General features: G+C 44.2%; 1 protein-coding gene across 5 annotated transcripts; it reads left to right on the top strand.

Moving 5' to 3' along the window:
• The first annotated feature begins 34,570 nt into the window (after window positions 1-34,570).
• On the top strand, window positions 34,571-60,717 carry SLC45A3 (solute carrier family 45 member 3). Of its 5 annotated transcripts, none has more exons than XM_074308965.1 (5): window positions 34,571-34,700; window positions 51,345-51,763; window positions 54,399-55,184; window positions 55,613-55,878; window positions 58,963-60,717. In XM_074308965.1, the coding sequence occupies exons 2-5, from the start codon at window positions 51,592-51,594 to the stop codon at window positions 59,395-59,397; spliced, it is 1,659 nt and encodes a 552-aa protein (XP_074165066.1). In that variant the 5' UTR covers window positions 34,571-34,700; window positions 51,345-51,591; the 3' UTR covers window positions 59,398-60,717. The 5 variants fall into 5 exon arrangements, with proteins under 5 accessions (XP_074165066.1, XP_074165067.1, XP_074165071.1 ...); XM_074308966.1 differs by lacking the exon at window positions 34,571-34,700 and adding an exon at window positions 35,085-35,592; XM_074308970.1 differs by lacking the exon at window positions 34,571-34,700 and adding an exon at window positions 38,994-39,600.
• Window positions 60,718-65,530: the final 4,813 nt, after the last annotated feature.

Raw genomic sequence — 65,530 nt, 5'->3', positions numbered from 1 at the left:
GTACTTTGCTCTGGCCAGATTACATAGAGATAATTGTGTGCATCTCTGAGCACCTCATTTCAGAGGGGACAATAATCTGGAGAGTGTCCAGAGAAGGGTGAAAAGCATAGTGAAAGGATCAGTTGAAGGGAACGGAATGTTTAGCCTAGTGAATAGAAGACTTAGGGGAGACATAATACTCCCTTTAAAACATTTGAAAAGCTGTCTTGTGGAGGAAGACAGATTAGACTTGATGTGTTTGACACTAGGGAGCAGAACCAGGATGATTGGGTGAAAGTCGCAGAGTGGAAAATGTAAGCTTGGTGTCAAAAAAAACTTATTTCCTAACAATGAGAGCCCTGTACAAGGGCAATAAGTGGGAGGCAATGGCTCCCACCCTGTTGGACGGCCTCTAGCAAAGACTGGATGAGCACTTGGGTATTTTATAGTTCACTCAAGTCATCGAGTATTTAAGTATCTACTAAATGTCGAACACTGTACCAAGAGTGGGGATACAAAGGCAAAAATAAAAAACACATGCATACACACCTCCAAAAAACCCTACCAAACCCAAACTCATAAAAATACCTAGTCTCTGCCCTCAAGGCCCTTAAAGTGTCCCTAGGAAGACAACATGCAAACTATGTGCAAACAAGATAGACACAGGATCAACTGGAGCTAATCTTAGAGGGAAGACACTAAAAATAAGGATAAGCATCAGCTTGCTTTGGAGACCCCTTTCAACTCACTCAGAATTTCTGTAATTCCCCTCACTGCAAAACTCTGTATTGTTCATCCTTGCTCCCAAGGTAGACCTGGGAGCTGGAAGTCCTGCTCATTCAGGGACCCAGTTCAATCCTTCATTGCCCAAGTGTTGAAGTCTTATCTTCTCATTTCTATGTTTAAAAAGTGGCGTTTCTTTTAAATAAAGGATCCAGGATTTGAAGAAAAGTCCTTCAATAAGAATCCTGCTTAGAAAATAGCCTGTAGCAAAATTCCCTCTTTATTCTTCCCCCCCTCGCCTAAATCCTGAACTTAGAGGAGTTAAAGTCCTCTGTGTCTCCCTTTCTGTGGACCACTGCTTCCACTCCCTGTCAGGAAAATGGCCAGCCCTTCGCTGAAGTCTACCCTCTTGCTGGGGTAACCACAGATATTATTGACTTCCATAAAATAGCCGCCCAATCCTGTTTCCTCTCTCATTTTCAGATGCTCTTTTGTGGGTCTTCTAACCTTTCTCTGGAATTAAGGAAGGACAATCTGAGCCTCCCTCTAAAGCAAAGACAATTATGTCCTGAGACCCTTAATTTTATCTCATCCACCATTTCTGCCTTTGTAAAACTCACTCGAGTCACCTAAACTTGGGTAAGATTTGTATAAACTGATAGAAAGTAAAGTGAGCAGAACCAGGAGAGCAATTTATACACTAACAATATTTAAAGACCACTAAATTTGAACGGCATAGCAACTTTGAACAATATAATGACCAAGGATTCATGAAGAATTACGCTCCTAACCTCTTGTTTATATGTTTATAATAGGTTTTGTTTTTCTTGCTTTCAGAGGGAAGGGTGAGGGGAGGAAGCTGGGAAAGAGAGAGTGTAATAAGAAGGAAAGAATGCGAATCTAAAAATAAAATTAGATTTCGATAAAAACAAATAAGGAAAACAAGACCATACCAATCACACCTGGACTTCTGGAAAAACAAAATCCCTAATGGCCTACAGGTAGAATATTGATGGAGTCAACCAGTTTCCTAGACAGGCTGCAGAGACACCATACACTCGAGAAAAACTTCCTTTAATTCCTCATGGATTCTTGCTTTGTGAACATAAAAGGCTCAAGAATTAGGATAATATCTATACAAAACAATCGACAGGATGATTTCAGAAAGGCCTGGAGAGAAATGAATTGATGCTAAGTGAAATGAGCAGAACCAAGAAAATATTGTATACAGTAACAACAAAATTATCTGATGACCAATTTTGACAGACGGCTCTTTTCAACAATGAGATGATTCCAATAGACTTGTGATGGAGAGAACTATCCGAACTCAGAGAGGATTGTGGGAACTGAGTGTGGATCACAACATAGTATTTTCACTTTTTGTTATTGTCTGCTTGCATTTTGTTTTCTTTCCCATGTTTTCCTTTTTAATCTGATTTTTCTTGTGCAGAATGATAAATGTGGAAATATGTATAGAAGAATTGCACATGTTTAACATATTGGATTGTTTGCTATCCAGGGAAATGGGGAAGGAGGGAAGGGAGGGAGAAAAATTTGGAACACAAGATTTTGCAAATGTGAACATTGAAAAATATATTTGTGTGTATTTTGAAAATAAAAAGCTATTGTAAAAAAAAATTAGGACAATAAAAACTTTCTCTTCAACCCAGATGAAGAAACCTATTCTCTGAAGGAGTTCAGATTTCCTGGACTAGCTAATGCTCTCTAAGAACAAAAGACTTGTTAAGTCTATCATTGATGGTACCAGCCGATTATCATCAAAACATAAATGGATAGTAGATGTGTCTGGCAGTGGACAGAATGCCTGCTCAAGAAGGGAAGAAGTATTTAGTTCTTCTAAATTGTAAATAATCTTTCTTCCGGACTAGAAATCAAGAGCCCTAGTTCTAATCTCAGCTATTCATAATGTAATCCTAGGAGCAGTGGGACAAACTGGCTAGTTTCTGACATATTGGCTCTATGACTGGGGCAGCTCACCAACCTGTCAGTGCTGACAGTTCACTAAGACATAAGTTGCAAAGTAGGTGCCAGTCTTGACTGTCAAAGGGTATTTTCTTCTGGGAGTTCATCATATTAGTAAAATCACCGGCCTGACCAAAAACAAAAAAGTAATCATTCAATAAAGTTATGATGATAATGTCTGTTATGATCATTAACCTGAATTACTTCTTAATTCATCCTAAGCATGTAAAAATTAATCATTCATTCCACAAACATCTGTTAACTGCCTGCAATGTGTTAGGTAGGCACTGAAAGATATCCAGGCTATGAGTGGGGATGCAACCAATAGATTATTAAACATTAGCACTAATTAGCACTAGCAAGGTGCTGGAGAAAAGGAGGAGAAGGCGAAGAACAAAAAAGAAGAGAAAAGAAGAAGGGAGAAGGAAGAAGAAGTAGGAGGAGGAGGAGGAGAAAGAAGGAAGGAAAGAGGGAGAGAGGGAGGGAGGGAGGGAAGAAGGAAGGAAGGAAAGAAGGAAGAAAGGAAGGAAGGAAGGAAGGAAGGAAGGAAGGAAGGAAGGAAGGAAGGAAGGAAGGAAGGAAGGAAGGAAGGAAGGAAGGAAGGAAGGAAGGAAGGAAGGAAGGAAGGAAGGAAGGAAGGAAGGGAGGAAGGAAGGAAGGGAGGAAGGGAGGGAGAGAAAAAAAGAAAGAAAAGAAAATACAGTCCCTGCCCTTTAAAACAAGGTCTCTCTCTTCATAAAAGTTGCTGTTTGTTCCCCAAGGTTTCCCCAAGCTCTCTCACCTGGACCAAGGACCATGATTAAAGAGGTCAGGCAACAATAACACCTGGAAAAGGTGCCACCCAATCTCTTTGAGACGGATGGCACAAAGAGGGCAGGGGTTCTGCCCGAGCTGGAGTCAGGAGAAAACCCTGGCTCTTTCGCCTGGGCAAGGATGAGCTGGTCACTTCCGCTTTCTATACGATGAGGGGGCTGAGTAGACTAGGGACTTCTAAACTCTTTGACAACCTCAGATCCACGATCCCAAATCCATTCAACCCATTTTGTCCCTCCCGATTTCTTTCAGGCCTCAATCAGCCATGATGTCTGGCAGTCTCAAGCCGGAGCTGAGGTGAGTGGGTGGTTGGGGGGAGGAGATGGGAGGAAAGTAGGAAGAGACCTCAGCCAGCGGCAGCTTCTTTCCCAAATCCACAGGGATAGCCAGGAAGAAAAGGAGGCAGGCAACTTGCACAGCAGACTGCAAGACACATTCATTTCACCTTTTAATCAGCCTTGACTGGCTTTTACATTAAAGGCAGCTGAGTCACAGGAATTCTGGTGGGGAGGAAAACAGATGACACCATTTCCCTCAAAACAACACACACACACAGCACACACACACACACACACACACACACAGAGTATCAGAGTTCAGCCCAGGATAAACTCTTTGAAGGCAGAGGGGGTAAGTGAGATGACCTCTGAAGGTCTTTTCCAGTCCAAGGACTCCGAGAAAGGCTCTGTGGGGGAGACCAACCCCTCAGCGGTCTTTTCATTCCAGAAGGGGAAGGGCCTTCCCCAAGGTCAGACGGCGTGCCAGCTGCTTCCTGAGCTGAGCTAGGAGACCAGCCAGAGGCATTCAAAACCCCGGATCCGGCTGGAGCTGCAGCGCTCGCTGCCCGTACCTTGGGAAGCAGGGCTGGTGCCAGGGGAGGCGCCCCTACCTCCGAGTCTGGGCCCAGCTTCCCCGTGGGGAGAGGGATTCACCCCGCACGCGTAGCTCCGGGTTGGGGAGGTGGAGACCATTAAGGGAAGGTCCCGAGGCCTGGTATCCTACTCGGGGCTGTGAGAGGGTGCTGGTGTGTGCTTCGGTGACTTTGTCTAAAAGGGCACTTTGACCAAGATGGCCAGGAGCCTGTGGGAGGAGAGGAGTCTGCTGCTAATGACAAGGCACTCAAGGGAACTTATAATCATCTCCGAGCCCCCCTCCGGCCCTCCCTCAGGCGTTCCAAAGTTAGCTCTGGACACCTTAAATGTTGTGGGGCCTTCGGGAAGGCCCTTCCCACTTCAGGAATGAGACTGCCGTCTTCTTCCGTGTCTCCCCCCAAGTCTTTCCCTGTGCCCCTTCAGGCGCGTCCCTAGGAGGAATGAAGGAAAGAAGGAAAGAGAGACAGAGACAAAGAGACAGAAACAGAGAGAGACAAAGAAGGAGTGAGAGAAAGGGGGAGGGAGGGAGGGAGAGAGAGAGAGAGAGAGAGAGAGAGAGAGAGAGAGAGAGAGAGAGAGAGAGAGAGAGAGAGAGAGAGAGAGAGAGAGAGAGAGAGAGAGAGAGAGAGAGAGAGAGAGAGAGAGAGAGAGAGACAGAGAGAGACAGAGAGAGACAGAGAGAGAGACAGAGAGACAGAGAGAGAGATACAGAGAGAGAGAGAGAGATACAGAGAGATACAGAGAGAGAGATACAAAGAGAGAGAGAGAGAGAGAGAGAGATACAGAGAGAGAGAGAGATACAGAGAGAGAGAGAGAGAGACAGAGACAGAGAGACAGAGAGAGAGAGACGGGGAGAGAGGAGGGAGGGAAGGAGGGAGACAGAAACAGAGAGAGGAGGGAGAGAGAGAAGGAAGGAAGGAAGGAAGGAAGGAAGGAAGGAAGGAAGGAAGGAAGGAAGGAAGGAAGGAAGGAAGGAAGGAAGGAAGGAAGGAAGGAAGAAAAGAAAAATACATGGCACAGCTTGGGAGCCACTTCACGTGGCTGTTAATGCTTCTGCTCTCTTGAAATTACCCTTGGTCAAATCCGAAACCATTTATTTCATGCCTATTATGTACCAGACACTGCTTTGTCTATGTTCTGTTATCTGTCTATATATTGTATCTACTCCCTCCAGTAAATCTAAGGCTTTTTGTATATGTTCATTCCTACGGCCTCCTTAGGCACAGATTCTTTCACAGGATCATAGGTTGAAAGTCGGAGGGACCCCTAGTCTAACACCTCATTTTGTGGTTGAGGAAACTTGGACCAACATGGCCAAAGCAGCTTGCCTAAAGTCCACATAGCCTATGAGGAACAGAGCTATAATCAGAACCCAGTACTTGCCTGCTTCCTGTGTCCCCACTCAAAGCCTTTCTTGTCCTTTCCTCTCTTTGGACCTCAGTTTCCTCCTTTCAAAACAAAAGCAGTGTTCAAAACAACTGAACCTAACCAAGAATGGTCTTTCTTCCAAGACCCTGGGGGGGGGGGGAGCAGGGGAGGGATAAGGAATTGACTTTTTTGAAAGGGATTTGTTTCTCTTCTGGGTTCCCTGTAATTGTTAATAATCTTTTTTTCAACAAAAGGTTTTGCAAAGCTGAATGTTGAAAACTATCTACCTGCATGTATTTGAAAAAATAAAAAAAATAAAATTACAAAATAAAAATTAAAACATTAAAAATAATCTTTCCTGCTCTAGGGCGGAGGAAAACTCGACAATCCAAAGCAAAACCCCAAGCCCCACAGTGAGTACCCAAGCTGGAGCTGAAACCAGGAGGACAGGAAGATCTGGTGGCAAGAAGGCTGGGCCTGGTCTCCTGGTTCAGTGAGGAAAGGCCATTTTGGAGGGACTGCCACTGACGAGACCTCATCCACATCACTGAGCCCCTCCAGGATGCAGTCAGATTAGATGTCACCTAGGATCTTTCCAGCTCTAAAGTCTTTGACTTCTGATTCATTGTGAAATCAGACCAAGAACATTTTATATTTATGCTGTACATCTTTACATACGTACTCATTCTCTTCTCCCCACCTCTGATAGAATGGAAATTAAAAGTGAAGATTGCTTCTTTCTTAGTAATTCTATGTATTTAGCTCAGTGCCTAGCACATAGTAGGTGTTTAGCTATTTCACTTGTACCTATTCTTCCTGACTCTTTGGACATCAGTCCATGGATTTTATTTTTATTTTATTTTATTTTATTTTTTGGCAAAAAATACTGGAAGCAGACAAACATAAGTCAAGTGGTTTGCCCAAGGTCACATAGCTAGGAAGTTTCTGAGACTGTATGGAAACTCGAATCTTTCTGATTCCAAGCTCAGTGCTCTATCCACTACTACCCAGCTTTCCTACCCCATAAGTATTTAATAAATATTGATTGATTGATTGATTTCCATTAGATCCCAGCACTTAAGTCTTCCTGGGAGCCTAATAATAGCCCTTGCCTTTTTCCAAATGGAGCATCATCCGTATCTCTAGTTTTCCTTCCTCCCCCAGCCCCAATCCCTCCAGTTGGGCAGCTAGTTGGGGCAGTGGATAAAGCACCAGAACTGGAGTCAGGAGGACCTGAGTTCAAATCTGGTCTCAGACACTTAACCAGGTCCCTGGCTCTGTGACCCTGGGCAAGTCACTTAACCCCAATTTCCTCAAAGGTGGGGGGGAAGAGATTAATTAATCTTTGGTAGCCTCGGAAAAACTAGCAGGAGGAAAAACATTTATCTCCCATCTAACTGCCAGGGCATGTGGTGGGGAAGATTTGAGTCCCTATCAAATGGTTAACGTTAAGCACAAGAAGATGATGAAGATATGGATAAGAGCAAAGCCCTCATGAGAGCAGATCATGGGGCCTTGTGGGCAGACTTTGCGTCCGTAGCTTTCAGAAGTCAGAATCTCAGGTTTCTTAGGTTCTTTTCCACCTCTGCATCTACTTGCATTTGCATGGTGTGGATGATCTCAATTTCCCATCTTCACAACGGGAAGACTCATTCATTACTTCACAGGAAGGTAGAGATTAATTAATTTTAAAAATTGAAAGAAGTGACCCAAGGGCCAAGGCAGCATGAATAGTATTCATGGCTAAAATCCTGCAGCATTGCCGATCTGGAGAGCCTTGTTATGGCCTTGATTCAAACCTAGTGGGAGAGGAGAGGGCCAGACATAAATGAAGATTATACTTGGGATCCCCTCGGGGGCCTAAAACAGAGTGGGGTTAAGGAGAGATCCCAGGATCCCAGATTCAGAACTAGAAGGGATCCGTACAGGATCTCTATTCCCACCCCTCATGTTACAGGTGATGAAACTTGACCCACACAGAAAAATGATTTGCCCAGGATTTACACACCTAATATCTGAGTAATATTCAGCATTTCTCTGGTTCAGGTCTAGCTTTGTGGCCACGTAGCTACCTCTAGAAGAGTCCTGGGGATTTAGGAGGTTCAAGAAAAGTGCCTATCAAAGAGAGGGAAGAAGGAAAATTGTATATGGGAGAGCCAGACTGGGAGGTAAAGTAAGTTGAGAGAGAGCTGCAAGGCTGTGAAATAGGGAGTTTAAAAGAGAATGGGGAAAGATGGAGCTAGAGAGTGAAAGTAAAGAAGGAGTAAGCAGGAGCTAAGAAACAGAAACTAGGAGCTGCTGCCCTCAGGGAAAGGCTTAAGCAAGGAGTGACCACCTTTATTTATGGTGTCTGAGGGGATCTTGTCTCCTGTCTTCAGTGGAAAGGGAGGAAGACCTCTTTGCTTTTCTACAATTAGAAGGCATATGGAGCCTCCTGCTCTTCCCGGTGTGCTCCATAGCCTGCCATGACAGCGCCTCTGACCCAGAAAGCCAGGCTCTCAATGTTTTACCCCACCCCCAAATCAGTACCTGCTTTCTTCCTTAAGGAATTGAGAGTCCATTGTGTAAAAGGCTGCCAGGCTCTGAGACAGGGAGGTTAGCTCACAATCCACATACTAATTACTCACTTGCTAATTACTTCACCCCTTGCATCAAGATCGTGAGAATGGCTTTATAGCCCTTTTTAACTAGCATTAGGGCACCTTCCCTCTCACTCTTTAGCACCCTTCTCTCCAGAGTTTGCATACATATGGTGACACCTTTGCTAGGACTCTAGAGGAACTGGCAAATTGTGTCCGGGAGAGATAAATAGCCTGATCCCATCTTATCTCTCCCACAGTCCGGTGACTTCCAAGGCCCTAAACATCTGTTGATTTGAAGAAGAATTCCTCCAGGGACACTAGCCTATTCCCCCGCCTTCAGGCGATCCCTATTCTACCTCTAGACTAGCTAGGAATCTTTAAATACCTTCCAAAAACAAGAGGGTGGAGTTTCCTCCACTTAAGAAACTCTATTCCTCTCCCACTCACTCTAGAGATGGCTATCATTATTCCTGTAATAATTATCCTTTGCTTTTCCTAATTCTTTTCTCATTTCCTCCGTGTGTTTTTTTCCTCCCTCCACTGTGACAGAAGTGGCAGTGGGCAAAAATATCTATCGGCTGGTGACCAATCTGGTGATGAGCCTTGGGGCTTAGCTAGAAGGTCCTCAAAAGACAAATGAACAGCTCCTTGAGGACGGAAGTCTTTTCCATTTTTGCTGGACTTGCCAGAGTTTGGTCTCCACTAGTAAAACAGTCACTTTTGCCCCAGTGAGGCAATGGAGGACGACTTAGTGGAGTAATCCTCTCATTGCTGATTAAATACTGGGGAGAGCGGGTAACAGAAAGATTACTCCTTTCATCTTCTACAACCCAGGAGACAGCTGCAGAGCATGAATTCCAGGCTTCCCTCCATTGACCTTTTTCTCTTTTCCCATCCTGAAGGTCGTCACTTTTTGAGAGCTACTCAACATTCAAACTCTTTTGGATATCTGAATATCAATTTTCTTGGGACCGCCACCTGGGCAGTGCAGTGGCCTCTGTACGGTTTAGGTCCGGGAAGCAGATTCTGTTGGAACCATTCCCAAGCACTTATTCATCTGTCCTCTCAGCTACTGCTGTCTAGTCTGGAGCTTACGGCTCCAGTCTCCCTTGTGTTTACCTGGATTTGCAGTCTCAGAAACTAGTTGGCCAAGACCTCCTGCCAGGAATCTAGGTTATCAGTAAAAAGGGAAAGATGAGACGGAAAAAAAGAAAATGAGCACTAAGATTAAACTGATGATGACTGAACGAAGAGCCCAGGCCATGTCTTGTGGTAGATGACAAGAGATGTAAATCCACAAGGAAGTCACTGGACTTTAAATTCTTACCAAGATAACTGCAACTAAGACTATTTATTAGAAACAGATAGATGGGTCCTTGAAGGCCCAAACACAGAGGAGAGAGAGGTGTTCCTCAACCACTGAGGCTCAAAAACTCTCTACTGCACACAAACCAGATTCAAATATTTAACAAAATAAATAAAAATGCAATAAAACCTAGATAACAGCCACATTTTAAAACTAAATCAATAAGCTGCTGGCAGGGATCCTCTGGTAGGATTCGGTGACCCTGGTTGCTATTTGAGTTGGACACCTTTGAGGTAGATACAGCCTCTTCCTATTTTAAGCAGAGTGTGAAATACTCCTCCTATTCTATTCTTGTGGGAAGATGGAAAAATGTGGGCTAGGTAGGTAAACTTGGGTGGAATCAGCTCTGGCTGAATGACAGTGTGATCCCATAAGCATTTATTAAGTGCCTAGTGTGTTCCAGCAAGTCACTTGATGATCCCTAAAAAAGGCAAAACAGAAGACAGGTCCTTTCCTCAAAAAGCATACAAAGGTAGTCACTGATGGGGCAGTGTCAGCTTGGAAGGAAGTCTTCAATAGGATACCCCAGGGATCTGTGCTTCCTCCTATGGTGCTGAACATTTTAGTCAATTATGGGATAAAGGCATTGATGGCATGCTTATTCCATTTGCAGATGACACAAATGTTTGTGTGTAGGGATTAAATGAGCGAGAGAGAGAGAGAAAGAGAGAGAGAGAGAGAGAGAGAGAGAGAGAGAGAGAGAGAGGAGAGAGAGAGAGAGAGAGAGAGAGAGAGAGAGAGAGAGAGAGAGAGAGAGAGAGAGAGAGAGAGAGAGAGAGAGAGAGAGAGAGAGAGAGAGAGAGAGAGAGAGAGAGAGAGAGAGAGAGAGAGAGAGAGAGAGAGAGAGAGAGAAAGAGAAAGAGAGGGAGAGAGAGAGAAGAGAGAGAAGAGAGAGAGAGAAGAGAGAAGAGAGAGAGAGAGGGAGAGAGAGAGAGAAGAGAGAGAGGAGAGAGAGAGAGAGAGAGAGAGAGAGAGAGAGAGAGAGAGAGAGAGAGAGAGAGAGAGAAGAGAGAGAGAGAGGGAGAGAGAGAGAGAGAGAAGAGAGAGAGAAGAGAGAGAGAATGAGAGAGAGAGAGAGGAGAGAGAGAGAAGAGAGAGAAAGAGAGAGAGAATGAGAGAGAGAGAAACAGAGAGAGAGAAACAGAGAGAGAGAGAAAGAGAGAGAGAAAGAGAGAGAGAGAGAGAGGAGAGAGAGAGAGAGAGAGAGAGAGAGAGAGAGAGACAGAGACAGAGACAGAGAGACAGAGACAGAGAGAGAGAATGAGAGAGAGAAACAGAGAGAGAGAAAGAGACAGAGAGAAAGAGACAGAGAGAAACAGAGAGAGAGAATGAGAGAGAGAGAGAGAGAATGAGAGAGAGAGAAACAGAGAGAGAGAAACAGAGAGAGAAACAGAGAGAGAGAAACAGAGAGAGAATGAGAGAGAGAGAGAGAGAGAGAGAGAGAATACTAGATTAGAAGATTAAAGAGTGAAATTTCAAAATATCTCACCAGATTAGGATATTGGACTGACTTTAATAAAATGACATTCTATAGGGGTAAATGCAAAGTCTTACACATGGGTACATAAAATCAACTTTACAACTACAAGATGGAAAGGTATGCATTCATCTAAAAAAAAATCTGGATATTTAAGTAGGTCAAAAACTTAATGTGGGTAAACAGAAGGCTATAGAAGCTAAGAAAGCTAAATAAACCTTAGATTACATAGAGAGCAACATAGCATCCTGGCCCAGGGAACTGACAGTGCTCTCTCCTGGTTAGTCTACATCTGGTTTACTATGTTCAATTCTAGTTATCACATTTCCATGGAGGATATTGTGAAGCTGAAAAATATTTAAAGGATGGATAACCAGGATTGGTTAAAGGAAGTGAAGATGTTTAATCTGAAGAAGAGAAGACTGACTTAAGGGGGACATAACAGCTAGCTTCAAGTATTTAAAGAAGTAAAAAAAAAAATGTTGCTGGTAGCTCTTGTCATGATAGCCAAATATTGGAAACTAAAGCAATGCCCTCCTTTTGAGTAATTATGGTACAGGAAAGTGATGCAATATAAATGTGCCATAAGAAATAATGAAATGGACAGTTTCAGAGAAAACTAGGAAGACTTCTGTGAACAGAAGCAGAGTGAAATGAGCAAAAATAGGAGAACAATGTATATAAAATAATAATGACATAGAGAAAAATAACTCTGAAAGACTTAGAGCTCTGATTAGTGCAATTAAAGCTGAAACTCATCTCCTGATGGGAAGTAGCACCACAAATGGTGAAAATGCCTTTCCCCATTACAACTCTAACTCACCTTTCTTGGTTTCCCGGCCATTTTCAAAGCCTGGGTACAGGAAATGTGCCCGGATGCTGCTGTTTTGATGGATGCAAACAGCCTGGGTGGGACGTTACTGCTTGCCTGCTGGTCTGCCTGCCTGGGGAGGAAGCAGATGGCACAGCTGGCCCTGGGCACAAGGAGGAGGAAGGAGAGCAGCAGTGACAGGTGGTAGTTGTAAGAGTGAAGACAGGCTGGGCTTTCAGCTTTAATAGTGTCTTCCTTCACCCTGGTAAGTGGTCTTATTCACATCCCATTTTGTAGATCACTGCCTTCAAAGAAGGACTGTGCTTGATCCTACAAGGCTGAACAGGAGAGTTACCAGAGGCTTATTTGTACTTAAGTGCAAGAAAAAAATTTCTAATATTATGCAGGATTCCTAATCCTTTTCTTGTGTCATGTCAGTCAGTAAGTCAATCAAAAAAACATGCATTAACTGCCTCTTAGGTGCTAGGTACTGTGCTAAGTACTGGAAGTAAAAAGAAAGGTTAAAGATCATTCCAACTTTTAAAAAGCTTGTTCCTAAATTTTGGAGAAATAACAGGATAAATTGGAAATAATCAACAGAGGGAAGGAACTAGAATTAAGGGAAATCAGGCCATTCTGGTGGAGCATATAGACATTTTTTTCAGAATGATATTTTTAAATGCATTGAAAAAATTCATTATATTATAAAAGAAACCAATTATATTGAAACACAGATATCAAACTCTTTTTTAAAAAACCAGTTCGTGGACCATATGTTAAGAACCTGATAGTTACCCAAATGTGGCTACCAAAGGAGTAGGTGGATTCTGCCACAAAGGCTTGAAAGACTTTGTTCTGTTCTTCTACAAAGATTCATTCCAGCCTCCCACACATAGAATTTAGCATTCAATAAACAAGTATAAATAATAGGAACACTATAAATATTTGTGGCATCGAACCACCTGACCCATCCCCACTTTCATCACTCTGAAGGAACAGTTTTGCCCTTCCAGACAAGATGATCTTTAACGTGACATTAGAACAATACCACCAAATTGAAATTAAAGACCCTAGGAATAGTCTTGACTTTGAAAATTTTTGCCACAACATCTCTCTCAAAAACTTAGTTTCCTTGTATGTTAAATGTTAAATGATAACATTCAATGCTCCTTACCTAACAGAGTTGTCACGAGGAAAACACTTGGTTCAAGAAGGGCCAGAATTTAAGAATTCCAGGAAATGGGCCAATTAGGTAGTGTAGTGGATAGAGCATTGGCCTTGGAGTCAGGAGGACTTGAGTTCAAATGTGATTTCAGACACTAGCTATGTGACCCTAATTGCCTCCAAAGAAGAAGATGAATATCTGGAAGAACCAAGGAAAGGTTTGTGGCAGTTGTCGAACTTTGTTCCTCCTAGCATTTGAACCATAAAACAATGTAGAAATACAAACTCTTAAAGTCCCTCCCAGCTCTAAAAGACTATGATTTTCATCTGTTTATTTTCCCTATTCCTGCCTCAGTGTTTTACCTCAATTACTCCACATAGAATGCCTTTCATTTCTTTCAGTAATCAATTCTCTTTTTTACTCTGAAACTTGCCTCTGAGGCTCCTTCTCTGGAAAGCTATGCTTGAAGACTCATTTTTTTCCCATCTAAGGATCTTCCACATCCCAGGTACCTATAAACCGATTTGGAAGGGAAAAGCTACATGGTATAAGGGTTACAGAGCTCTAGAATCTGATTCTGGATTCAGATTTAAATAACCCATTCTGCGTCTGTGTTTCCTCACCAATAAATTTGGGGAATGAATTAGATGGCGTCTGAGTTCTTCTTCTTCTTCTTTTTTTTTTCTTTTTTTTTTTTTTTTTAGTTCTAGATCTAAGATCCTGGAATAACTTGGCAGGGGATATGTGTGTCCTCTCTGACTGTCTCTCACTGAGTCTAACTTCAATTCCTCATGCTGCAGTGACAAGACTCTTTTCCCGATACTGCCTTGCTGTCCATCTTCCCCAAGTTGCTGAGCTCTGTCCAAACTCTTCAGGCAGCTCCAAACTCAACCTGGGTGTTTGTTATATATCTTTACAGGAACATAAAAATAGCCTTAGGGATATTGTGCTTTAAAGTTTGCAAAGCGTGTCAAATTGTCAACTCAATGTCAATGTCAATGTCAAATGTCAATATTCAACCAATCAATAAATATTTATTAAGGCCCTACAATGTGTCAAGCACGATTATAAGCACTGGTGATACAAAATAAAAAAAATAATAAAAAAGGGCAAAAGATATTCCCTGTCTTCAAGGAGCTTACAATCTAATTGGGGGGGGGGGGGGAACAACATTGAAACAAATGTACCCAAAGCAACTATATACAGGACAGATAGGAAAAAATTAACAGAGGAAAGGAAGACATTAGAATTAAAGAGTTTTGGGAAAGACTTCTTGTAAAAGATGGAATTTTACTTGGAATTTAAAGCAAAGTCAGCAAGTTGAGAGCATTGCAGTCATGAGGGCAGCCAGATAGAATGTCCAGAGCCCAGAGATGGAATGTCTTGTTTGTGAAACAGTCAGCAAGCTAGTGTAACTACATCGAAGAGCACATGGAAGAAAGCAAGGTATAAGAAGGCTGGAAAAGTAGGAGGGGACTAAGTTATTAAGGGCTTCTGATGTCAAAGAGCATTTTGCAATTCAGCCTGGAAGCAATTGGGATCCACTGGAGTTTATGAATTGTCTCGGATTTTAGGAAAGTCACTTCAGTGGCTGAATGAAGGATGGATTGGAAGGGGGAGAGACCTCAAAGCAAGCAGACCCATCAGCCGGCTATTGAAATTGTTCAGATGTGAAGTTAGAAGAGCCTATCAAAGGAGAAAAGAGCTGTATAAAAGAGATGGTGCAGAGGAGAAATCCACAGGCTTTCACAACAGGTTAGATAGGCGAGGGGAAGAGAGGACTAGGGAGAGATAGCAAGGAATTGAAATTCCCAGGTTGTGAGCCTGAGGAACTGGGAGGATGGTGTTGCCTTCTACAGTAATAGGGAAGCTGGGAATAAGGGAAAGGATAATGAGTTTGCTTTTGGACTCGTTTCGATGTCTACTAGACATGCAATTTGAGATGTCTGAAAGGTAGTTGGGGATGCAAGATTAGAGGTCAGCAGAGAAGTTGGGTAGGATTGGGAGATTTGAGAAATATCAGCATTGAGATGGTAATTATATTCATGAGAGCTGATGAGATCACCAAATGAAGTAGTGTAAAGTAGGACTTCTTAAACTTTTTCTACTCTTGACCCCTTTTTGCCTGAGAAAATGTTTATGCAATCCCAGGTCTATGGATATATAAAATAGGTATACAAATCAAACATTTGCTGATAATAAATCATCAATTTATTTTAAAACAATTCTTTGGTATACTTTTTTTTTTAACTATTTATTAAAGATGAAAGCAAATTTGCATATTTTAGGATGTGCTTGTTTATTTTTACACAAAGAATTAAATCTTAGGAGAATATTTGATACTTTTTACTGTTGCCAAGTTTTTTACAATCTTTGTATTCAGTTACTTGATCCATATGGAGTTGAGACCCACAGTTTAGTTAGTGTGGAAGGAGAAGACAAAAAGGCTCACGAAAGAATCCTGAGAGACCCCTGCAATTAGAGGATGATCTAGATAAGAATCCAGCTAAGGAGATAAAGAAGGCAAAGTCAGTAAATAGGAGGAGATCCAGGAGAGAGAGTAGTGCCCCAAAAATCTAGAAGAAAGAGAGATTCAAGAAAAAAAGTATGACAGAAGTGTCCAAAACTGCAGAGAAGTCAAGGAGAATGAGGATTTTTTAGTAACTAGAGATCACTAGTAATTTTGTAGGGAGCAGTTTGGGTGGAATGATAAAAGTCAGAAGCCATATTATAAGGGGTGAAGATAAGAATGAAAGGAGGGAGGCACCTACTATAGATGGTAGTTTTGAGCTACAAAAAGCAGAAGAGAAATAGGTTGATGTTTGGCAGAGATGGAAGGATCATAGGAACATTTTTGTTTTGTTTTGTTTTGTAAGATGGAAGAGACCTGGGCATATTTGTAGGTAGTAGGAAATGAGTCATTGATGGATCTAGTCAGAAAAGTTGAATGATTTTCTCTTTATTCAGTAGCCTGTGTATAGGGATGAAGGCTCATATTGGGAGTGATCCAAGGCTGAAGCTTGGCTAGGCTTAATTGGTAATATAATAAAGGGGAGTAGGGATTCAAAAGAAGAAGACAAAAGAGATTAATTGTTTCACCAAGGGATAAAGTTGGAGAAAGGAGGAAGGAGTTTAAGGGATAATTCACTATGTGTTGAAGACTTCTAATATGAGGGCCAGAGTTGGGGAGGACAGAAAAATCATGAGCTATGTATCAAATTCATTGAGGAAGGAAAGGGGTGTGTGATATGTGGTCTGGGGGTCTATGGACCGCAGCTATCAGCTCCTTGAAGACAAGGACTATTTTATGCCTTTTTTTGTATCTCCAGCACTTAGCACAGTGCCTGGAACATAGTAGGCACTTAATTAATGCTTATTGATTTATTCACTATTTCTGGGCTGAAGGATGAATCATCTTCCTGCCCATTCTTAAAACACCAAAGAAAGAGAGCTTCTGACTAATCTAATAGTATTGGTCCACAAGCCCTAGACTCTTGAAAACTTCTGTGGATGTATAACCTCAAGCCTTCCATTTCTTTCACCTGGAGGCTTAGATGATGTGTCTGGGGCTCCATCCCCAGACTGCCCCACTCCCAATCCTCTAAACACATTGCTGATAACTCCATAAATATAGGAACCACAGGACTCAGCTGGGCCTCGGAAACCAAAGATTACCAACTGGGCTTCCTGTTTCCAGTGTCTCCCCTGCCCTCAGTCTATTGCCACGTGATTTCCAGAGATCATTTGCCTAATTCCTAGTTACTCAAAAATTTGCTGTTGTTCCTTAATGCCCACCAAATAAAATACAACCTCCTTGGTCTGTCATTAAACTCCTCAGTGAGCTAGCTCCAACTACCTTTCCAAGCCGTCCCTTCCATGCTCTCGACTTTGCTGCCAAATTGTACTATATGAATGTATGGTTAAATGAATGGAACGTGGATCAAGTGCTTTCTATGTTCAAAGCACTTTGTAAGCACTGAGCATCCGAATGGAAATCTGAGGCTGAAACTCTGTTCCGAAGGAGCTTACATTCTAATGGAAGTGTATAGGCTACAATTAGAACCAACTCCAGTTGTTACACTGAGTAGTTATACCTCAAAAATATGCATGTGCCACAAATCAGAGCTTGATCTCTTGTTCTGTTGGTTGTCTAGAATTGAAAGTGATGGAAAAAATGTTAACATTTAAAATTCCGAAATGTTATCAGTATAGATTTTGCTTCTAAAGAGCCAATTGTTAAACATTTGCCACCATATTACTGTAGACAACCCATATATGGGAGGTTTCGGGTGCAAGTTAAGATATTTGCTACAATATTTCTCAATATTACTTAGCCCTCTCTTACTCTTTGCCTTCGCATACACTGTTCTAAAAACCTAGAATAGACTTCTCCCTACTTCTAAATCTGTTATTAACACACTTCTTCTGCTTCAAGATATAATTCTCTCCACAAACCACCTACTCCTATTCCATCCACAGGTGAAAAGTCATCTCTCTTGCTTCCAATTTCTTTATTATTATTATTAGTATTATAACTTTTTATTGACAGTACATATGCATGGGTAATTTTTTTACAACATTATCCCTTGCACTCACTTCTGTTCCGACTTTTCCCTTCCCTCTCTCCACCCCCTCCCCTAGATGGCAGGCAGTATTATACATGTTAAATATGTTACAGTATATCCTAGGTACAATATATATATGTGCAGAACCGAATTTTGTTGTTGTTGTTGCAAAGGAAGAATTGGATTTAGAAGGTAAAAATAACCTGGGAAGAAAAACAAAAATGCAAACAGTTTACACTCATTTCCCAGTGTTCCTTCTCTGTATGTAGCTGATTCTGTCCATCATTGATCTGATCTGAGTTAGATCTTCTCTTTGTCAAAGATATTCACTTCCATCAGAATACATCCTCATACAGTATTGTTGTATAATGATCTCCTGGTTCTGCTCATTTCATTCAGCATCAGTTCATGTAAGTCTCTCCAAGCCTCTCTGTATTCCTCCTGTTGGTCATTTCTTACAGAACAATAATATTCTATAATATTCATATACCACACTTTACCCAACCATTCTCCAATTGATGGGCATCTATTCGTTTTCCAGCTTCTAGCCACTACAAAAAGGGCTGCCATTTTTTGTCTCCAATTTCAACAGCATTTTATTTGGATGATTCCCTTGCCTTTGTCACATTTATCGTAAACTATTCTTTTGATATACATATCTTCCCTTTTACTAGACTATAATCACTTTAAAGGCAGGGACTGTGTCATTTTTTATCTTTGAATTTCTGGCATTGTGGCTTATACTTAGCTCTATAGATGCTTAATAAATATGTTCAAAAATGTTTGTGGTGGTCCTTTGAGTAGTGGCTAGAAACTGGAAACTGAGTGGATGCCCATCAGTTGGAGAATGGCTGAATAAGTTATGGTACATGGATGTTATGGAATATTATTGTTCTGTAAGAAATTACCTGGAAAACTTACATGAACTGATGCTAAGTGAAATGAGCAGAACCAGGAGGTCATTGTACACAGCAACAAGAAGACTGTACGATGATCAATTCTAATGAACGTGACTATTTTCCAACACTGAGATGATTCATACCAGTTCCAATGATCTTATAATGATGAGAGCCATCTAAACCCAAAGAGAGGACTGTGGGAACTGAATGTGGTTCACAACACAGCATTTCCACTCTTTTTGATGTGATTTGCTTGAATTTGATTTTCTTTCTCATTTTTGCTTTTTACTTTTTGATCTGATTTTTCTTGTGCAAGACAAATGTATAAAGATGTATGCCTATATTGGATTTAACATTTTTACTATGCTTAACATATAGTGAATTACATGGCACATAGGGAAAGGGGGGGGGCAGGGAACAGGGGAAATTGGAACACAATGTTTTTCAAGGATCAATGTTGAAAAATTATCTTTGCATATGTCTTGAAAAAAAAACTTCAATAAAAAATAAAAAAATAAATATGTGTAAATCTTATTAGTTTCTATAAATACAATTTATTACCTTATTATTCTATTCTTTCCTTAGGGCTCCTAACCATTTTTATTCTCTCTGGAGTTTCCATTCCCATCATCCCTTGGTTCTTTTCATTTTTGAGAGGTGAGGCAATCAGGATTAAGTGAGTTGATTAGGGTCACACAGCTAGTAAGTGTCTGAAGGGAATTTATACTCAGAGGGCTCTAGGGCCCATGCTCTATCCACTGTGCCTGCTAGCTGCTCCCATTCTTTGGTTCTTTATTTTTGAAATTGGAAATCTTTTTCAATTACAAAGCATTTTTTTTTCTCTTTTCCATTTCACCTCCCTCGAGGGTGTGTGGGGAGGTGAAGGAGAAAAGCAAACCCCTTGCAAAAAAATGTGCAGTCTAACAAAAGAAATTCCCACATCGACCCTGTACAATTGCTCATGTTTAATATTAGTCTATCACTTTTCTTTCAAGAAATGATGAAGAACGCTACCCATTTTCTTATAAAGAGAATGTTGTTGCTTGTGCATTGTTCTTGAATAGGACCACTGATATAAGGTGATGTCCTGACTTGCTGGAACTCTGTCTTCCCAGAAATCAGCCAGAGTCAGGATCACTAAACATCTTTATTCTTGATCTTTTACAGTCAAGGTCAGAGGGTTAGGTCTAGCAATCTCACACACACCTTCCTCCCTCAAACGCCAGGAGAGATTGAGTCAGTGTCAGCGTCTCAATTCCTCTTCCTCCTCCTACTCCTTCCACACACATCACTTCTCCCTCTTTGTCCCACCAATCAAGTCAGCACAGAACAGCTGGGGAGGGTCAACCTTCAAACAAGTTAATAGGGAACTGTCCAATTGGCAATTAGTCTCACGTGCTTCATTATCCAAGTGCATTGCTCAGTTCTAGCACTTTACACTGACTTGGACATGAATTGTATTTAAGTGAGAAGGAGATGAGCAAAGTCATGAGTCTCACTCTCTCCAGTTGTGGAACTCCAGTGGCTAGACAAAAGTCAAGGTGACTGGTGAGATCCGGGATACAGCGGATGACCTGGACCTTTCTAAATTAAGGTCTTTCCCAGATTGATTTATATCCACTATGTTTCTTAATCTCACATGGGCCTCACCAAAACAAGGCAATCATTCAACTCCTCCCTAATTGATTTGCTATTCCACTCTCTCTAGCTGCTGTTTTAAACTCTCTTATCTCTCCTCAAGACTTTAGTAGTAACTCCTCACTCTATGCTCTCTATGTAGGGCTACAATTCTTATGTCACTGAAAAAAAAAATAGAGGCCATTTGTCAAGAGTTCTGTCTTCTCCCTTCCTTATTCCACATCTCTCAGCTATCCTTCCTCTTTCCTTTTCAAGCATGTGTCACATGAAAAAGTGGCCTTCTCCTTACTAAGGCAAATCTCTCTGCATGCATCTTTGATTCCACCCCGTCCTTCTTCAGCAGATTTCCCCCTTAATCCCCATTTTCTCACTAATTTTCAATATCTCCCCATTTACTGACTCTTTCCCCACTGCCTACCAATATGCCTGTGTCTCCTCATCTTAAAAAAATACTCACTTGAACTTAGTATCCATACTAACCATGATCATTTATTTGTCATCCTCTTCCTCCTAAACTCCTTGAGAAAGCTATCTACACTTAATGCTGCTATTTCTCCTTACTCTTTTCTAAATTCTCTGAAAACTGACTTCAAAATTCATCATCCAACTGTGACTGTCCTTCCTAAAGTTACTAGTAATTTTAAAATGCTACACCTAATAGCCTTTTCCTCAATTCCCATACTTCTTGATCTCTCTTTAGCATTTGAACACTGTTGATCAATTTCTCTTCCTTAGGATTTTGTGATAACTGCTTTTTCTTGGTACTTCTCCTACCCGTCAGATTGCTTCTTCTTAGTCTCTTCTGTGGGTCTTCATCTATGTCACATCTCCTAACTGTGACTGTCCCCTAAGACTCTCTCTTGGGTGCTCTTCCTTTCCCTTTACACTACCTCACTTGGTTATCTCATTCCATGACTTCCATAATCACTTCTCTGAAGATGATGTCCAGGTTCCCTTCTCTTCAGTCTTATCTCACCAACTGCCTTTTGGATATCTCAAATGTGATGTCCTGTGAGCATCTCAAACTCACTATGTCTAAAATATAGCTCTGTGTCTTTCCCCAAAGTTTTCTCATCTTCCCAACTTTCCTTGGCTCACATTCTTGCTCTGATATCATCCTCTCGCCTCACCTATATAATCCATTACCAACTCATCATCTCTACCTTTATGACATCCCCTGTTTGTGTCCTTCTCTTGACTCACAAAGCCATGACTGGCACTGATTTTCATTACCTCTCAATTTGTCTCTTGCTTTAACTTTCCAACTGGTTTCTCCACCTCAAAATCTTTCCCCATTGCAATTTTCCTTATAGACTCAGCTGCTAAAATGATTTTCTTAGAGCATAGACCTGCCCTGGGCAGGTCTATTCTCCTGGGCAATATATTCTGGTGATCCCTAACATCAAATATAAATCTCAATTTCCAAGTCATAACTCTAGGCATATACCAAAGTCTACTTGGGGTTCCTCAAATATGATATTGACTCTATAATTTTGCAACAGCCCATGCCTGGATTGCTCTTTCTCCCTCCCTCTTCCTCTTAGTTTCTTCTCTAATACTCAACTCAAATCTCACATCTGCAGGAGGCCCTTCCTGGTCCTCCAGGCAGCTAATGCCTTCCATATGGAATTATCTTCTACCTACTCTGTGGGTACTACTAAAAATAAGTGATAACATGCTCAATCAAAAATAAGTCTTAGAGAAAGTGTGAAAAGTCTTTGAAAGCCATTTGGTAAAGTGAAATGAACTCCATAGGAAGTCTGTTTCAATTGCCTGAGGGATTTTGTAATATTCTCTGGGTCCTTTGACTTAGTTGGCATCGAGAATTTGCAGAAAATGGAATAAAAACAGCTTTATAGCCCTTAGGAAGAACTGCCTTGCCTTGTCTATCCTTCCCTTTCCTTCCATTTCTTTCCCTTCACTTCCTTTCCTTTCCCTTCACTTCCCTTTTCTCCCCTCCTTTCCTTTTCCTCCCTTTCTCCCTCCCTCCCTCCTTCCTCCCTCCCTCCTTCCTCCTTCCTTCCTTCCTTCCTTCCTTCCTTCCTTCCTTCCTTCCTTCCTTCCTTCCTTCCTTCCTTCCTTCCTTCCTTCCTTCCTTCCTTTCTTCCTTCCTTCCTTCCTTCCTTCCTTTCTTTTGGAGTGGCCTTGGTCCTGGCTTTGATATAGGTTTTCTCCCCCTCCCCTCCCCTTTATCTTTTTTGGCTAGAGTATGACCTTTGGAGCTTTCCAAGGTCTTGTGGATTTTACACTTCTCATTTTACCATTGATGTCCTATCCCATACCCAGATCAGTTTACAGCATTGTTTATACTGGGAGACAAAGACAGAATGGACATAGTTTCACAGCTTCACAAAGGAGCCCAGCAAAGAAATGATACTATGTCTAAGGGGAACTTCTTTAGCAACCAGGAGCTGTGAGTTACCCCATGTATTCTCTAAACTTGAACTACTTTCCCGACAGAAATTTGGGGAAATTTTCTATACTAGCTCACTGTTCTTACAACATAAGCTGCAGATATCTATTTTTTTTTTTTAAATTTTATTTTCATTTCCAAATACTCTTTATCCTTCCCCTTTATCCCTTCACTAAGGAGACAAGAATTACAACATCTATTTTACCTATGAGGTCATAAAAAGTTATATCTGAATTAAACATGTCCCATAAGAGAGCCAGACAGAGAGACAGCCAGAGAAACCGAGATATACAGAGAGAAAGGATGGTTTAATTTGTACTCTGAATCAATCAGTTCTCCATCTGGAGGTGGATAACATTTTTCAACATAAGTCTTTTTGGAGTTGTGGTAGATCATTGTATTGATCAGTTGCTAAGCCTTTCACAGCTGATTATCTTTACAATATTGCTGTTTCTGTGTAAATTGTTCTCTTGGAATGCTATACACAGAGACAGCAATATTGTACAGTGATCAATCATGAAAGACTTAGCTATTCTCAGCAATATAATGATCCAAGCCAATTCCAAAGGACTCCTGATGACAAATGCTATCCACCTGCAGAGAAAGACTTGATGGAGTATGAAAGCAGGTTGAAGCATACATACTATTTTTCAATTTCCTTTTTTGTGGGTTTTTTTTTGTCTGTGTTTTCTCTTACAACATGACCAATATGGAAATAGGTTTTGCATGATTGCACATGTATAACCTATTTTAAATTACTTACTATCTAAAGGAGGGGGAAGAAGAGAAAGGGAAGGAGAAAATTTGGAATTCAAATTTTAAAATAATATTTAAATTATTTTTACACATAATTGGAAAAATATTATTCCGTTTTTGCTCACTTTACTCAGCATCACTGCGTATAGGTCCTCCTGGGTTTTCCTGAAACCTTTCCCTTCATCATTTTTTATGGCATAATAGTATTCCATGTAGGTATTTCCTTTTAAAAGCTACTTAATGTGGCTAGCTGAAAATGTTTCTCAATGGTAATGTTGGTGGGGAAGCTCACTGATTTGGACTCAAGCTGATGACATTGGAGAAACACCCTCTAGATTCTCATAGGTCAACCTAGAATCATGAAGGGAAGTTGTAGCCTTAATTTGGGTCCCAAGACTGGTCCATGAGAATGGGAGTTGAGATAAGAATCCTTAGATCTTATATTATTATATTTATACCTAGTTATTTTCATGGGTTCCTCCCTCCCCCCCCCCCCATTAGAAATGTGAGTTTGTTGAGGGCAGACTGTTTTTGTCTTTGTATCTCTAGCACTTAGTTAAGTGCCTGGCTCATAGTAGGTGCTCAATAAGTGTATATTGATGGACTGATTTGTTGACCTCAATTATTGCCTTCCATTGGTCCTACAAAGTTATAACTTGAATAAGAATTGGCTCCATATTTTGATTGAGTTTCTTCCTTATCAGCTAAATTTTTCTGCATTGTAGACAGTTTCTTGTCCCTCCCAGAACTGAGGCTAGGGGACTTCAGGGAGATCTTTATGTACAAAAGCAAGTTCCCTTTTCAAAAGGGAACTGTTGTTATTGAGTTTTTTCTTTGTCAAGAAGGAAGTAAAGTCTCTGGCAGGATGTAACTTTTCATTTAAGCCCACTGATCATTTTCTTTTCAAATTTCTTCTCTCTGAATGGGAAACTTGTGGGAACTATATTGGAATTATAGCCAACTCTCCTTGGGCCTCAGTTTTCTCCTCCAAAAAATGGAATGGACACAGTCTCTGCCCTGAGGAGGTTACAGTTTAATAGAGGGAGAAGATAACTGAAACGTACTATTTCATTTGTAATTGGGCCTGAGATCTTTAATCCTTTAACACTCACCTTAAATGAAAGATGTTCTCCTCTGAAGGTATGCTTGGAAGTATATAAGAATAGTAATTAATAAAGGGAAAGAAGGTAGAGCTGGGGAGAAGGATGCAGTGATAACTTTGGGGATTTCGCCTCATTTTACACTGGGAAATGGCATGAAAAAAATTAGAGAACTCTTAAGAACTTGAGACAACCAACAATATATAAAGTGTTGGCCCCAGAGTCTGGAGGACCTGAGTTCAAATCCAGCTTCAGATACTTACTAGTTGTGTAACCTGGGGCAAGTCACTTAATTCTTCTTGTTTCAATTTTCTCATCTATAAAATGAGCTGGAGAAGAAAATGACAAACTGCTCCAATATCTCCACAAAGAAAACCCCAGTTGGGGTCACCAAAAGCCAGACATGATTGAAATGGTTAAAAAACAAAAGAACTTGATCTCTTACTAGCCTGAGAAATTTGAAAAAAAAATTATTCTGAATTTAATAAATACCAAATATAATTAGTATTTTTGTATTCAAAGTAGAAAATAAGAATTATATGTGAAATTGTAAACTTTACATTCAGCTCACTTTTCCATTTAAGAATATATAAGGTGTGTGTGGATGTTGTCCATGTGAATCATGTGTCTGGGTTTGCCTAGATGTAGTTTACACAGCAGTGTCAACAGCTATCTCTAGAATATCCTCAGCCTACCATTCTGCAAAGGAGACTTTGATTGTCAAGGATGGAACAGAGGATTATTGCTCTAAGGCTGGCTGCTCGGTTTTTCTCAGAGAGGTAAGAATTCTAACCCCTATTTGGTGTAGAATTAGGTCAATCTGCCCAAATAATGCTAGTCTAAGAGAAATCATTTTTTAAGTTCAAATCATTTTCTCAATTGTATCTCTTTGAGAGAAAGGAATAACCCAAGCTATATAACCAAAAGTTGTTCTCTCTTCTCTGCAAATGGCATACAAAGACACATAGTAACTTGCATTAAACCCATTTATCCAAGTCCAAAGCAAACGGAAATTAGAGAAGTTATACACATTAGAATATATCAGAATATACAAAGTAAATGAGTCCTCTCACTAGGAATGAGATATCTCTACTGAGGAGGGGGGAAGAGGAGAAGGAGGAGAAGGAAGAGAAGAAAAAAGAAGAAGAAGAAGAAGAAGAAGAAGAAGAAGAAGAAGAAGAAGAAGAAGAAGAAGAAGAAGAAGAAGAAGAAGAAGAAGAAGAAGAAGAAGAAGAAGAAGAAGAAGAAGAAGAAGAAGAAGAAGAAGAAGAGGAGGAGAGGAGGAGGAGGAGGAGGAGGAAGAGGAGGAAGAGGAGAAGGAAGAGGAGAAGAAGGAGGAGGAGGAGGAGGAGGAGGAGGAGGAGGAGGAGGAGGAGGAAGAGGAGGAGGAGGAGGAGGAGGAGGAGAAGGAGGGAGGGAAAGAGATAAAGGGGTGGGGAAAAGGAGAAAGAAAATAATCTTATTCATGGAGAAATTTTCCAAAGTCCCCTGGTATAGTAAAATGGAAATAGGGAGTTTCCTCTAAGTGGCTCTTCTAAATATCAGTTTCTTCCTGCACTCTCTCTAAACTTTAGGATCTGTCACTGAAGATTTGTATGTCCTCTCTTGAAGTTGAAAGCCAGAGAAGAGGATAGGATATCTTTTTTCCCAAACTCTTAGGAATTTTGCCCCCCCCCCCAGTCCAGAAACACTAAGGAATTATTCTCTACCAATGAAGAAAGTCTTATGAAAATAGGCCTGAACTTTGGTCACATATATAATAAATTCTGCATCTGACTTTAGAATATATCCTATTCTGTTTCCTTCAGGATTTCCTTCTACTTGCTTCTGTGCATTGAAAAAAAATGCTTCAATGCTCTTTTTTTTTTTTCATTTTTCTTTTGTAACCCTATTGATAGTCTCCCTTTTGTTCTTTCCTCCCCTCCCCCAAAGAAAGCTTCTATAAATTGTTTCAGTAGGTACCTTTTTACTTTTTCTTGGGTAATTCATAGTATTATTAATAAATCAAAGGATAGGAATATCATTCTAAATTGCTTTCCAGACTTAGCTTAAGAAATTTGGTGGACCTTGTAGTTATGTTATGAATCAAAGGCCCAGGGGGTTTTGGTTTTTTGTTTTGCAGCATAATGCGGAAACATGTTTTGCATGACTTCAGTAACAGATATCACCTTTTTTTTTTTTTTTTTTTGCCTGCTCAATGGATGGGGAAGGGAGTAGAGAGAAGAAAAGAATTTGGAACTAAAATTAAAAAAAAAATACCTCAAGAGCCCATTTCTTCTTCCAGATGAGGAAATGGCAGTCCAGAGAGAAATGGATTGTGATACAAGGCAGCACAGACAGGATCCAAATTCAGGTCATTACAGTTCAAATCTTGTTCCCTTTTCACTACAATAAAGCCAAGAGAATAGATATAATAACTATAATACCATAAATGAGTATTCTAAATCAAAGGTGAACTGTGACCTGTCTGCCCCAGGAGAGATGAAAAAATAAATGCAATCTCTTTCCCTCTGGCATAGTTGTGGGGAATTATGCTACAGAATGTTGCTTATATAGCAAACTCCTGCACAGCTGTGTTTGGAAGTCTTTCCTGACAGCAAACCTCATTAGCCTCTTAGAAAATTCTGTTCCGTGCTATTCTATGCTCTGGGGCCAAACAGTAGAAAGTTGAGAGGAGAGAATATTAGCCGGTACAGTTATTCTTGTTAATAGCAACCCAAGACAGGACCCAGGAATGGAAGAACCCAGGAAGATGATATGAGAATTTACATAGAACTTTGGGATTAATGTCATTTATTAATGACAACTTTCTTCTGAAATTATGAACTGCCCATTTGGAAATGAGTTATTCTCAGTATATTGGAAAGTATCAAGAATGCACTTGTCCCAGGTTTCTTGGTTGGCAGCTGGGGACATGAGAGTGAGTAAAATGTGTCACAGAGAAGTGTTGAATTGCTAGATTATGTCTGAGGGGAAATAATATCCTGCATTAAGGGCAAGGGGGAAGACTTTTAAAAGAGATACACACTATTCCACTGGCCACTCTTAGCCCCCCAAATCTCCAAACCTAAAATAGCTGAGAAAAGAACATGGTCAGGGCTGAAGGTCCATTCTGTGTCTCAAGTCACTTCCTCTGACCTTGTTTGCTCATGTGTAAAATGAAAGGTGAGAGATACTAGGTGACTTCCAAGACTCCATTCAACTCTGTTATTGATTGGGATAAAGAAAATGTATTGGAACTTTTTTCTTTTTCTGCATCCCCATCTTCCCCTCCACTCATTCCTCCCCCCTTTTTGATGGAGGGTGCTCCATAAACAATCATTTCTTTTTCATTTTATGTCATCTTTTCCTTTCTTTTTTATTTTTTCCTTTTCCCTCTTTCCCCCCATGTTTCTTAGACCTTCTGATGAACCCTGTAGGCCCTGCTTAGTTCTACTGGAACTTCTCAGGGCTGGAAGAACTGTACAGTGAATTTTGGTCCTGAAATAGTGAAGGAACCTCAGAGTATATTGTCAGCTTTTGGAAAACTGAGATAACAGGGATGGATAAGGACAGGCACAGGGAGCCTCAGGGGTCAGTGTGTGGTTTTCTAGCTTCCTCTGAGGACAGCCAGCCCCAGCTGGGCAGATTCTCTCCAAGGAATAAGGCCTGCTGCTCAATTCAGGGCCAAGGACCAATGGGAAGGGGATAGGGTGAAGCTGAAACTACTAATGCATCTCTCAAACCATTTTTTAGTTTCTCCAGAATCTAGTCTATTAGCAGTTCCCCTGGGACAATTTGATTTCTCATATCATCCCCCCATTTCCTAGAAATGGTAAGTGGCAGGAGATGGTGGGTTTCAGGGAGGGGAAAGAGTTGCTGCAGGGAACACATGGTAGTATCCTATAAGTTATCTAGTAGAAAACCTGTGAGGTTATGCTACTTGATTAAGGTTAGATGGTTAGTCTGGCTACAGTACCAAGAATCAGGGTTCTCCCAGACCATCCTGGCTGAAAGAAAAAGAAAGGGAGAGAGAGAGAGAGAGAGAGAGAGAGAGAGAGAGAGAGAGAGAGAGAGAGAGAGAGAGAGAGAGAGAGAGAGAGAGAGAGAGAGAGAGAGAGAGAGAGAGAGAGAGAGAGAGAGAGAAGGAGGGAGGGAGGGAAGGAGGAAGGAAGAGAGGAGGAAGGGAGGGAGGAAGGAAGGGAAGGAGAGGGAGGGGGAGATGAATTACAAAAGAGAAACAGTTTTTTAAAAAAATTATTTATGGATTTCTTAAAGAAGAAGCATGAAAGAAGAGCAGAAAAATTGGATTTGAATCCTAGCTGTGTTTTAAAGGGATACACAATACTCTGGTCATTACCTGGCCCCCAAGATCTCCAAACTTAAAATAGCTGAGAAAGAAACATGGTCAGAGCTGAAGATCTATTCTATATCTCAAGCCATTTTGCCATTTACTGATTGTGACAACCATGGGCAAAGCTACTTCATCTCATGATCTCAGCTTCCCTCATCTGTAAAGTGGAGAGTAGGTGAAATGATATTACCTAGTTTATAAGTTTCTAGTTCTAAATCTAGAAAGGATAGGCTTATAATCCAAGCCATTCATTTTACAGGTGAGAAAAAATGAAATCCTTAGAGAAGTCAAGTGACTTAACAAGTCACACACACCCTGTCAGAACTAGAATTAAAACTTGGTATCATTTTACACCAAATCTAACAAATCCAGAGTGGGAACATACTTTGTAAGTCATGAAGTACTCTATAGAAATATGAGTTATTATATATATATGGATTAGATCATTTCATATTGCATGGAGCTCTTTCTATTTTTTTTCTCTGACCTATGGTCAGAAAGCCTGAGTTCAAATTCAGCCTAAGACACTAGCAGTATAATGCTGGGCAAGTCAGTTGACCTCTGTCTACCTTAGTTTCCTGAACTGCAAAAAATGGGGAACATAATCACACCTATTCCCCATGGCCGTTGTGAAGATCAAATAAATTATTTATAAAGCCCTCAGCACAGTGCCTGTCGAATAAATGGTTCTATATAAATGCTAGCTATAATTATTATTAGAATTAGATGACCTTTCAGACTAATTTATGATTAGTGTTGCTGGTGAGATGATAAACCTGAGGCTGGATCTTTGAAGAAGAGTAATTTGTCCCCAGCAGAACACCCTGGGAAATTTGGAAAGAGAAAATGTCAGATAGAAAGACCAAAGCCCAAAGAAATGCTTTTCTCTGAGACAAAATGCCCTATTTCCTAAGGCTCCAAAGGACGATGCATTCTTTCATCTTGATGGTTACCTCTTCCTTGTTTAGGGAGCTGAAAGACAGTGAGATCTGATTTTAATCATGTCTGGGAAAATCAAAAGGCTAGAGCTAGAAGTAATGACCCAAGACACTTATTTTATATTTTGCAACTGAGAAAAACAGGACACAACTTGATGGAATGAAAAGATTTCTAAATCTGGAGTCAGAAGATTTGAGTTTATTGTCTGTAACTTTCCAGTGATTTTTTGACTATCACCTATGTGAACTTTGGTGAATCACATCCTATTCCTCTGGGTCTTGATTTGGCCATTTATAAAATGTGGGGGCTGTTGATGTCTATGGTTCTTTCAGATCTAAATCCTATGACTCTATGAGGCCCAGAGAAGTCAAATGATTTCCCAAATACCACTCAGCTCTTGGACACAAAAGATCTTGAAAGCACAGAAGATCAGAGTTGAAAGGAAATCCAAACCACACAAGAAAAGGAATCTCCACTCTAACATGCAGGTAAGTGGGCATCCAACTTCTGCATAAAGTCTTCCACTAAAGGGGAACACACTATTTTATTTACTAAGGCAGTCCATTCTTCAGAATCCCTAGAGGAATGGGAGAATGGTATTTCCTTCTACAGAAATAAACAAGCTTGGAGGGGAACAGGGTTTAGAGAGATAGATAAAGAGCTTGCTTTTGGACAGTTGAATTTAAGATTTCTGTTGGGCAACTGTCCTAAAGGCAGTTGGAGATGTAAGATTGGAGATCAGCAGAGAGATTAAGGATGGATATGTAAGTTTGAGAATCATTAATATAAACCCATGGGAGCTGGTAACATCACTAAATGTAGTAGTATGAAAAGAAAAGAGAAGGGGACCCAGAACCAAATGCCTATACTTAGAGGGCATGGTCTGGGTGAGGATCCAAGCAAAACAGACAGAGAAGGGGAAGTGACAATAGACATAATAACTATAATACCATGAATGAGTATTCTTTTTTTTTTATTTTAATAGTTTTTATTTACCAGATATGCCTGGGTAATTTTACCACATTGACAATTTTCAAACCTTTTGTTCTAATTTTTCCCCTCCTTCCCCTCCCCCATGTCAGGTTGACCAATAGATGTTAAATATGTTAGAGTATAAATTAAATACAATATGTGTATACATGTCCAAAAAGTTGCTTTGCTGCACAAAAAGAATCGGACTTTGAAATAGTGTACAATTAGCCAGTGAAGGAAATCCAAAATGCAGGCAGACAAAATTAGAGGGATTGGGAATTCTATGTAGTGATTCATAGTCATCTCCCAGAGTTCTTTCGCTGAGTGTAGCTGGTTCAGTTCATTACTGCTCTATTGGAACTGATTTGGTTCATCTCATTGTTGAAGAGGGCCACGTCCATTAGAATTGGTCATCATATAGTATTGTTGTTGAAGTATATAATGATCTCCTGGTCCTTCTCATTTCACTCAGCATCAGTTCATGTAAGTCTTTCCAGGCCTTTCTGAAATCATCCTGTTGGTCATTTCTTACAGAACAATAATATTCCATAATCATAAATAAGTATTCTAAAACAAATTCTCCTGTTTGCCTCAAGAGAGATGGAAAAAAAATGCAATCTCTTTCCCTATAGCATAGACGTGGGGAATTATGGTACAGAATATTGTTTATATAGCAAACTCCTGGACAGCTGTGTTTGGAAGTCTTTCCTGATAGCAAACCTCTATTAACCTTTTAGAAAATTCTGTTCAGGGCTGTTCTGTGCTCTGGGGTAATTTGTCTGGGAGACAAAGAAAAGCCCTGCTTCACATGACAGGCCTTCCTGAAGATAGCTCTCATCCCCTCTTTTTTAGTCTTTTCTTCTCCAAGAAGAAATCCTCAGGTTCCTTCAATTTTTTTTCTTTTTTCTTTCTTTCTTTTTTTTTTTTTTAATCACCTTAATTGCTTTCCTCTGGGAGGATCATTCATTGTGGATCTTGTTAAGACATGGGATTAAGGAGTCTGAATTTGATGTCCTCAAGGAGCCAAGCCATTGGTCAGGGTATTTAGGCCATTTCTTTTTGATACCCAAAGAGAAAAAGTAGAAAAGTGTAAGGTTTCCCTACAGGTGTTAGGAAATAGAATGCTTTGTTCCTAGGTAGAGCATTTTTAGGGGGTTTGGTCTTTGTCTGACAATGTGTTTTCCAAATATCCCAATGAGTTCTGCTGGGGATAAATGACTCTTCTTCAAAGGTCCACAGATTTCTTCCTCAGCCATACCTTTTCCCAGTTTTTATAAAGTTCCCCTGCCTCCTGCTCTCTTCTTGAGAAAGAAGTTAGCCCAGAGGCACAGGGCTCCACTTCCTATCTTCTCCATCTTTCTACCAACACAAGCAGATAGCTTCTAATTCAGTTCCTTTTAAATTTTAGATCTTCTAGAATCTACCAGAAACCAGCTTCCCCTTTAAGATTTTGTTGGTGACTTTTGTTTTTATATCCCAAACATTTCCTGTATGCCCATTCAGCAAGCTATTCTTTGTAAGAGAGAAAAACACGATGACTGTCTAATAGTATAAGCAATAATCTATATAATTCCCTACCTCTATACTACAAGGAGAGTGCATTTTTCCCCCCATCTTTTCTGGAACAGACTGGTCAGGTAGTATTTTCATTTATGGTATTAAAGTCATTATATCTATTGTTTTCTTGGTGCTGGCTCCTCATACAGGTCATGCCTTCTAATTGTTGGTGTTCCTTCTGATTCTGTACTGAGTCCATTTCTCTCCCCTTTTTATATTGCTTCCTTTGGGGATGTTTGGATTTAATGATTTCTATGCCGGTGATTCTCAAATCTACAGACCCTGCCCTATCTCTCTGCGGACCTCTAATCTCACATCTCCAACTACCTTTGGGACATTTGTCCAGTAAACATCTTATGTCCTAAACAACTCAAAGGAAAAAGATAAACTCTGCCCCTCCCTATCTTCTTTATTACTGCAGAAGGCAATACACCCTCCCATCCCTCAGGCTCACCGCATAGGAGTCATCCTGAACTTCTTACTCTCACCTACACTAGTTATTGCTGTCCTTGCTCTATTTTACCTCTGACACTGTCACTCTCTGCGTAGGTATTTACTTATCACCTAGACTATCGAAACCACCTCAAGTCCCCATCCCACTGGACCTTCATCCATCCTTTGAAGTGACTCTCCTAAACGTTCCCTTCCAAACATGTCTCCTGCTCACTAAATTCCAGGGGCTCCTTGTTGCCTCCAGAAGCAAACAGAAAAAGCTTTGTTTGGCCTTCATACCTTTCCTATCTCTCCTCCCTCCCCCCCCCCCCAGTCTTCTTACACGTTACTCCCCGACACATTGGTCTCCATTCTTAGCTGAGGACATTTTCTCCCCAATGTTTGCCTGGAATGCCCTCCCTTTCCCAACTAGTAATTGACCTACTCATTTGCCAGCTTCTTTTAAATCCCATTTTTAATAGGAGGAAGTCTTCCTCAGAGCTTCTTAATTGAATTATTTTCTGCAGATTACTTCCTGTTTATAGACTGGTTTGTATGTATTTGCTTGTGCCTTCCCCTCTCCCCATTAGATTATAAGCTCCTTGAGGGCAGGAGTTTATATATATATGTTTATGTATATATATATGTACATGTATGTGTATATATGTATATATATGTATATGTATGTGTATATATATGTATGTGTATATATATGTGTATATATATATATATATTTATACCGCGATTCTATCACAGTAACTGACAGAGCCCTTAGTAATTTACATCAGATATGCATTGCCTTCCTTTGTTTCTTTGAATTATGATATTTATTATTTCTTAGGGTGTCAGACTATCCCACCAAATTCATGTGCTACTATTTGTCCATTTCTTCCCTAATTCACCCACAGGAGTGTTTTTCCTGCTACAAAGTATCCTGCTGCTGACACTTTACTGTCTGCGGTAAGGACTTTTACCACCAGAAGCAGGTTCTCCGGGTCACGGAACGGGAACGTTTTGAGGACGTTTCCCTCGGGGACTCTGACTTGAGCTACTTCCTTCTCTTCCCAGACTCTCAGGGACGCTACTTTCAGACAGCCTCCGGAGACTGAGCCGAGAGCGAGTCTCCCCTGATGTGAAGCCCCCGGAGCACAGCCGCATCCTCCCCACACATGTTTCGGGACCTGGCTTGGGCTGCCCGGCTCCTGATTTATGAATGGCGGCTCAGAAACACGTACCTGTTGGGACGGCGCTCGATTTCTGGGAAGTGGGGGGACTTTTTGCGAGAAAATGAGCTTTTTTTTTCCCCCTTTTCCTTCCTGACTTCGCTGTCTCTAGTTAGGACGGGAATTATGTGTAGAGCGAGCGGGGTTCAGGCCAGAAGGGAAGGGGGTAGACAATGGGATAAGTACACGGGGGGGGGGTGACCTCCTGGGACTTTCATAGGTAGGAAGGGAGCCCCCCGCCCCGGGGGCTGGGCGCCGTTCTACGCCGGGAGGGGTAAGGACGAAGTGACCGGAGCGCGGCGGGGACACACCTGGGCCTCACGCCCCGACGTTCCGTACGGCCGGACAGCCGGAGGGGGTGCAGACGCCGTCCAGGTTAAGTGGGGGAGCTGCGGCGCAGCGCTGGAGCCCCAGGCCCCGAGTTTGGGCAGGGTCACGCCGCAAGCTGTTACAGATGCAACAGCCCGGACCTTTCCCCTCTTCCTCTCCCCGCCCGCCCTCCCTCAGAGGAGCAGCCCCCACCCACCCCCGCTGAGCCCCCTCCCTACACCTTTCCCCGCCTCTCGCCTCGCCCCGCCCCGCCTCTCAGCGGCCCAGCGCGCATGCTCCCTCCTCCCGCAGTGTAACCTGGAGATTTAAAAGCCGCCGGCTGGCGCGCGTGGGGGGGGTGGGGAGGGGGGCAGTTCTGCACGCGCCGAGCGGGGCCCGGGGTGACAGCCGCGCGCCACGGCCAGGTAGGAATGGGCCCCGCGCTCTCTCCGGGGAGAGGGTCTCCGGGTCGGCGGGGACTGGAAACGAATGGCCAGACTCCTGCGGAGGCGCGTGCTTTGCCCCCCGCGGGATGGGGGCTGCCCCGCTCGGCGGCCCCGCGGGGGAGCTGGAGAGAGTCCTCCCGCTTTGCGGGCGCGCTCCCCGTTGTCCGGCTCCGCGCTGTGCGCGCCCGGGGCAGCGCTGGGCGCCTAGGCATTTGGCCCCCCTCGGCGGAGAGCTCAGAGCACCCCGGGTCCCCGGCGCTCTGGGTCGAGCGGTGGGGGGCGGGGGCTCCTCCCCGGGGACTGGCGCTGGCCGGGTGCACTCTCGGTCCTGTTGCAACCTCCCGCGTCAGACTTTTCTTTGGAAAGTTGCATTTATTTTCTTCCCTTGTTTCTGCCTCACCGGAAAGGGGGAGGATGAGTCACCGCGGACGCTCACAGTCCCGGGCACTGGGGGCGCAGGGCAAGGGGCTCGGGCCAGTGCGCGGACTTCAGCGGCTGGGCAGCTGCGGGGGCTCCTCGCGGGCGCGGGCGTGAAGCGGAGGCCCTTTGGGGGAGCCCCCGGGGAGCCCCTCAGGGAGGTCTCGGGTCTCCTAGAAGAGCACTCCAGCCCGGGAGGGTACCCCGGCTTAGTCCTTGAGAGTGACCCCAGCCGTTTTTGGGAGCCTCGTTCCCCTGCTCTGGAAAGAGGATCAGAAAGAGGAGGAATAGAGAAAAAAGGAGGAACCTCTCCCGTGCTTGGTTCTCAGAGCCAGTGCAGGGATGGAGAAGGTATCCTAGAAGAGGTCCTGGGACAGGTGCATCTGCTGGAGGGCATCTCGCGATCCCCGCCTCTGAGAGCTGCCCCTGGCCGCCTGGTCCTTGGAGCAAGGAGGTAACTTTGGAATATCCTGCAGGGTGCCCCAAGGGGCGTTGCCAGGCTTCCCCTTCCTCCTTGCTCGACCCTGACCCGGGAGGCAGAACTACATCTGTGACTTCTGCCCCAGTCCCTGTTGGCCACACCGAACTCTCTGGTTTCGGATCTCCACCCTTCCCCCGGGCCAGGGTCTCGAGAGGGGGCTGGACTCCCGGTTAAGGTGCTTGGAGTTGGAGATGAGGAGTTTGGCTTAGTGGGTACCTGAGTGAGGGATGGCTCTTCAGCTGTTGACACAGACCTGATCCCGTGAAACCGAGGCTAATAATAGCCCTGGGCCTGGGCTCATTCCCACTCTATCCCCTGGAACAGGGTCAGTTAGTGAGCCCACTTTTCTTATAAACTGAGGGATGGCATTGGGATGGGGTTTCAAGGAGGCTTCTTTTGCCTTGGACCTGAGTAACTCGAGAGGTCCAATTCTGCTCCCTGGCTTCGAGGGGTCCAGGTTTCCTGCTTGGGAGTGGCAGATTGTCAATGGCCAAAGAATTAGAAAAATGTGTGATGGGGTAGGAAGGCATTGAGAAACCCGAGGAAGACAGAAGCAAGCTAGTATTGTTTTGGTGAGTGGGGATTGTTTAATTGTCTAACTGGCTAATTTGTACTTTCCTTCTCTACCTTTATCTCTTAAATACACACATATCTCCCAGTTTACTCTAGTCTGGCTCTCCCTTCCTGAAAGAGGGTGCTGGGAGAGTAACGTTTGAGTCACCAGGATGAGTCTGGAGGTAAAAATACAGCTGTGGATGAAAAGTACAGCTGTGGAAGCACAGGGCCCCAATTTGTGTGTGTGTGTGTGTGTGTGTGTGTGTGTGTGTGTGTGTGTGTGTGTGTGGTGGGGGTAGTTTTCCTATAACACTCATGATCTACACGTAGGGAGCTCCTTCCTTCTGTCTCCTCTGAGTAACTAGCAGAACTGAGGGAAGGAGAAGGAAGAAATGAGAAATCCTGGAAGAGAAGGGGAAGGGAGAACAGGGCAGAGAAGTCTCTCCCAAGGTCATCTGAGCAGCTGTGGGATGAGTATGGGCATCCCTGTATGGCACACTGGGGAACACACTCCATTCTTATATGGACCAAAGCTTCCTCCAAATCCTCCCACCCTTCTTCTCCACCAGTCAGCATTCAGGATTGGGTCATCTGGCTGTTTTCTAGAGAAGCCTGGATTCCACAGATGAAGCTTGCTAGATTAGTATTTGTTTCTCTTTCTGTCTCTCTCAGTCTCTCCCTTTGTCTCTGTCTCTCTCTGTGTGTCTCTGTCTTTGTCTCTGTCTATCTCTGTCTCTCTCTCACTCATTCACTCACACATAGAGCTGTAATTTTTAAAGGATTTTAAAAATTATTTTCTTTTTTCCAAATTCTGAATTTAGCAAACCATGGTTTAAGGTTTTTTAGATCATTTTATAATCTCATTTTATCTTCACAAGAACCCTAGGAGGTGTTCCTACTATCACCTTTACTTTAAAAATAAGGAAATAGTGGTTAAGGTCACACAGGGAGTAAATTAGGCTAACTTGAATTCAGTGTGACCTCTGCCACCTCCCTACCTTCACAAGTGACCCTGTAGCCTATAAATACATAGGGCTCATAACCCAGCAAGGGACAGCTAGGTGGTACAGTAGGTAGAGTGATGGGCCTGGAATCAGGAAAACTAGTTCAGATACAGCCTCAGATACTTCCTGTTTATGTGATCCTGGACAAGTCACTTAACCCTGTTTGTTTCAGCTCCTCATCTGTAAAATGAGCTGGAGAAGGAAATAGCAAACCACTCCAACATCTTTGCCAAGAAAACCCCAAATGGGGTCATGGAGGATCAGATATTACTGAACAACAACAGCCCAACAAGGGACTGGCCTTAGGGGCCCTGCTGTAAATCCTTGGCCTAGCACAAATATGGCTTAAATCTCTTGTCACTTCTGGGCACAAAGTCTCTTATAAAAGTAATTTTGATAATGATCTTTTCTTTTAGTATTTTGCAGTTGACATATCTCTCTGGCATATATCATCTCATTTGAGGGGGGACTGTAATAAACATTTATTAAATACTGTGTGTCAGGAACTATGCTAAGTATTTAAGGAGGCAGGTGCTATTATGATCACCATTTTACAGATGAGGCAAACAAATTAAATGATTTGCTCAGAGTCATATAACTGCTAAGTGTCTGAGGCCAAATTTGAATTCAGGTTTTCCTAATTCTAGCTTGAGTGTTCTATCTATTGGAACACCTGGCTGCCTCCTCCGAGTTCACTCCCCATGATGGAGGTTCAGCCCACTCATATCTAGGATTCTTAGTAGTGGATGGAGAGCAGAAATGTTTAAAGGCTCCATCTTTGACTGTCCCAAAGGGATAAAAGCTGGGTCTGTGAAACTCTAAGACAATGCACCTGAATGCTTGAGGATGATAGGGGAGGACTCTTTAGGATCTGGTCATCATCTTTCCATCAAGAAATTCTGATGTCTTTTTTAAAAATGTTATCAAATGGGGGGCAGCTAGGTGGCGCAGTGGATAGAGCACCAGCCCTGAATTCAGGAGGACCCAAGTTCAAATCTGATCTCGGACACTTAACACTTCCTGGTTGTGTGACCCTGGGCAAGTCACTTAACCCCAGCCTCAGGGGGAAAAAAAGTTATCAAATGTTCAATTCTGCCCTGTGCTCCTGTGTGACATATTTGTTTATTTTTAAGGCAAGCAGGGATGGGTCCTCTTCTCTGTAAAAGCTATATGACCTCACACAATTTTACTCTTAAGGACTGTTTGCTCACCTGTAAAATAAAAGGGCTGAGTTTAGGAGAGCATCTTTGGTTTAAGTAGAAAACACTGAATTTGGGCCCCAAGCCTCACATTTGAATACCTATTCTATCATGTGGCTTTGGGAATCATTTTAGCTATCATGGAGGATTGTGGTAAGGATAAAATGAGAAATTAATCTTACTTTGGATATTGTTTTATATTGGGAAATTAATCTTGCTTTGGATATTGTTTTATAACTAATTTGAGAAATTAATCTTCAGATATTGTTTTATAACTAATTTTTTTACATTGTATATGGAAGGGAAGAGACTTTCTTCCGATATCTCTTTCCCAACTTTCATCCCTCAGCTATCCTGCTTTACTTTCTGATGTCCAGAATTAAAACTCAGCCTTTACTTTCTTCTAACAACCAGTGGCTCTGATCCCAGTGATATGAGGGTGGGGACTGGACCAGTTGGTGCCAGCTCCAGTCCTCTGTATGTTGGTACCACTGCTCCCAGCAAGAGAAATATGTGTTGAGCTTTGTCCAGTGTATTAATTGTGCCTGGAGTAGGAGGGGTAGAGGGTGGGAATGTTGTTTCCTGGGGTTGGTTATCGAGCCATCATGGGCTTGTCTTAACTTATGGATTCTCTGCTGATCTTCTGGCAAGGAAAATCAATGTTTACCCTACTTTCCCCTGACTTAGGAGGACTAGGGGCTTCTTATTTGGGATTATCCCTAACTGCCCTAGCTAGGAGCAGAGTTGAGCCATAAGGCAGAAAGTTGAGTCATTTTTCTATAGTCCACAGTCTCCCTCTCTTCTAAATATCAGTTGCCCAAAGAGAAGGGAATAGTTTGGGCCAACTACGCTAGCTTTCTCTTTTCCTCCACATAATGTTGTTTCCCCCATGTCTCTTATCGCAGGTGTACTTTGAGTTGGTAAACATCCCAGGAAACTAAGCAGTCATTCACTGCCCTTCCCCAAAGGAAAGTCCAAATTAGCTTCTTCCTTTTTGACAGCTGGGCTTGCACTGGGCCCCTGAAGCAGCTGAGAAATCACAATCACAGAAGTCCACATCTGTCCCTACATTCAAGTACTCCTTCAAGTGCATCCAAGAAATATTGGGCAGCATTGACCAGTGGTTTTTCCTCCTGCTTTGGGAACTGGAGTACCATTTATCTACTTCGAATTGCAAAGACTTCCTGGTGATAACAATAATATTCCTAGGAATTAATTGTCAGGTAGGATATCAGATAGAAGATATTCTAGTTCCTGTGTTGCTACTGAGGGCAGTATAAAGAAAAGGATATGGTAATTGCTCTCAAGGAACATCATAGATACTATTTGGGAGAGATGAGATTAACACACCTGAGAGTCACTCTCATATGGATCAAATGATGCGTTTAGGTTCAAGGATGAGATCAATAGGGCTAGACTAGCACAAAGGAGCTTGGATTTGAACTTAAAGGATGAATAACATTTGGATAAAATGGGGGGGGGCATCAGTGAGCATAATGAGGCTCTTAAAAGATATCCATATTCTCAAGTTTGTCAGCCCAGTCCTGATCCTGGCACTAACTATATAGAAGGAATACCTATGGAAAAAAGCATCTCTGCTCTCTTGTTGTGTGTGACTTTGGGTAATCTGGTTTTCCTCCCATCCTTATGGATAACCTAATCTCCCCTCTAGGCCTTAGTGTAGTACAGCTAAGTGGTACCACAGAGCACCAGATCCTGGAGTCAGGAAGATTTATCTTCAGTAATTGACCCTGTACCAGTTACCTAACTCCATTTGCCTCAGTTTCCTCATCTGCAAAATGAGCTGGAGAAGGAAATGGCAAATCATTTCAGTATCTCTAAGAAAACCCCAGATGGGATTGTGAGGCGTCCAATGTGACTGAAAAATGTCCAAACAATAAGAAAAGTCTTTGGTTTCCTCATGTGTAAAGTAGGGGGATTAGACCAGATGATCTCTAGACTGTCTTCCAGCTCTAACTTTCTCTCACCCTGACCTTCCTGGAGTCTGTTGAAGATTGGTGTCTGGGAGCACAGACAGGTGGCCTCCCCTCGGGAGGAGGAGTCACATTTATCTCCTCACAACTGCAGAGAGATAACGGCGATGATAACAATAATACCACTTTATCCTCGTTTGGGAGCCAACTTTCCTCCTGCCCCAGCTACTCACTTGATTTATGTCAAATAATCCTGCGAGTTCGACACTATACAGGTGTGTGCACTTGGTAGTTGGGGGGTAGTGGCAAAGAGCACTATGCCTGGAGTCAGGAAGGCCTTAGATGCTTACTGGCTGAGTGACCCTAGACACTTAGCCCCTGCCTGCCTCAGCTAGCTTGGCTGTAAGAAATGGGACTGGGGCTCAGGGCTGTTGGGAGGATCAGATAGATAGCATCCATAAAGCCCTCCCAGGGGAGGTACAGGGCCTGGCCCTGCCAGACTGCTCTGGGTGAGTGCTGGCCATCACTGTGGCTCAGAGAGTGTGACTGGCCAGGACCTTGTGGCCAGTTAGTGGGAGACCTGTCGTCAGAACTCGGGTCTCCTGGCTCCCATGTGGGAGCTCTTCAGCGTTGGTCTTCCCTCCACTGTGCATGCCTTTGCTAGAGTTCTTTTGGTGATGGAGCATCTTTTACCCCATATTCATTGTCTATCTCTCTGTGTCTCTCTGTCTCTGTGTGTGTGTGTGTGTGTGTGTGTGTGTGTGTCTATCTCTGTGTCTATGTGTGTGTGTTTGTGTCTCTGTAAATCTGTCTCTCACTTCCTCTGTGTCTGTTTCTGTCTCTCTGTGTGTCTCTCTGTCTCTCTGTGTCTGTGTCTATCTGTCTCTGTCTTCCTCTCCACCCCAGACATTTCTTTACTGTCATCCTTCACCTTAAATTTCATGTCTGATTCCTTCTTTGTAGTTTGTTGTGATATGCTAATAATAATAACCAATATCCACATACCACTTTGTTCATTTAAAAATTTTTCTTCTGACCATACTGTTCCACCCTAACAGCAATGAGTCCAGCATTCTGTTGCTATATACTACTTCCCACGAGATCACGGGCATATGTTTCTTGTAAAACCACTTTGGAAATGGGAAAAGGGACGATCAAACATAGTTATTATTCAGTCATTTTTCAATTGTCTGACTCTTTGTGACCCCATTTGGAGTTTTCTTGGCAAAGACATTAGAGAGGTTTACCATTTTTTTTCTCCAGATGATTTTACAGATGAGGAAACTGAGGTAATCGGTGACGTGATTTGCCCAGTTCACGGGTGTCTGAGACTCAGGAAGATGTCTTTTTGGCTCCAGGCCCAGTGCTCTATTCACTGTGCCACCCAGCTGCCACAGTGAGTGTAGATTTGGACATATTTCTCAGCATTCTTCTGGGGTGACTTTGGGCTGATGCTGTGGAGGTTTGAGTGGAAAAACAAGGGTGTGGAGGGGCACCCCGCTTTTCCAAAGTGTGGCTAGATTTGGGGGGTCTCCTGGCAGGACTCTCTTAAGCTGCAGGACACCTCCTGACCTGTCCTGGGGAGATGTTGGGGAAGGAATAGAGGCCCTTCCTCTTTAAGGGCTCCCCACCTGCCCTTCCGGCCGAGTTCCAACCCAAGTCCTCCTGAATGCACCACGGTTCTAAATGGAACCGGGTGGGAGTCAGAATGGAGTGCCCTTCCCTCTGACCCGGTTCTCTGCAGATGTTGGTTTACTCCTCTGTAAAGTGAGGTGGGCCACACCCCCTGCTGTGAGATAAAGGCTGTGTAAGGGACGATTATCCCCCAGCCCAGCCCTCTCATTTAGGTCACACGGGCCTGTCTCTGGACATCGAGAATTGACTCATCCACCAGCTCAATGACAGGTTCCCGGAGCCGACCTTCCCCTTTCAGGGAAGGGAAGGGAGGAGGGGTGCCAGGCTGTGCTGTGGGGGTTCAGGTTTCACTTTTGGGGGTGGTGTGTGTTGGGGACTGCCTCTCCAGCCTCTCGCCTAAATGGAAAGTGCATTTGGCTACTGACCTCTTCTGGGAAAAGAGCCCGGACAGGGGGAGGGGGGAGGAGCGCTCTTCTGCCCCCAGATGCCCCTCCTCCCCCAACAAAAAATTCCAAGTACCCTTTGACCCAAAGCATTATATTGGTGCCTGGGCAAAGAGTAGACAGGTGATGGGGAGGCAAGCCAAGAAGCCCTCCCTCCCTTGGTCCAGCTTCGGATGGTCTCCCTGACCCCCCCCCCCCAGTGGGAGGGCAGGGGCAGCGTGCATGGCATCTTGGCCCAACAGAGGCTTGTGCCCCATAGGAGCCTCCCTCATTCCGAGGCTGGGAGCCATGACAATTGCATAGGGGGCTTCGTGTGATGCTGAGGGAGGCACTAGTGCTCTCTGGGGATAGAGGGGGGAGAGGGAGGGTACTAGGGTTGGACAAAAGCGAAGACTGCCACAAGCATCCCCTGGCCTGCCCGTTGCAGCTTTACCTGTCGTTTATGAGCAGAGGGGAAACTTTGGCAGGGGCAGAACCCTGGTTCTGGGGACACAGATTCCCTCTGTGACCTCCCAAAGGAGTTTGAATGGGGAGGGTCTCTGTCTGCATTCAGACCGACACCTCCGAGTTCCTTATTAGAGGGGAAGCACAGGGAGGACTTGGGGGAGCCAAGGTGAGACCAAGGCCAGGGTCTTGGCCCAAGGGACTAGTGGAACCCCTGGGAGGCCACCTCCCCCCTCCCCTCAGATCTTCCCGAGCATTTGTTCCCTTTGAGGGGCTGGGTTTGGGCTCTCAGACAGGGCGACAAAAGCAACTTTCCTCCAAGCTGCTGCCACCTGTTGGGTTTTCACACATCCAGGGGAGGGGGAGGGGGAGGGGTGCCGGGAATCCGATGCCCTTTTCCCAGTGGCTCTTGTGTCCTCCCCTCTCCCGCCAACACCCCCCTCCCCAGCTCCAAGGATTCACTTTGCTCTTGACAGGGCCCCGGATGGGGGGGGGGAGAGGTGGGGGGGCAGGTCAGTGGGAGGCTGAGAGCAGCTGGGAAGGGGAGCATTGAGTGGGAAGGGGCTGGCGCTGGCAGGCGGGGGGAGAGTTTGATGGATTACTTTGCAGGCCGGGAGGCTTTTCCCTAATCCCCTTTTGTATCCTGGCCTGCAGCCCCCTCGCTCTACCCTGACAGGCCGCTCAGCAGAAGCCTCCCTGTCCCTCGGGAAGAAAAGGCAGCTCAGCGGGGTGAACGCTAAATCCCCAGCCTCCGAACCCCGCAGGGGGGCAGAGAAAGGGGGGAGTGTGGTGGGCTTCTGAAAAGGGGGGCATGGGTCTTCCTTCCCCCTCCCACCTCAGCCCTTTGGGCAGTATAGAGTGGAGGTACTTAATTCTTTTTGGGGCAGAGAGTTAGATGTCCAGTCCTTCTGGGGAGGGGGCAGGGACGGGTAACATGGTGGAAAGAACATTGAATGTGGGGCCAGAATCCCCCAGCTGACCTTGGACAAATCAAAACTCAACTTCCCCTCCTGTAAAATGGGCATTCTAATATTCAGACCACCAACTTTTCTAAACTTTAAATCGCTATTATGTAAATGAAACTGTTACTTAGAAGCCATTGACAATACAATTGAACTTCTGCTGGTGGTCTTTCTCCACTGCATAGAATTATTATTGTGGAGTGAGTTTTTGTCTTATTTTTTGGAGGAGATGAGGTGAATGGAATTGGAAAGGGCAGTAGGGAAGAGAGCCTTGCAATAGGTTCCTCTCCCCCCCCCAGAGCTTTTGAAAGGTTTGGGGCTCAGGTAATCTTTTGGCTTAGCCAGGGACGACAGATCTCCCTTCACCCCTCTTTTTTAAGAGGCTCAGTCTCTGCCTCCCACTTCCCTATACACAAATTTGAAGCTCTCCCCCTACTTGTCATTGCTTTAGGACCCCTCCCCCTAAGTTTTACAGGGCAGCTTTCAATGATATGCCAGGAAATTTGATTGGGGGGGGAGAGGGCGAAGGGGAAGCTTTCTCTTGAAAAGCCCAGGAGAAAGCCGTCTTCCATTGTGACTGCACAGAGAGAGGGGTCATGGCATAGGGCATCAGCAGCTTGGAGCTAGGGATTGCCCATTTGATGTGTCTTGGGGAGGGGGTGGGAGGATTCGGGGTCTAGATAAAGAGGCTCATAGAATCATTGTACGAGTGGGGGTGGGGGCTAGCCGAGTCTCCTTTTCTTCCTGCCCCCCAGGCTCTGACACATGCTAGCCTTTATCAGCCTGAGTAGGGAAAATCACTGAGCTCTACCCTCCTGCCCTACCTGAGTCCAGCAAAGCAATCCTGCGGTGGAAAGCCCTCAATGATTTCTTTATGCATCTGTCCACACTTCCCTGGGGTCCGAAAGCTTTTCTGCCCCCTCCCCTTTCCCCCAGCTCCAACATTGCCTTTTGAAGTTGGAAAAAGTTAGAAAGTTCAGGTCAAGTTCGTTCCTTTTCCTCGGTGACCTTTTCCCCCTTCCTAGACCAGAGATGCTGTGGGGATGGTTTTAGCTGGGAATCTCTTTGATCTCCCAACTGTGGATGGTGGAGTTCAGAGTGCTGGGCAAGGTAGAGGGAAAGGGTCCTCGTTTCTCCCCTTTTTGACAGAGCCAGAGACCAGAAAGGCCAGAGCTTTTTTGTTTTTTACTTGGTCACCCTTCAGACCTAGATCTCTTCTCCTGGCAGAGGAAGGAGTTGGGTAGACTAGTAGGTGCTCCTGTGTGTTTGTGGTAGAAGGTTTTGGGGTGGGAAGAGTTCTAGTTTCCTCTGATTTTTGTTTTTTTACAGATGTGTGTGTTAAAGTCTCAGTGAATCAGTGATAGGGATGCTGATCCAGGACTAGGGCTGCAGTTTGGACATTTTCTTCCTTGAGCACTCGGACCTTTTTCCTTGTGGTCAACCCAATTCTCTCCCTTCCTGTTCTCTCTTCCCACCCCACTCCAGCCCACTCCCCTCCCTCTACCCCACTTCTTCTCTCCTTCCTCTCCAGGTGAAAGCCGGAGTTGGTTGATCTTCCTGTTGATCTTTTGTTTGCCAGATGGGCAGAACAAGACAAGGGAAGCCAGGCAGCTGTGTTGGAGACAAATGCCCTCTGAAAGGGCAAGGAGTTAGGGAGTCCCCTGCTAAGGAAAGCCTAGGAACGCCAGCTGATGAAAGATGGAGGGGTTTAATGTGTAAACTGGAGTTTCCAACCATGGAAAAGTACATGAGCAGGAGCTAGCTCTTTGGGGTTCATTTTCACACCTCTTTGCCTAGTTTAGCTGAAGTCCCAGAGCTGGGCTATGAGAGCTTGGAGAACCAGGTGTGATGCTTGGAATAGATCTGTCTGGGGGGAGCTTGGAGCTCCTCAGTTCTAATTGATTTTCTCTATTTGTACTTTGCTTAAAAAAACCCAACACGAAAACAAAAACCGCTCAGAATAGAAAGAAGGCAGTTCTTAACAGTTAAATCCCTGAACCCTTCTCTCCGAGGCATTCTTACCTCTAGGTGAGAGGCAGGACGGACTCCTTAATTTTTACAATTACCACGTCCATCCTAACTCTTAGGGCACCTGGGGTCACCAGGATTCTCCTTAATGCTTCGAATAAACTAAAGACAAGATCAAGTTAATTTTTAAAGCTAGAAAATAAAAGGAAAAATAAAATAAGATATTAAACAATACAACATTTATTAACATTTGCTAACTGAAGCGAGTGATTCTCTTGATCAGTAAATTGTTAGAATTGGAAAAGACTTTTAGAGTTTACTAGTTCTTCAAGGAGAGGACTAAGGAGGTTTTATTTTTATTTTGTTTGGTCTGCTTTCCTGTAACTTAGAATGGCTACCTAGCATAAAGCAGGCACTTAGGCTTGCTGAATGTAGCCAGAAACTGTGTATGTGTAGCAAAATTGTGCTGTGGACCCCTTAGGCAATTTGGTGAAGAGATAGACTGACCCCTTTTCAGAAGTGTTTTGTTTTTTTTTTTTTTAAACAACAAACCACAATGAAAAAAAAAAATCGCTAAATTCAGAGGTTAGTAAAGGTGTAATTTTTTCTCCTTCCAATTCACCAACTCCTTGAAAAAGGGTACAAGGATCCCAGGTGAATGCCTAAGCTAACCTTCCACTATAATTTTCTGTTTCAAAAAATTCCTCCTCCTCTTCCACATGAAAAAAATTGTCTGGCTTTGAGAAAGTCAAGTGGTTTGACCAAGATCCCACAGCCAGTTAGTTGTACAATATATACTCTAAAAATTTAAGAACTTAAACTTTTTCCACTCAACCTCCTTTCACCCAGGAAATTTGTACATGACCCTGATTACATAGGTATATAAAATAGGTGTACAAACCGAGCATTTATTGATAATAAATCATAATTTCACAACCCTCCACACTTTAAGAACTATCGTGTCCCACTATATATAGATGTATAATTTTCAGATGAGAAAGCAGGCTGAGAAAGTCACACAGGGAGTAAGTGGCAGGATTTGAAACTGGTCCTCCTGATTTACAAGCCCAGCATGCTTGCTAAAGGGATTTGGGGTAGTGACTGTGCTCCTGAGTTTGTCACACAGTCCTCATTGCTTAACCCTTCTGAAGGGCTTTGGCTTTTCTGAGACCCAGCAAAGGCCTGGCTGGATGGTGACACTGGGAATACTGTGCCCGGTGCCATGAGAAGGGTAAAAAAAAAAAAAAAAAAATCCCTGTGGTACTAAACTCCCGACTTTGGAGAGCTGAGAGGGCGGCCCCGACAACCAAAGAATTGAGGGGGTAGAGAAATAGGGCCGGGATTGTGCCTGCCTCTTTCCTACTTGAGTCTTCAATGAGATCCTCACCTGGCCCAATCCCCGGGGACCTGGGGAGAGCACCGGGTGGGGGCGGGGGAGGGGCTCGGGAGTGGGGAGGCCGGGAGCCCGCTCCGTTCCTTCTCGCCCCTTCTGCACCTCCCCTCGGGGAGCCGGGCTGGGGGCCGCCCTGGCCCCCGGCCCCAGAAGCCCTATGGACGGCCGAGGAAGGATCCGGCTGGACGCAGAGATTGGCAGGAGAGAGAGTGGGAGAGACGAGGAGAAGGTGGCAGTGTTTGCTGGAGGAGGGCAATTTATTTTAAGTAGCGAGGACTTCGGAGAAGGGTGGGCCTGGGCTGTGAGTGGCGCGAAGGCTGGCAGAGCTTCTGTTTGCTCAGGGAGGGTCAGTCCGTGGGAAATGTGAAACAGGTGAGTCCCTCGGTCCTTCCCGGAGGAGAAGGGGGGGGTGTCGGAGCCTAGCCGGAACTCCCACTTCCTGGAGTCTGGACCCTCGGGTCAGGGGAAGCTGGGCTGGGCTCTTCTGCTCCCTGGCTCCTCTCTCTGAAGAAAGGAGTGAAGGAAGGATGGGGACGAATACAGTGATGATGCTCAAGGCACATGGGGAAACCCGGGCAAAACCTTTGGGGCGCAGTGATGGTACCCAACTCCCTAAGAGACGGCGGTTCTGTAATGCTGTCTGCGGCACCCTTATCCATCGGGCTCTTGGATGCTGGCTGGTCCCCCCTCCGAGGCATTGAAGTGCTCCAGAGGAGGGAGGAGACTGGGAGTAAATACTCAGCCCAGTCATGGATGGTTCTGTACGGTCCCTTCCTGCAGCATTCATTCTTCACTTAGACTTTATTAATCATCTCCTTTCAGGGGCAGCAGCTAGGGGGCACAACGTGAGGACCCGAGTTTCACTCCGCTGCAGACAGCTGTGTGACCTCCAAAAAAGCCACCTGCTTTCTTTAAATATCTTGCTAGGCACCGGGGAGATGCAGAGATAAAGTGGAAAAGGAGTCCTTTCCTTCAAGGAGGTTCCATTCTACTGAGAAGGGGAAGGAGGTGGATGCAAGCTTTAGACAGATAAAAGAGATTAACATCTCAAGTGGTCAGGAAAAGCTTTCTGTGGGAGGTGGCTCTGAAGCCAAAGAGGGAAGGAGGGGAGACCTAGACAAAGGGGGCTCTGGCTGGGGAAGATAAATGGAGAAGGTTGAGAACAGTAAATTAATCTAATGAGAAGGAAAGGCCGACTGGGGCCAGATAAAGGGCTTTCAGTACCAGGGAAAGGCGTTTGTCGATTAGTTTAGAGGCAATAGGGAGATACTCCAGGCATTATCCCTTGGCCAGGGGTATTACATGCTTGGAGTTATGCTTTGGGAATATGGGTTTGACAGCTATGGAATATGGATTAGAGAGGGACATCAGGATACCCAAAAAAGGTCTTGGATTTATCTCTTTTCGCCTCAGTGACTTTGGACAAACCATTTAGCTTGTGTGTGTGTGTGTGTGTCTCGCTCCCTTCTCTTTTCTTTCTCACTTTTCCTTCTTTCTTCCCCCCCTCTACCTATCTTCTCTCTCACTTCCTCCTTTCTTCCTCCATCCCCCTCTTTTTCTCTTTTCCTCTCCTCCTCTTCCCTTCCTCCCTTTCTTCCCTTCCTCCCTTCCACCCTTTTTTCCCTTCCTCCCTCTCTTCCCTTCCTCCCTTCCTCCCTCTCTTCCCTTCTTCCCTCTCTTCCTTTCCTCCCTTCCTCCCTTTTTCCCCTTCCTCCCTTTTTCCCCTTCCTCCCTCTCTTCTCCTCATTTTCTGTCATCTGTAAAATGAGATTATTGAACCAGCTCCAAGTCTATAATCCCATGCTTCAGTTAATTCAGACCAAGAGATGAAGGCTTGAGCTAGGGTGGAAAAAACATTTTTGTCCAGTTCTGTCCAACACTTCACGACCCCATTTAGAGTTTTCTTGGCAAAGATACTGGAGTGGTTGGCCATTTCTTTCTGCAGCTCATTTTTACAGATGAGGAAAATGAGGCAAACAAAATTAAGGGACTTGCCCAGAGCCACACAGTTAGTATCTGAAGCCAGATTGGAGTCTCTGACTTCAGGCCTGTTGCTTGATCCATGGCACCACCTAGCTATTAAAAAAAAAAAAAAAAAGCATCAATTTTGTTAATATAGAAATCTGGTCGGTTTGGGGCTGTGAACTGGAGTCACTGGAAGGACACTGGTGTCATCCAGAAGTAGGGAAGCTTAGGGAAAAGGCACAAAATTTGTGTATATAGAGAGAATTTTAGCTCTAGTTCAACTAGCAGCACATTGATTGCTTTAGCCCTTTCTGAATAGAAAATCCTGTGTCCGTGGGCTCAGGTCACTGAGCCCCTGTTTAGGGTCAGAGGGGTTAAGTGCATGCAGGTGGGCCTCTGGGTTTTGAAACACCTGGGGATGCAGAGGAAGGGTAAGGATGAAGACCCTTGAAGGCAGCCATCATATCCATTTGGAAGGACAAATGCGTAAACGGAGCCCTCGGTTGTTTTGTACAGATTTCACAATCCATAAGTATTCAAAGGAATTGAATTTCGGCTCATGTATTTACCATCAGTGCAAGGTTAGGCAAGTTTGTAAAAATGTGGTAAGTTGAGTGTAATTAGACTGATGAGGGGTCAGAAAGAAGGGTTCATGGAGGGACTGGAATTTGACCCAAGCCTGGAAGAATGAATAGGTATTCCTGAAGATAGTAAGAAAATAAAACTAATCCCTTTCCTCTTTAATTCTACCCTCCACCCCCAAGCTGAGGAGAATGGCAGAGCTTCAAATTTTACTAATTCCTTCAGGTTCCCCAATATTCCTGATTTCTTTCCCCCTTTATATTGATCCTAAAGCAGCTGGCACCTATTCCATAAAGCTGTGTGTCATACAATACAACGTATGGTGGGTTCCCAGTGACTATGAGTCAGCACAGAGATGGTGTTGGGAAAGTACATTTGGATCCCTCAGTGGGAACTCCTGCAGAGAACAAATGTTCTGCTGATGATTACTGGTCAGAATAGGAATTGGGTGGGAGAAGAGGGCACTGCGCCAGACTCGGGGGGTTTGGAGTGTCACAGGTGTTTCCAGGTTGTGCGGTTGAGACCAGGTCCCTGGAAACAGCCCCAGAACAGTTATGGGAATGGTTCTTCCTCATTAAAATAGCTTCCTCCAGAGACATTTTAAAGTACAAGGTATCCCCAAACCAAAGTCTTTTCTCTATTACTCTAACATGAAACCCATCTTCTACTGCTAGGGTGAGAGAAATAAGAAATGCTGCTTACTGAAACAGAAGGGATTTCAAAGCAGTCTAGCTTTTGGAAGCACAAAAGGGACGGGAGATTGAGAGTTCAAGGGGAATCCGAATCTGTAGAGCAGCTCAGGAGTAGGGATGGGGGGGCCAAATGGTAATGGGCTAGGAAACTGGGAATTCAATAGCCTTATTTCCCATATTGATAAGAGAGCCATTCCATGGGAAATCCAAGCCAGAAAATAATTACAAACCATTTCTTTTTAAATGTGGAATGTATTAAAGGATTTTTGTTTTGACAGTTGATTTAGCTTTCTAATGAAGGCAGTTTTAGGCTAATATTACAATGTATCTATTTTCTGATGGATGGATGAATAGTGAGGAATGTGTTTGAAAATCACTACGTTAAAAGGGGAAGGGAAGAAGCATTTATTAAATCCCTACTAAGTACTAGGCACAAGGCCTTTACAGGTTGCAAATATTATCTCATTTAATCCTCACAACCCTATGAGGGAGATGCTGTTATGATACACTTAAGGAAATTGAGGTGGACAGGGGGTAAGTAATTTTCCTCTTTGAGTATGTGATTTAACTATCCGAGGGTCACATTTGAACTCTGGTCTTCATGACTTCAGACTCAACACTCTCCTGGACCACATTGCTGCCTAAGAGGCAAGGAAGACCAGTCTGGAAGAAACTACTTGGTATAGATTATATATTCTTAACCTGGAGTCTGTGAACTTAAAAATTTTTTTTTGATAACTATTGTAATTTATTTCTTTTATAGTCACATATGTTTTATTTTATGTATTTAAAAAGATCATTCTGAGAATAACTTTGTAGAGTTTATCAGACTGGTCAAGGTGTCTTATGACATATAAAAAAGTCACTTAAGAACCCCCTGGTATAGATTATCAAAAGTTCACTGTCAAGATTTAGTCATACTCCATATGTACTCTGGTCTGCCTCCTAGGATCAAAGCTGCTAAAATGTGCCCACATCGAGGATTCTTTCTGCTACAGGACACTTGGCGTGGTCAAGGAAACCGAGCCTGAAGCGGGGTGATGGTAGAGATGAGGGGTTCCTCTGTGAGCCAGAGGCAGCTGGTGGCTGAGCGCAAGAGGAAAGGTCTGGGGACCTGCAGAAAAGCCCAGCAGTGTTGCTGCTCTGTCATCTGAGTCACAGTTCCCATAGCCCCCCAACTTTTGACCTGGTGGGCCATGGCCCAGAAGCTATGGGCCACCCGGCTGCTCCGGCATCGGAAGACCCAGCTCCTGCTCGTCAATCTGCTGACCTTTGGTCTAGAGGTCTGTCTGGCTGCGGGGATCACCTATGTTCCACCTTTGCTCCTGGAAGTTGGGGTGGAAGAGAAATTTATGACAATGGTCCTGGGTAAGGAAGTTATCTCCCAAATCTTTTTTCTACTCCATTCAGTTCATCCCTTCCTATCTTTAAATTTTATCAGGGCCTTGTTTTCTCTCCCTAACCTAAGGGAAAACGCTTGAGGGAACGAGGACATCTGCTGTTCTTGCTGAGAGGAAAGTAGGCTTTTTGCTAACGATATGAATTTTATGTAGTTTTCATGTCTGGTGGGTCCATCCTAGACATTACCGTCCTGGTAATCTTAGTTTGGAAAAGACTCTTGAGGAAAGTGAAGAATTATTATTTTTTCAATTTTTCAATTTTTTTTATTAAAGCTTTTTATTTTTTAAAACATATGCATGAATAAATAATTTTTTTTGCTATATCAGCTTTTAAACAGATTTTATTCATCTTATTTTTTCAATTACTTCTCTCTTTCTCCCTCTAAGAAAGTCATCCCTAATAATAAAGCATTTTTAAGAGCAAAAAGGAATTTTATAAATTCAGCAAAACCAAATATCACCTTAAAAAGGTTTAATATTATATGCAGCTTTCCATCCCATGGACCCTTATGTCTGCAAAAGACTGGGACACAGGATGTCTTTTCAAATCATTTCTTAGTCTTTATTTCACAAAGTTAGTTTTTCATTTTGTTGTTGTTGCTGTTTTTTCCATTTCTAATGTTAATCAGCAACAAGCATCTGTTAATTATTATATGCCAGGAACTTTCCTAGGAATACCAAGATAGGTGGGGGGAAGGGGGAAGAGGGAAGAGATATTCCTATGTTCTCTGGAAGTATATATATATATATATATATATATAATATGTATATGTGTAATATATATATTATATATATAGAATGTTCTACTCCTTAGCACAAATGTTAATTTCCTTGGTCTGCTTACTTCACTTTGCATCAGTTCATAGAAGTTTTTCTGTGCTTCTATAGATTCAGCATATTCATTATTTCTTCACAACACAGTAATATTCCATTAAATTGATGTTCACAGTTTAAATTATTCTCTAAATGAAAAATATCTATCTTGTGAAATGATTTTAAAAAAATTAATCTTACTTTTTTCAATAAAAAAATCTGAAATTTTCTCCTTTTCACCCCTCTTCCTCCCTTCCTTCTTCTGTTTTAGGTAGAAAAACTCCACTTCTGTTACAAATATGTAGAACTGAGCAAAACAAATGACCCAGTTGGCCATGTACTCCTCTCTAAGGGAAAAAAAAAAAAGTATTTTTGATTCTGTGCTGAGCCTTTGTTCTCTTTATCAGGAAGTGGTTGGTCTGAGTTCTCTGGACTCCAGGCTGATTATTATTATTATTATTATTATTATTACATTGATCATCATTCCTAAGTCTTTTAAAGTTATTTGATTTTAAAATATTAGTCTTTGAATAAATTGTTCCCCTTGTTCTTCTCACTTCTTTCTCTATCAGTTCATATAAGTTTTTAAGTTTCTCTGAAATTATCCCCTTATCATGGGAAATATTTTCCTGAAGACTTTTTTTTTTCCTAATACAACCTGCCCAGAATTCTCCCTTATAACAAAGAAATAAGTAAGCAAAAACTAACCAGCACATGAAACACACGGATTATGTATTTTAGGGCTTCTTAAACTTCTTTCACTTGAAAAATTCTTAATGTGATCCGGGGCATATAAATATATAAAATAGGTATAAAAATCAAATATTTACTAATGATAAATCACAATTTTGTGTCCCCATACACATTTAGTGATGTGACCTAATATAGGGTCATGACCCAGAGTTTAAGAAGCTTTGCTGTATTTAATTTGCTCTACCCTTTGTCTTCAACCTCAACTGATTGGGGACAGGTGATCAACAAGCACTTTTTAAGCAGCTGCTGTGTGCCAGGTACTTTGTTAGCCTGTGCCTGCAAGGAGCCTCACAAGGTACTCGTGAGCATCTGCAAAATTAACTCTGTGAGAGAACTTTTGTGGGGAGCTGCACTAGCAGCTTGAGTATCAGAAAAGACTTCACAGAACACTCTGAACAAGGTTATTTCCTTTAACCTGCGTCTGGGTGGTTTTCTTTTGTTCCTGTGATCATTGTGAATGCTGTTCTCTTTGGAGCAGTTCATACAAAACTTCCTGTGCTATCATCTCTTCACTTGTGACGCACAGATGGAAAATTTATCTCAGCTGATAAATTCTAAAACAGGGATGGACAAGCAGCAAGGACAGAATATACATATGTCTATGTGTATGTGTGCATATCATACATGTACATTTACATATATGTTATCTTGTGTGAAATAAATATATGTATATACATATATAATAGAATGTTTCTCAGCTGATAAATTCTAAAAAAGGGATGGACAAGCAGTAGAAACTGAACATACATACGTATATGTGAACGTGCATCTATATCACACATGTACAAATACATGTATGTTATCTTGTGTGAAATACACGTGTATGTACAGAACATTTCTCAGCTGATAAATTCTACAGAAGGGATGGTAAGCGGTAGGAACTGAATATGCATGTGTTGTGAGTATATATACATGTATTTTATCTTCTATGATGTGACTGTGTGCATGTATACATATATGTATGTTATCTTGTATGACCTGCTGGGAGGCAGGGAAAGCACAGCCCCACTGATCCCTCCCCTGTGGTCTCTCCTCAGGCATCGGCCCTGTCCTGGGCCTGGTATCTGTCCCGCTCCTGGGCTCGGCCAGCGACCACTGGCGTGGGCGCTATGGACGCCGCCGACCCTTCATCTGGGCCCTGTCCCTGGGCGTGCTGCTGAGTCTCTTTCTCATTCCTCGAGCCAGCCGCCTGGCTGGGCTGATGTACCCGGACGCGCGGCCGCTGGAGCTGGCCCTGCTGATCCTGGGTGTGGGGCTGCTGGACTTCTGCGGCCAGGTGTGCTTCACGCCGCTGGAGGCCCTGCTCTCTGACCTGTTCCGGGACCCGGACCACTGCCGCCAGGCCTTCTCCGTGTACGCCTTCATGATCAGCCTGGGAGGCTGCCTGGGGTACCTGCTGCCAGCTATTGACTGGGATGCCAGCGCCCTGGCCCCTTATCTTGGGACCCAGGAGGAGTGTCTCTTTGGCCTGCTTAGTCTCATCTTCCTCACCTGCATGGCAGCCACCCTGCTGGTGGCCGAGGAGGCGGCCCTGGGCTCAGGGGAGCCCTCCGAGGGGCTCCCGGTGCTGGTTGTGCCTTCCCGGTGCTGCCCGTGCCGGGCCCGCCTGGTGTTCCGGAACCTGGCCGGCCTGCTGCCCCGGCTGCACAGGCTCTGCTGCCGCGTGCCTCGGGCTCTCCAGAGGCTCTTCGTGGCCGAGCTGTGCAGCTGGATGGCGCTCATGACTTTCACCCTCTTCTACACAGACTTTGTGGGGGAAGGGCTGTATCAGGGGGTGCCCCGGGCTGAGCCTGGCACCGATGCCCGGCGACACTATGATGAAGGTGAGAAGTTCTTGATCCTATGGGGGGGGGGTGAAAGAGGAAATGGCTGAGGAAGCAAAAGCTTGAGCTTCCAAGCCTATCAATTTGTTAAGCAGTACATGTCAATTGTGCAACCAAGTGGGGCATCCCTCCTCAGCTTAGGGCTGACCCCCAAGACAAGGGGAGGTAGACTTTTACGCATTAAAGACAAATTAGTCAAATAAAACCGATTAATTAAAAGAAACTTCCCAGGCACAAAGTTAGGTTAGTCTAGTTCCTCACTGAAGCAAAGGTTAGGGGAGAGGGAGGGGAGAGTGGGAATTTGTGATCCCCTGAATTCAGAAAGGTGTGCGAGGGACCCTCCAGAGTGAGTAGATAATCCAAGGGGCGCGGGAACAATCACCGATGGAGGGTCCGTCTGACTTTCTTTCCTTCCCTGTTGCTGGAAGGTGTGCGCATGGGGAGCCTGGGCCTCTTCTTGCAGTGCATGATCTCCCTGTTCTTCTCCCTGGGGATGGACCGACTTGTGCATCGCTTCGGGACCCGGGCGGTGTACCTGGCCAGCGTGTTTGCCTTCCCGGTGGCTGCTGGCGTGACCTGTCTGTCCCAGAGCGTGGCCGTGGTGACCGCTTCAGCTGCCCTCACGGGCTTCACCTTCTCTGCCCTGCAGATTCTGCCCTACACCCTGGCCTCCCTCTACCACCGGGAGAAGCAGGTACCTGGGGGGGGGTGGGAGGGAAGGGGGGCCCTCTGATCCAGAGCCCAGGAAGTTATCCCAGAGTCACCAGGAAAAACCCGAGGGTCTGGGGAGATTCAGAAGATCCATCTTGGTGGTTAGGGGGAAAGCCACCTTTTTTATAAATCCTTGGGAACTGGGTAGGCAGCTGGCTGTAGGCTGGGCTCCTTCTGCAGCCGGCATCCTCTGGGGCTCTGATCGAGTGAAGGAAGGGGGGCAGTGGGGAGGGGCAGGGAGATGCTCAGAGAGCACATCTGGACCGGGTGAGAAGTAGTCATGCTGGAAGGTGGATGAAAGGACGTCTGCTGTAAGGGCACTCCCGTCCCCTTTTTGTGACACACATTGATGAGTAGATTCATCTACTTTGGAGGGAGAAAAAGGACTGGATGCCTTAGCAAACAGCCTAGCTCCTGCAGCCCTAAGGCTGACCTGAGGGGTGGGGAATAGCCCAAGTGTTTCTGACCTTTTCTTCCTAGCTTTTCTACCTCTTTTCCTTTTAATTCTCTTTTCCTTCCCTCTGTTACTTCCTTGCCTCTCTCTATTCTCCCCCCTTGCCGTCCCCTATTGCAGAGCTCCCCAAGCACCCCCTCAGGAGACTAACCCACCTGATGCGTTCGATGGTCTGGGCACTGCTGTAAGTTGGGACATCTCCTACCCACTTCTTCTCCTAATAGTGCCTCTCTCGGGGGAGCCTTTTTCCCAGGGCTGGAGGCAGCTAGATGGTGTATACAGGGCCTGGTGTCCAAAAGACCCGAGTTCCAATTCAACTCCAGGGACTTAATAACTCTATAACCTGGAACAAGGTTTCCCTCAACTGTGAAGTAGAGATAATTATAGCACCCACCTCCCAGGGGTGGTGTTAGAATAAAAACGAGATGGTATTTGTAAAACTGCTTGACATAGTGCCTGACACCCACAGTAAGTACTTAATAAATGCCTGTCCCTTTTTTTGTTTCTATCCCTTTTCCCCATCCCTCCACTGAGAAGGCCCAGTAGCTGGTTCTGCCTGAGGGGAAAAGGAGAGTCCAAAGGATAGGAAGAACCCAGGCCATGTCCCTGGAGAGTTCTTAGGAGAATTGAGAGAAGGGAGCGGGATGCCAAGGAAAGATTGGTGCCGAGACCCTGAATTAAAATCATACCTTAGATACTTTCTAGTGACGTGACTAGGGTATACTCACTTTATTTTTTAAAAATAGCTTTTTATTTTTCAAAATACATGCAAAGTCAGTTTTCAGCATCTACCCTCACAGAATCTTGTGTTCCAAACTTTTCTCCCTCTGTCCCTAATCAGCAAGTAATCCACTATAGTTTAAACATGTGCGGTTTTCCTAAACACATTTCCATACTTATGCTATGTAAAAAATCAGATCAGGGGCAGCTAGGTGGCGCAGTGGATGGAGCACCAGCCCTGAAGTCAGGAGGACCCGAGTTCAAATCTTCCCTCAGACACTTAACACTTCCTGGCTGTGTGACTCCGGGCAAGTCACAATCCCAATTGCACAGCAAGAACTACCAATTTTTGATTTTTCCACACAGCTTTGAGTCAATGAGGAACAAGGGACACTTTCTTTCTTTTCTTTTCTTTTTTTTTTTTTTTTTTTTTCCCCTGAGGCAGCTTTCTAAGACCTTAAGGAGTAAGCAGATGCTTTATGCGGATAGATCCCAGGTCCAGTATCATCTGCACCTCTTACACTGACTTCTTCCACCAGCACCCTCCTTCCCCCCTGAAAAACAATGTGCCAGGCTGGCGTGGGGGAGGGGAGAAGGGACAGAAAAGAAACTTGGGCCCATCTCGGCCATTTCATCCCTATGTACCTCTCCCCAAAGGGCAGCTCATGGGGGTGTGCTTGGTAGAAAAAGGGTGGGCCCTTCTCCCTCTGCCTGGACAGGCTGCCCTCTTGTGGCATCTGAGCTATGGCCTGGCCTTGAGGATTGGGGTTAAGGGGGGGTGTGAAAGATTGTGCTGAGTAAGGAGAGGTTCCCTTTGGCTCCCTGAGGCCCTCATCTGCCTCTCTCAGACTCCTGTTCCTCTTCCTTTAGCCACAGAAGGGATTCTTTCCTAATCAGATCTAGAAGGCAAGTCTGGTGATCACTGGACGTCCGGCCGATGGTCCTAAACTTCCGGCCTTCTCCTGTGGTAGAAGGGGGGTTAAGGAAGCTTCACAGCAGTCTTGGGAGGCCCGTCCCTCACAGGGGCAGGAGCAGGAGGTCTGGCTCTGGATAACATCACATGCCTTCCTCTGTATCCCCCCATTAGAAGCCCCGTTGTACCGCCAGCCCTTTCCTTGAGTCCCCAACAACTCTGATGCCAGCTAGTGTCAACCTAAGTTGTCCAAGATTGGAGGAGCTCCCCCACTCGGAACAGCCCGTACCCCAAGATGATCCCTAGGCTTCAGGGATTCAAGCAAAGCTTATCCCAGAAGTGAGCTCTGGGGTAGGGATGATAGGGTCTCCTTGGTACCCTGATTAATAGCTTGAGGGCCAGGGAAAGGCTAGCTTAGTGAGAAGGGTTTGTAAAGGGGGAGGATGGGGAAGAAGGTAGCTTCCGGACTTAGCTCCTAAGCCCCCATTTTTCTGTTCTCTTGCCATTGCCTTTTTTCTCTTGCTTTTTAATTTTCTTACCTGTTCCATAAAGGTTCCTAAGGCTTCCACTTTCTTCCAGGGTTCTGTTCTCTTCTCATATGGGTAGCTGGCCAAATCTAATTTGAATTCTCACTTCTCCTTTGCCATTGTCAGGAGTTCTGGGTCATGGTAGTGGTTCTTCCTAACAGGAAGGGCCAAACATTATCTACCCCTAGCCCCTTCATTGTGAAGTTCCCATTTCTCCCCCTACCTAAAAATAGGCCCATAAAAAGACTGGCCACCCTAGGAACCCCTCTCCATTTTAAAATCAAACTATAAGTTCTTTCCAGGCCTGTTTATTATGTTGGGAGCCTTGCTGACCAATTTCCATCTTTTCACGCTAGGTTGATTCTTCTTTAGGGGGGGTATGTGTGTGTGTGAACTTTGGGGTATCGAGTTAGTTTACACTAAGTATCTCTCTTCCCCCTTCCTTTTTTCCAGGTATTCCTGCCCAAATACAGAGGGGACACTGGCGGCAACGGCAGCGGCGACAGCCTGACCACCAGCTTCTTGGCAGGCCCCAAAGCTGGGGGACCCTTTCCCAATGGACATTCGGGGGCTTCCAATACCGGCCTCTTCCCGTCCTCGCCCCCTCTCTGTGGGGCCTCCCCTTGTGATGTGTCGGTGAGGATGGTGGTCGGGGAGGCGGCGGATCCCGGGGGCCCGGGCCGGGGCATCTGCCTGGACCTAGCCATCCTGGACAGTGCCTTCCTCCTCTCTCAGGTGGCTCCATCTTTGTTCATGGGCTCCATCGTCCAGCTGAGCCAGTCGGTCACAGCCTACATGGTGTCGGCTGCAGGCCTCGGGGTGATAGCCATTTATTTTGCCACTCGGGTGGTATTTGACAAAAGCGACTTGGCTAAGTGTTCCATCTGAGTGTCTCCTGAGCCTCGGGAGAAGGGCCAGAGCCAGTCCGCCCCCTTCCATTTTCCTCTAATTCTGTCCTCCCCATTCCCACTCTGTCCAATACGGTCGGGATCACAGCTCAGCCCATCTAGGGTCTCTTCCTCCCCTCTTACTTGGAGTCTGAGGGGCTCAACACCCCAATCCTGTCACTGCCCAAGTGTAGTGGGGGCAGGTTTTTTCTGCCTCCCTATGGTGTGAAACACTCAGCTGAAGAGATGATTGATGAGCAAGCTGGGGAGCCCAGGGGGTGGGGTGTCTTAAGTTCTGGCTTCTAATTGGGGGGCTGGGGTGGGAGAAAGTACTTTCTGGGGGGCCTCACATGAGTCTACAGGATCTTAGGGATAACAGCTAAGGTCCAGAGTCAGAATAGAGGAGAAAAAGGGTTTAATTGGAACCAACCAGAGAGGCCATTCCTCTTCTTCCTGCAAAGCTACTAATGCTCCTCTTCTCTGAACCTGAGAGGGTTTTTCCTCCTGCGGCTGCTAATGCTTAGGGCATTAGCCTGAAACTCTCCCTTGCCCTAGACTCCAGGATTGGTAAATGTGAAACAAAATGCTTTTTTTTTAATGAGACGTTTGCCCAGACCCCACCGTTCTCTCCCACCCCTCATTTGATCAATATCTGGAAACTCTTCCCCATCCCACTGGCAGATCTTGGGTTTCTGTATTTAACACCAGCACCATCTACAGATTTAACTATTCACCAGAATAGGAGGCCATTGCACACTCTATCCAGTGGGCTTGGAGTTATTGCATCTTTTGGGGCCTGGTACCCTGTTGGCTGAGCCAAGTCTGTCCTTGCCAGGTTCTAGAAACTGAGGATGTTTATCAGCCGGTTATCAGGGACTCTGGTCTCATAAATGGTTCCTACAGTGCCTTGGCTTTGTGCCCTTTCCACCTTCCTCGCTGCAGCATGCACTACTTTCTGTTCGCTTTGGCCGGACGCAGCCACTGCATCCCTTCTCACCAGCTCCACTGCCTTGGTTCCATCCCTAACGTGAGCTTGAGATCCGTTTTCCTTGGTACTGGGACCCCTCTGCTCCCACCCGCAACGTGTTGCCCCAGGCCTCTTGCCTCTCAGCTCCACAAGGCCTGCACTGTGCCGTGGGGGACACAAGATCTCAGGAGCACCCCTGCCTGGGCCAGGAGGTCTTACCTCGGGGTGTAAACGCCGTTTGCAATAATGTTTTGTGTCTTATTTATTTAGCGAAGTGAATATTTTGTACAGTGTGTAAGCAATCAGAGTATAAAGTTTATTAAGGTGAAATAAAGAAGCTTCTTATATATTTAATACGGATATGTAATATGATTATGGATATTTGCATTGTGTGTGGGAGGGAGTACCCGTCCACTGCGGGACTCTGAGAACAGAATTCACCGATGCATTTTTTAGCTGCACTTTCAGTGCCTGCAGGTTGCGGGTCCCCCCAGTAGATGGTGCCATACACCATCCCCCCTTTCCTCCATTGTCCGTCCACAGGCAGACAATGTCCAGACTCTGGACCTACACAGACGGGGATTCACAGGGTAGTTGTGGAGACGGAAGACTCACCTGGAAACTCCTTAAGGGCGATTAAAAGCATTTAACAAGAGTAAAGACAGAGTTGGATGAAAGGGGCTAAGCTTTAATTCCCACCTTTGCCACTTTGGGGGCTTATTCTCTCCTTTCTCACTATTCGGAGTTTGTTCCTCAGGCTCAAGTGCCAGCCTTCTTCACTGGCCCCTCCAGCAATCGTTGGTGGTCTCTGGCGCCTTCTCTATCTTTCTATCCAATAGTGCTATTGGGTCCTAGTCATCCCTTTGCCTTTAAGGAGCTACGTGACCTTTGTCCAAGTGGCTACCCTGCTCTGAACCCCATGAAAGGAACTTGTTTCAGTTATTGGACACTGATGCTTTCAGATGTTTCATGGCCCTACTTTCCTACAACAAACCGATGGCCTCCACAAACCGTGCAAGGAGAGGCAGGGTCCAAGTGAGGTCCTTTTTTTCTTCCCCTTGCTGCGCCCCCCCTAAGGCCCCAAAGATCCTATTAGTACTTAAGGTATTAAGGTGATACCACAGTATTTGTGGTAGATGAGACAAGGAAATTCTATGATATTTTCAGCTCCGAGATTGATTTGAGCTGGTCATCTGCCAGTTCCTGGCTCCCATCTCAGTGTGCCGTGCCAGGAACTAGAGTTTGTTCCGTGTTCTCTGTGATCCCTGGTGCTATCCAAGTCATGCTAGCTTCACATTTCAGGTTGAAGTCATTAACCTGTGAGGGAATGAACTGTTTCTTCCAGTCCTAGTAAGCCTTTAAAATGTGAATGTGTTGCCAGGTTGGAAGAGGAAGAGAGAAGATAGTCCCATTCCTGAGCTCTCCCACTGGGAGTGAGCTAACTGTCCAACTAAGAGAGGGGGTCCTGGAACACTGCACAAGTGCCCCCCAAAGAAAACTGCTAGCCTCCCAAAGGATTCAAGAAAGGCAGAGAGAGAGAAAAAGACAGACAGGGACAGAGACTCAGAGTCAGAGACAGATTGAGACAGACAGAAAATTCAAAGGAATGACTCGAAGCCCTGTAAACTCACATTCAGAGAAGGTGTAACCTCTAGGTGATGAAGACCTTAGACCTAAAGGTAGAAGGGACACAGAGATAACATCATCTAACTGCCTCATTTTACTCATGAAGAACGTGGCCCGAAACATTTGCTCAACGTTAATCAGGGAGTAAGTAGCGATCATCATTTGAATTCAGAGCCTGTGGTTGCGAGTTTAAAACTTTTTTTTTTTCTGGTAATGCAATACAAGTAGCTATTGAGAACAATGAAAAAGAGACTCAGAAATCAACATATGCTTTTCACACATTTGTCAGTCTAGAGGCACACAGGTTTATTCCCTTGAACAATTCACTTGAAGGTATCGGACTCAAATTGTAAGCTAACTTTATAAAGCTCATTTATTTGTAAGATTGCTCTTAAATTTCTATTTTTCTTTCCCAAAGGTTCTTCATCTGCTTATATCTTCCTCTAAACAAAGGGCTGGGTAACATACCTGAGGGGATAACATAGCAGGACTACTGAATCTAAGGAACTGAGATTCTGGCCTTAAGAATTATTTATCAAAACCCAGCTGATCCCATTTTACCTTTGTAGGTTCGGGTGGCCCTTCACAACGGACCCTCTACCTATCTTTCCAGGCTTATTTCATATTATTTCCCATCATACATGCTATGATCCCTACCCTTTCAAAGTAGAAGTGGTTCCCCACTAACTTGACATTCCATCTTTGGTCCTCCTTTTGCCATTAAGGAATTGTGACCTTTGTCTAAGCAGTTGCCCTGCTCTGAACCCCAATTTCCTGTAATATGAATTATTTCAATTAGATTAGCATTTAAAAAACTGCTTTGCAAAAGTCTACAGTGTTTTTATAGGAGAACCCTCTTCTGTGAAATACATTCCTTCCTCACTTTTGTCAGAATTCTTTTTTTTAAAAATTCATTTGTTTCAATTGTGACAATTTCCATGATCCCATTTGGGTTTTCTTAGCAAAGATGCTGGAGGGGTTTGCCATTTCCTTCTCCAGTTCATTTTACAGATAAGGAAACTAAGGCAACAGTTAAGTGACTTGCCTAGGGTCACATAGTATGTGAGGCCACATTTGAACTCATAAAGATTTGACTTCTACCCCAAGACTGTCCACTGGATCCCCTAAATGCCTCAATTAGAATTCTTAGCTTTCTTCAACACTCGGCTTAGCAGCCACTTGTCTAGATAAAGCCTCAGCTGGCTGCCTTCCAATTGCTAGAGCTCTCGCCAATACTAAAGTTATCTTGCATTTGCTTAATGTGGACTTACTGTTTCTGCCATTAGAATGTAAGCTTTTTGAGGGTTGACACTGGTTTTTCAACCTTGTCTTTGATCTTCAGTGCTCAGTCTTTTATTTTGGAAGTTGTATTCACTCATAAACTTATTAAATTGAATCAGTCCCTTTTTCACATGAATGTATCAAGGTGACTTTTTCATGCTCATATGTGAAAGCTGGGACTCTTAAATCCTTACATTACATGCAAGTGGGCTTTAGGGGGGACAAACACAGTCCTAGGCAAAGAGCTCTGGAGGATTTGTGATCCATGAATCTAAGTGGGCCTTCTGGTGTACCTTATGTTCAGGTTCAGCATTGGGCATCTTTCGTTGTCCATCTCATCTAAGTCAGCCATATCCTAGTATTGATGGATGTGTATGTGTGTGTATTTTATACATATACATACATATATATTTATTATATAAGTTTTTAGGATTTTCAGATCACCTAATCCTCTTAATTTCTCAAATGAGGAAATTGAAACTCTGTTTATTGTTCATATCTATACAGATACTATGTATCACAAGAGAAGGGATTTGAATCTAGTGCTCTGTCCCAGACCTCATCTTATTTCCCCCATCTGCTCCTGGTCCTCTCACTAAGTCCTTGTCTTGGTATCCTAGGAGCAGCTAGATGGCACGATGAATAGGGTGCCAGAGCTGGAGTCAAAAAGGACTTGGAGTTCAAATCTATGTCCTCAGATACTGTAATTGTGGGCAAGTCACTTACTGTGCCTGTCATCTGTAAAATGAGGATGACAGTAGCATGGTTATTTAAGAATTGTTGTAAGAATCAAGTAAGATATTTGTAAAAAGCACTTAGTGTGGTACCTGGCACATAGTAGGTACTATATAAACATTAGCTATTATTATCATCACTCTGGCCCTATGCTACTATTTCCAGAACTTGGACCTTGTCCACAAACCATATATCCTATTGTTGGGTCCTTGCTACAGCGTTCTCCTGCTGAAGAGGGAAAAAAATATTTCTTAAAGAATTGATAGTTGAAATGAGGGAAATGTGGATTAAAAAAGATAAAACCCTAGGATAAATTTTCAAGGTATCTTCAGAGTGCAGAGGAGGGCAATCTCAATATTAGCTGGATGGTCAGGGAATGCTTACAAGTCCAGGGCCTAGTGGGTGGTGGGTGGGATGAGCCAGACCTCGGGGCTAAATAGGAAAAGTGGTTGGAAACTAGAAAGACCTGCTGGGGCAGACATTCCAGGGATGTCCTAACAGAGACCAGCAGGGGAGAGATGGGATAGATGGGTGGGTAGAGGGTCAGAGGAGGGTGTCGGCAGGTCTAGGCAGGTTGCTGGTTTATGGCAAGGAGGCTGCTGGTGGGAGCAGACGGGGTACTAACAGAAGGACAGGAGGTTCAGGTTGGCAACAGCTGAGCCCCTAGGAATTAGTGTGGGTTGATGGGCAGGATCTCCAGTCTTAGAAAAATGGGTAGCAGGGAGGGTGCCAACTTATCTACAGTAGGGGAAGAGAAGGGCAAATGGGGGATCTTGTTCCTGTGATACAGGGTGGGGATATAGTTATAATGGACAATGCAAGATCAAAGTGATTACATTCAGAGTAAGATCAGCAAGAATGACTTGCTGCTGAACCCCCTGAGCCATAGAATCTGAATCTAGTATCCCTGACTAGAGCTTATATTGAGTTTAGAATCTAGGGCAATTCATTTTAACAAGTGTGTGTTGAGAGCTGGTATGTTCAGGAAACTGCTAGGCCTTGGGGAAAGTCCCTGCCTTCAGGGAGCTCACTTTGCCCTGTCTCCCAACGATCAGTGATGGGAGAGATGCAGGGCTCAGAGCCGCTGGTAGCCGGCCTTAGGTTGGGGTGATGGCCACAGGCAGCCCGGATTAGAGGGCTCTGGGACCCAGGCCAGATCCATGTCTGACCCAAGCAGCCAGCTCTCTGAGCCTCCATTTTTACCATCTGGAGAGCTAGAAGAGTCTGTACAACCTGCCTCACAGGGTCTGCCTCACTGACGCATGAATTACATTTACGAGAACCATTGGCCCAGGCTGGCCTAGTCAGAAAGGCAGGGGGAAGAATTCTGATAGCAAAAAGATTATTTGGTGAAACAGTAACACTGACTTTATGACAGATTATTTTAAGAATTAGTCTCTTCCTTGATGTGTACATATTTCCCACTGCTCAGAGGCAGGGTAGCCACTGCCTGCACGAGATACCATGGCCCCCATCAGACTGCCAAGCCCTGGCGCTGCACTGGGCCTCTGCTCCGGCTAGACCA

The sequence above is a fragment of the Sminthopsis crassicaudata genome, chromosome 4 (assembly GCF_048593235.1).
Source record: "Sminthopsis crassicaudata isolate SCR6 chromosome 4, ASM4859323v1, whole genome shotgun sequence".
Lineage (NCBI taxonomy): Eukaryota > Metazoa > Chordata > Mammalia > Dasyuromorphia > Dasyuridae > Sminthopsis > Sminthopsis crassicaudata.
This window is presented reverse-complemented; position numbering and strand designations above follow the sequence as displayed.

What these genes read in the sequence shown, in the direction of transcription:
- SLC45A3 (XM_074308965.1), top strand. Translation starts at nt 51,592, where the DNA reads ATGGCCCAGAAGCTATGGGCCACCCGGCTGCTCCGGCATCGGAAGACC. An exon ending in ATTTATGACAATGGTCCTGG is followed by an intron (nt 51,764 to 54,398) that starts GTAAGGAAGTTA and finishes GTCTCTCCTCAG; the next exon opens with GCATCGGCCCTGTCCTGGGC. An exon ending in TCTACCACCGGGAGAAGCAG is followed by an intron (nt 55,879 to 58,962) that starts GTACCTGGGGGG and finishes CCTTTTTTCCAG; the next exon opens with GTATTCCTGCCCAAATACAG.